The 72,089-nt window shown below is 36.8% G+C and overlaps 3 protein-coding genes and 1 long non-coding RNA gene across 5 annotated transcripts; all 4 read right to left on the reverse strand.

Annotated features, from left to right (window-relative positions):
* Positions 1–6,371: 6,371 nt before the first annotated feature.
* Positions 6,372–7,702, reverse strand: LOC124921503. The gene is made up of 4 exons (XR_007097672.1): positions 7,644–7,702; positions 6,755–6,801; positions 6,529–6,579; positions 6,372–6,446 (listed from the first exon to the last, which is right to left on the reverse strand). It is a non-coding gene; the product is annotated as an uncharacterized LOC124921503 (long non-coding RNA).
* Positions 7,703–7,902: 200 nt separating this feature from the next.
* Positions 7,903–24,226, reverse strand: LOC124921504 (zinc finger CCCH domain-containing protein 19-like). Of its 2 annotated transcripts, XR_007097673.1 has the most exons (4): positions 24,041–24,226; positions 23,830–23,913; positions 23,083–23,270; positions 7,903–8,722 (listed from the first exon to the last, which is right to left on the reverse strand). XR_007097673.1 is itself a non-coding variant. In XM_047462175.1 (3 exons), the coding sequence occupies exons 1-3, from the start codon at positions 23,728–23,730 to the stop codon at positions 8,378–8,380; spliced, it is 609 nt and encodes a 202-aa protein (XP_047318131.1). In that variant the 5' UTR covers positions 23,731–23,737; the 3' UTR covers positions 7,903–8,377. The 2 variants fall into 2 exon arrangements, 1 of the variants encoding a protein (XP_047318131.1); XM_047462175.1 differs by lacking the exons at positions 23,830–23,913; positions 24,041–24,226 and adding an exon at positions 23,655–23,737.
* Positions 24,227–34,435: 10,209 nt separating this feature from the next.
* On the reverse strand, positions 34,436–35,167 carry LOC124919283 (secreted RxLR effector protein 161-like). Its single transcript, XM_047459499.1, has one exon. The coding sequence runs from the start codon at positions 35,165–35,167 to the stop codon at positions 34,436–34,438; it is 732 nt and encodes a 243-aa protein (XP_047315455.1).
* Positions 35,168–44,405: 9,238 nt separating this feature from the next.
* Positions 44,406–47,261, reverse strand: LOC124919290 (cucumisin-like). Its single transcript, XM_047459512.1, has 7 exons — positions 47,017–47,261; positions 46,396–46,909; positions 46,207–46,307; positions 45,873–46,088; positions 45,672–45,783; positions 45,029–45,242; positions 44,406–44,941 (listed from the first exon to the last, which is right to left on the reverse strand). The coding sequence occupies exons 1-7, from the start codon at positions 47,259–47,261 to the stop codon at positions 44,406–44,408; spliced, it is 1,938 nt and encodes a 645-aa protein (XP_047315468.1).
* Positions 47,262–72,089: the final 24,828 nt, after the last annotated feature.

Here is a 72,089-nt window from a genome sequence, read left to right on the forward strand (position 1 = left end):
CTGATGAGGGAATTATGAGTGTAACATCAGACACATGGAAACTAATATTTGACACAACTTTTAGAAAGTAGGGTTACAAAATTGGGATTTTGTTAGTTGACCCAAAAGGGACGTACAACCCAATATCCATAAAACTCGAATATTCTGTCACCAATAACGAGGCCGAATACGAGGCATGTCTCTTAAGTCTCAAATATGCATATGAAAAGGGGGCAACCAAGCTAGAAGTCGTTGGTGACTCTAACCTAGTTATTTCCCATGTAAATGACACGTGGCAAGTGAAAGGGGAAAACTTGAAATCCCCCATGCCCACCTGACCAAACTTATGAACAAATTTGATCAAGTGTCATTTTTTCACACTCTAAGAAGCTAAAACCATTCCGCGGACGCCCTGACTAATTTGGCAGACATGACTTAAATTCCCAATGGAATCAAAGTCAAACATCTAAAAATCCGACAAAAATAACGACCTTCTTTTGAATCAGGAGCAATCACTTCTTGTGACAATGCTGTTAAACCCTGGTATGATACTCTCTAGAAGTACATTGAGTATGGAGAATATCATTCCCACTTCAAAGCTAAGGAACGGCGGGCTTTGCGCCAATATTTCACAAACTAGACGGAGTCGTTAAACACCTTGATGTCGACTCATCACACATAATTGATAACATTCGAGATTATACAAGATTATGCACAAAAGATCCTTTTTTTCTTCATTCAAAAATGAAAGGTTTTTTGAATCACTAACAATTTAAAAAATATATATATATTGAATTAAATCAAATCTATTTTCTAATGCTTGGATTGCCAATAGACTTTATCGTCGATCTTTTGACGGACAAAACATACTCTACATAAACAATCATGAATGAAAGCGGACATGTGGCCCACACATGAATGAAATGACTTTAGCCAAGAAAATACTTCGTTTGAGATATTATTGGCAAAACCTCAAACAAGAATGTGTGAGCTATGTAAGGAGCTGTCATCAGTGCATACACGGGTCTCGTTCCTCTATAACATGACATCCCTTGGCCTTCTTCTACATGGGGCATCGACGTAATTGGAAAAATCTATCCCCACGCATCAAATGGACACGAGTTCATACTCGTCGCAAAAGACTACTTCACCAAATGGGTTGAAACAACCTCCTACAAGGTTCTAATATCATATCAAGTGGAAAAGTTCATCCGAACTAGCATCATCGCTAGATATGGAGTTCATCACGCCCTAATTTCAGACAATGGTCGAAAATTCCAAGGAAAAGTGTTACAATTGCTCGACAGTTTCAAGATTGAGCATCACAAGTCATCGCTCTATAAATCCCAAACCAATGGTGTGGTCGAAACGGTAAACAAAAATATGATTATGATAATCAAGAAGATGACCAGCACGTATAAGGACTATCATGAGAAATTGACATATGTCATATGGGAATATCGTACAACCGCTCGAATCTCGAAGGACGAAACTCCATACTCTCTAGTTTATAGCATGGACGCTTTCAACCCATCTAAATTGAGATTCCAACTCTAAGAATACTCTTAGAGAACCATGTCATAGAAGAAGACTAGCTCAAGTCTCGATATGACCAACTAACGTTAATGGAGGACAAGATGTTAAATGCTCTATGTAAAACTATGGCCTACCAAAAATGCATGTAAAACACCTTCAATAGGAAGGTAAAACCTAGAAACTTCAAAGAAGGTTATCTAGTTCTCAGACGAACCTGGGAACTCCTAGACCCTAGGGATAAGTTTCGACCCCAATGGGAAGGACCCTTCCTACTTAAGAGGAGTTGTTCGCCTATTTAATCTAGAAGACGAAGAGTTCATTGGGACAAGAAATTTTGCTGCGCTTAAAAGATATTTTGTATAATATCAAGCTATTGAAATCATCATCCGTTGCCTACCTAGACTCTAGTCTTGATTGCTACGACAAAGGCAAAGATGTACCGATTCTACTAGATATACCCGCGAGTCAACAAAAGAAAAAAAAAGAGAATATTGGCAAATTAAAACTCAAAGAAGAAAGTTGATAAAACCTCTCCAAAATGTTTTTGCGATAAGTTGGACTTTCAAGAAATGTGGTTCAGGGACGATCAACCAAAAATAAGTTGCACTCTTTTATCAAAATGTCAAGGTGTTGACCACCTTCATCGAGGGTTATCATTATGGATAATCGTTTATACACGAGATCGAATTTATAGCCGATATTTCGAAAATTGGGGGAAAGAAATCTTATTCCTTGATGAAAGAAAAATCATCACAAAGGATGGAAAATATGTTCAAAGCTTAGCCCCAAATACGTTTCGATTTGAAAACATCATTATTCATTCCAAGGGATCAATGTTCATTCCAATCTCGAAAAAGAAAAGAGATAAACAAGGATAGGAATTGGGGAAACAAAAAAATGTTTCTTTATCCAAAAACACGAGTCATCTGTCCATAAATAAGACCTTAAAAACACCGACTTATTTTAAAATCAGTTGCGAAAGTCATTTTGGAAAAAAAGGGAAACATAGATTTTGTTGAAATATTCCCTTAAAAGACATAGAGCCACGACCGCCACCACAAAAGAAAAATAAGCGAAATTCAGTCTCCTAAACCCTATATGTTGATAGGTACGTGAAATTTTTTATACACGATCCCGCTCTAAACCCTAATTGTGGTTAGGTATCCCAAAACTCTATCTATTGATAGGTGCGATAGATTGTTTTTATACGATTCTACTAAAAACCCTAATTGTAGGTAGGTATCTAAAACCTATTTGTTGATAGGTACGTGAGATCGTTCGTACACGATCATATTCTAAACCGTAATTGTGGTTAGGTATCCCAAACCCTATATGTTGATAGGTGCGATATATCATTTTTTATACGATTTTGCTAAAAAACCTAATTGTAGTTAGATATCTAAATCCTATCTATTGATAAGTACGTGAGATCGTTCGTACATGATCCCGTTCTAAACCCTAATTATAGTTAGGTATCCAAAACCCTATATGTTGATAGGTGTGATATATTGTTTATATACAATTTCGCTAAAAACTATAATTGTAATTAGGTATTAAACCATATCTATTGATAAGTACATGACATCGTTTGTACAGAATCCCGTTTTAAACCCTAATTGTTATTACGTATCCCAAAACCCTATCCGTTGATAGGGGCGATAAATCGTTTTTATACGATATCGCTAAAACCCTAATTGTAGTTAGGTATCTAAACTCTATCCGTTGATAGGTGCGATAAATCGTTTTTACACAATCCTATTCTAAACATTATCTATTGATAGGTGTGATAGATCGTTTTTACACAATCCTATTCTAAACCCTATTTATTGATAGGTGCGATAGATCGTTTTTATACGATTCCATTAAAAACCCTAATTGTAGTTAGGCATCTAAACCCTATCTGATGATATGTACAAGAAAATGTTTGTGCCACGATTCCGATGTAAGCCTTGTTTGTTAACAAGCATGGATATCATTTATAAAATGATTCGTAAACAATCTTGTCTGTCGACAAGGATCTGAGATCATACGTACATGATCCACTCAAAACCCTATATATTGATAGGTCAAGACATCATTTGTATATGGTTCCGCTAGAAACCCTGTCTGTTGATAGGTGCGCTAATCATTCGTACACGATTCCGCCTGTAAACCTTATATGTCGATAGGTCGAGACATATTTGTATATGGTTCCGCTAAACCCTATATGTTGATAGGTGCGCTATCATTCGTACACGATTCCATCTGTAAACCCTATTTGTCGATAGGTCGAGACATCATTTGTATATGGTTCCTCTAGAAACCTTATTTATTGATAGGTGTGCTAATCGTTCATATACGATTCTGCCTGTAAACCCTATCTGACGATATGTCGAGACATCATTTATATATGGTTCTACTAGAAACCTTATATGTTGATAGGCGCGTTAATCGTTCGTACACGATTCCGCCTATAAACCCTATATGTCGATAGGTCGAGACATCATTTGAATATGGTTCTGCTAAAAACCCTATCTATTGATAGGTGTGTTAATCGTTCGTACACTATTCCGTCTAAAAACCCTATTTGTCAATAGGTTGAGACATCGCTTGTATACGATTCGGCCAAAATCCTATATCTCGATAGGTATCACCTCTCCCAACATCACTAAGCTCAAATATTTTTGACAAAACTCTATCGTCCGAATAGGTATCAAAACCCTGTCATTCAAATATGTACCTCAAAATCCTATCTCTCGATAGTATCCAAGCTTTGTTTGTCAACAAGCGCAATGATCATGTCATCTTTTGATAAGATACTCAAGCACATCGATCATTCGTAAATGATCCTGTTCAAACCCTATCATCTGAATATGTATACAAATCCTATCATCCGAATAAGTATCTCAAACCCTATCACTCAATATGTATGTAAGCCTTATTTATTGACAAGCACATCGATTGTTCGTACATGATCCTGTTCAAATCCTATCTCGCGATAGGTACTCCGATAAAATCCCATTCTCTAATAAGGTCTCGTTCTTCGATAAATGTTCTATTCCCAGTTCACAATAACACGTAAGCCTATCTGTTGATGGAACCGCGATCATTTATACATGATCGTTTTTACATCATCTATGAGTGACCTTCACGGAAAGTTTGTTAACTTCAGCAATAAACATTGATGGTACCATGATCATATATATACATTATCACACGATGTATTACTTATTAGTAAACTCCATAGGAAAGTTTGTTAACTTCCTTACCAAGACTCATCTGTTGATAGTCTCATGATCATACGTTTATGATCACCCTGAAAGTGTTACTTGTTAGTAACCCACATGAAACGTTACTAAAATTTTCATGTTCCCGACATATCTCATAACGACAACATTAGCCATTTGTACATGACTAACACATGAATAATTTGTTGATATTCATGATTGACATGAATTAATGTTTCAATACCTAAGATCATCTTTACCCCATGGATTTTACGTGTACTTTGTTAAGTTCTGTGAAACAGGATTCCCAAGAATTATCCTTGTTAGGATAAACATCAAAGAAAGATCCCTATAACAATGCTTGGAAGCACCTCGACGAACTGCTATACACAACATCATCAGGTCACTTCAATAGTCAGCACGCTACATGTTCCATCTTTCTGAACCCTCTCATTATAAATTGGACTAAATAACCTAGTGTTAGATGTCATACTCGAATCAACGTTTTCAAAAACCAATTTGTTGTATTCAAACTCGATTCGAGAGAGGCACTATGTAATCACTAAAACTCTACTCACCAATTTATAAATTATTTTATATTTTAATTAATAAATTAAATTATATAATTGAATAAAATAATATTTAATATATTAAAATTTTAAAAAAATATATATATATAAAATTTTAATTCTCCCTTAACTTCATTTATTAATCATAATACTCCGATTTTTCTTTTAAAATTATGAATATATTAATACAATTTAAATTATTTCATCACAAATTTACTAAATTCATTAACAAAAAAATATAAAATATCATCTATTTTATTATAAAAAAATATATTTTATCATTATATATTATTATCTTTTTTTTAACTAATTTTTACCAAAAAAAAAACACTTATTTCAAATTTGTACCAAACAACCCTATATAATCCACAGATTATTCCAATAACCCTATATGGACCCAAAAAATAGACAAGAAGATATTAAAGCAACTATCTAAAGAAGTGAGACATTGAATGTATAAGCTTAGTTTTCATGATGTTTCTATCTCCCTGCATTAAAATATTAAAACCCATTGTCTATAGGCATAAAGTGTTGATTTTCTTATGAAAGGAAAGACAAGCACAAAATGAGAATCAGCCTACAGAAAAGGCCATATATCTAGAATAATTTTCAGAAGGGACATGTAAAACCACATGTTCTCTTTACCTAGGTAATGGAGTCCCCAAAATCCAATAAGAGAAATGTTTTTCAGCCAAAAGATAGTTCCATAGATCATATCCTTGTTAGTTCCATCTTTTCACCACTTCCAGTCTTAGCTTTCATTCAATATAAGACAATTTCAGTGGCTTCCTCGTTACGGACAGGAGGTTCCATCATATCGATCTCTGCAGGAGCAGTAACCACCTGAGGAATCATCTCTACCATTCTAGTCCTTTCTTCTGGTGATTTAAGCAGTTCTCTCCTCGCTAGGTGTTCAAACAATGTAAATCACTAGGCAGGTTAAGGACAACATTTTCAGATGAAAAAAAAAACAGTGCAAAGCATGAGAAATTGCCCAACTCTTTATAAACCGTTTCAAGGGTCAATTTAGTTTTAATCCATGAAAAACAGCAATGAAAATCTACAAGAACCATTAGAAAGGATATTCTAATCTCCACCCTTTCTCATTGCATGTATGGATTTTATTTACCAAAGATTCTAATTCCTTGTCAATTGCCTGAAACATTTTCCAATACAAAGAGAAGATTAGCTACATAAGTACTCCTTCACAAAATAGGAACTTTTATGAAAACACATACATGATTTGTGATATCGACATGCAAAGATTTGGCCTTCAGTTCAAGGTCCGCCTAACACAGTAAACAACATTAGGTTCGAATATAAAAGCACATATTTTTAGATACAATTGACAACTAAGTGGAGGTATATGTCGACCTCGCCCATGTAGGAAGTCAAAAGCTTCCAAATAAAAGTCACATTATATAACAAACACAGCATGTTTTAAAAGCACATGAGATTACTTACTACAGTAGGCCTGGGGATTAAACGGTCCTCAAGTCATCCAGTTCTTCCTAAAAGAACCAAAATATCATTTCACAGCAAAAAATACACAGTAAAAAACCTATTGAATTCTGTCCCCACATCAAACTCTTTCCAGAACTAGATACCAGAGACAGTAGGCTGGTTGAAACTCATATTTCTTCTTTAAGAAGTTCATGATTTGCAACTTACTTGCACCTTCCTCTTAACCAAAACAACCAAAAAAACACACAAAAACAAAGGGTGGAATTGAACGGGATGAAGATAAGCAAGAAGAAGTCTATTAAATTGTGATTACCTCGGTGAATATAACATCTAAAAGTTTCTCTATGTCTAAGTCAACGTCTATTAACCCAGTTGAAGCTTGTAGGGTAACTAGGGCTGACAATTTTGGACACGACACGAAAACACGACCCAAACCGAACACGAAAAAATCAAGTTAGGGTCATGTGTTTTTTTGTTCGGGTCAAAATCAGGTCGACCTCTTTAAACTGATTAATAAACAAGTCAAATTCGGATCGACCTGACATGACCTAAAGTAGACCCAATAACCAGTTTACAAGTTTCTTTGTTGAGTTTTGTGTTATTCTTTTTTAGTTACTCATTCATTTTCTTTTGTAAAATTTTGTATAAGTGAATTTGTGATTTAACTTCATTTTTATTTTGTACTAATGTCATTTTAATTTGAAAAATAGAGATATGAATTAATTACATCGGGTTTGATTCGAGTTAAGTTAGGTAAATCGGGTCAAACGAGTTGGTTCAGGTCAAACACAAATAAACAGGTCAGGTTCAAGTTAGAGATTTTTGACCCAAATTATTAAACAGGTCAGGTTTATGTTAGAATCGTTGAACCCGTCAACCTGAAACTTACTTAAATTGACACCACTAAGGGTAACCTTCATCTCATCATTCTCCAAAATCCGATTCACGCCTGGCAAAGTATGATGTAGATTAACAATAGTTCCAATAAGTGGATCCAATGAAAACATAAAAAAAAATAGGTGAAAAAACAGAAAAACTGATGTAGTTGATTATTGTGAATGCATGAAATATGTACAAATACACACCTCTTATTAAAGCGAGTTGACATCTGTTTTTCTGCAAGTAGTCCAATGGGTATGATTTGATTTTCACAAAGCAGCCTACTACTTTGGAATCAAAATCCTCAGGCAGGTGGTTATCCAACAATTGTTTCACTAGACTCTTCATCAGGAAGACAATTTTGATGTTTTCTTTGACAATGGATGCAAATCGGCTTTTTGGCGCCTCCTGCACTTTCTCAATTTCAGCAACCTCTCCTTATTTATGCAAGATGTTCTTTTCTTTTTAGTGGACACTAACAGTTCACAATCATCTTCTTCCGAATAATTCGACAATAGTTCATCTTCGGTTACTTCAATGTTTTCAATAAAATGGGGTTCAAGGTAGTCGCATAGTTTGTTTCTGTTAAATGTTTTCTTCTTAAACAGAGATTCTAATCTCGCATCACAAAAAATCCTCCTTTTCTGCACCGGATCAGATAGGTTGTTCACCCTGATGTACCGGCCAACGATAGAGGCCGCCTCATACTGTGATAATCTCTCGCTTGTCTGTTTACCAATAGATTTAAGGAATTGTATGAGAGCTTCCGATCCCCAGGCAACAAACTTCTGTTTTGGTTTGGCCAATTCTGGTTTTGCTTGTAGACGATTCAACTTTGGATCTCTTCTTGACTTGTTTGGGCTTTTCAATTTCAATAACATCTTCAGTAGAGGAGTTTGACATTGTATCGCTTTCTGAACTTTTAGACTCAGACTCGGACTCAGAAGTAATTCTTTTGTTCCAATTTTTGAGAAAAATATCTGTAGATTGAAGATCACCCGATGTCAACTTCTCCTCCTCCTTAATTATAAGCCAGTATTCCAAGAATAGGCACTCAAATGTGTCTCTATTACTGAAATCTACAAATTCCTGTATAACAAAGACAAATTAAAATTGAAGTGAAATCCCAAACACTATGAAAACATGTACTGAAAACAATTGTAAACAGTTACAAAAATTAGGAAGAACTTTGCCTGTAATTATTAACAGCAGATTTACTAGACTGATTACTAAAATATGCCTGGAAAAATTATTTCTAGCAATTTTGATATATGCCCATTGTTAGGATCTAGGTCGCCGCTGGTGGACCGGGGGTTGGACCGGTTAGCGGTTCTCACTCGTAGGGTGGTGGTTAATCCGGTTAGAGATTAACACCGGGGTTTCAATACTGCACAACCTGTCACAAACCCTTGAACTAGGTTCAAGCGCGGAAGAGGTTTGCTTTCAGGTTGAAGCGGCACACTTGTATGATAGGCGGAATCGGTTTCGAATGATGGAGATTTGGAGATGGTGGGTCGGTTTCGGTAATCTGGATGTTCGGTATGGTTGGTATAGAATCGGTTTGGAGCGGTGTAGTTAGGTTAGTCGGTTAGATAATGAAGCCAGCAGAAAGTAAATGACACAACAGATTTTATGGATGTTCGGAGATAAAACTCCTACGTCACCCCTTCCTCTCGAAGCCGCGAGAAGGATATTCACTAAGGAATACAAATATAATCCGATCGAGACTTATTTTCTGCTCGATAACACTCTTACAATTCACACCGAAATTGTAGAACACACTTAGAATTTAGCACTTAGGCTTTCTTAGAATACCACACTGTTATTACTTGTAGTAAATGCTCTCAACGCTTCACTTGTCTCACTTCATGTCCCGCATTTACTCTTCTGCAACTGCCTCCTTTTATAGGTGAAATATGCCAACGGTCATATTTCAAAGCCTTGAATCTGATTGGCTGATCAGAGGTGCAGTGATTCAGTGTCTCAGACCTGCCGGTTGTCTCAGACCTGGTATCCTGTTTCAGACCTGCCGGTCTGTAAGGCAAACCTGCTGGGTTTGTCTTTTATTCAATGTAGGCACTGTCTGCTTGGACAGTTGTCTGTACTTTGAAGATTTCCTTTCTGGCTTATCCCGAAGTAGAAGGATCCGGTAGTACTGTTTTCTGCAGCCTACAGTCTTTCCTCAGACTTGCATGGATATGGAAGTATTCAATCTGTTCCTTTGGTATCATTCTCAACAGATACCCAAAGTGTCTTCTTGTACTGGTCGGCCTCTTGACTTGGCCGAATGTCTTTGGTAGTGAAGTAACCGGACTTCTTCCGGTTATTCTTGTCTTGTAGATGATCGGCTGTTTGATGGATCTGGTTTTAAGCTTTGGCCGATCCTTCCTTTGTTTGGTCATGCTCCGAATACTCTTGATCGGTATGGTAACTTGACCGGTTCGGTTTCTTCAGTTGGTTTTCTTTTGTTCATCCGGTCCGGTTCCTTGTTCCTGCATGGGAAGTTTGTTTAAGTTAGGTTTATTCGAACCGGTATGAATTTATCTAACAATTTCTCCCTTTTTGATTATTTTATTTAAAATTATCAAAATCATGTAAGTTTGCAACCGTAGGCCGGTTGTTTTGTTTGGCCGATTTTTGAAAAAGACTTAGAGAATTTTTCGAAAAATTTGAGGGAGGAGTTTTGGAAGAAGAGTCTCTATCTTTTATCTAACAATTTCTCCCTTTTTGATTATTTTATTTAAAATTATCAAAATCATGTAAGTTTGCAACCGTAGGCCGGTTGTTTTGTTTGGCCGATTTTTGAAAAAGACTTAGAGAATTTTTCGAAAAATTTGAGGGAGGAGTTTTGGAAGAAGAGTCTCTATCTTTTATCTAACAATTTCTCCCTTTTTGATTATTTTATTTAAAATTATCAAAATCATGTAGAGATGTAAAATAAGGCCGGTATTCAAAAATAACTTTATATATTTATAGATAACCTGAAAAGACAAGGCATAAATACTAAGACAAGGAAGAGGAGGAAAGATAGTCCCTATTCCGAGTCTGTGAACTCATAGGCGCTCTTCTTTCTCTTTGGTTGCGGTGGCGGTTGGGGTGGCGGTTGGGAAGATCGTGGTCTTTTAGATCGGTACCGCAGCTGTTCTTCGTCTTCGTCTTCGGCTAGGTCGGCTTGCTGCGAAGTGCCCGTTTCAACCGGTTCAGAGATTTTATTGAGCATCTCCACAATCCGAACTTTCTTAGGAGCCGGCCTCTTCCTTTTCTTTGTTGCTGAAGCGGAGGCGGCCGCCTTCTTCTTTTTCTCATTTTCTTTTGCAAATCCCGCCAGCCTTCGTGAATCTGTTTCCAGTCGTTCGGCATCCGCTGCGGCCTGTCTTGCCACTTGTTCAGCATACCCTGGATATAAGATCTCGGCCCTTCTTATTCTTTCGGCCTCGATTTCGGTTTCGGTCAGCTGAGATGATCGTGGCGCCTCTTTGTCTTTGCCAGCTTCGGCGTCCAGCGCATCCTGGACCCGTTTAGCCACTAGAGCATCAGCCTCTAGAGCCGCGGCATCCGCGTTTTCCTTAGCTTTCAGAATTTCGGCCATCTGCTCGGTGAGTGCCTTTACCTCGGCCACGAGAGTCTCATTTGTCTTTTCCAGCACCGAGACCCGTTCAATTGTCGTGTCGACCCGTTCGAAATCCTTCTTTAATTCCGAAGTGATACCCTCCAGAGCTACAATATGCTGAGCACAGTTTGCTCGCTCACCGGCCTCTTCCCACAGTCCGGTGCTGAGTTCTCCTAGGCGTGCTTGATGTTGATCCACAAGCTGTTTTGTCACACTGGCGAACTGCATGGCCGAATCAAAGATTTTATCGCAACACTCCCTGAATGGTTGAAACTTGGTTACTTCGTGTGTTTGAACGCGGTCATCGATCCGCTCTGAAGTGGATGCGTCAAGCTGCTGAAGTCGGTCTTCAATGTGCCCTGATATTGATGTCTTAAACTGTTGAAGCCGGTCTTCAAGCTGCCCTGATATGGACATTTCAAACTTCTTAAGTTGGTCATCAATCTTCCCCGAAACAGAGGCTTCAAACTCTCGGAGCCGGTTATCAAGTTGTTCTGTAGGAGGGACCGAGGCGGTGGCTACCGGTGGCGGAGAGGGGATGGATTGTTCGGTGGGGTCAGGATCGGCTCTTGCACTGGAATCTATCAGTGCAGCATTCTCATTAGGAGGTTCCAATGTGACCGCATCCTCCAAGTTCATTACTGCGGTTTCTGAGATTGGTACCTCGGCATCTTCTAAAATTTGTACTTCAGCAATTTTTGAAGTCGGTACCTCATCATCTTCTGGCATCGGTGTCTCAGTGTCCCTTGGTGTCTCAGTGTCCTCTCTTGATGTTGTTGCCCAGTCAATAGGAAAATCATCGATGACCGGAGTGGTATACACCGGAACCTGTTTCTGATTGCATATGGCTTCTAGCCGCTTTATCTCTTGATGTATTTCCAGTTTGCCGCTCTCGAGCTTTGCTAATACTCGCGGAGCCACGGTAGACACCGATCCCCCTGCCGTATACTCCTCCGTAATTTTCCGGATGCGCCTTCTTAGTTTCCGTAGTCGGCTTCTTGGTATCAAGAGACAGGTTCGGCATTGTATCTCCTGAATTGTGTTGGATCTAGTTAGACGAAGAATCATGTTTTCCACTTCCTCCAATCTCTCGATGCAGTTCTGTGGTGAGAGGTCCGTTAGGATATCCTTATATTTTGTGTCGAACCGGTACTCATGCCACTCCAAGTACAAGTCTATAACCTCCCTGTCTCTTTTGAGAATGCCCTGAAAGATATTCTGGGCTAATTCTTCGGCATCGGCCTCATCCGCCTCTTCCCGGTTGTAGCCTTCATCATCGGCTCCTTCATCAATCCCTTCTTCACCCTCGGTGGTCTCAGGATTGATGCTCTGTTCGGTATTATTCGGACTCCGAGCCGAAAGATCGTCGTCATGGTCCGTTCTATCCTCGGTTCCCTCTGTGTCGGCTTCCTCATCGGCCCACTCCTCATCTTCTGTTTGTTGCGGTGGGTCTTCGAAAGTTATCTTTTCTTTCCTCTTTCCTCCGGTCTTTGCTTTTGCCGGGGCATCTTTCTTTGCGGCTTTCTTCTTTCGGCCACCTGAGGAACTGGAGGCCGACTGCTTTCTTGGAAGAAATTGCCTCGATCGAATGATGCAACGTTTTAGTATCCCAACACCGGGACCGACATTGATGTTCAAGTGTAAGAAGATCTTACCGAGTTGTACGGCATACCCCCATGACCTGGCTGAATCTGATCTTACCATGTCCATGAGGTTGCTGAATACCGATCTTGCCCAGTTCACCTCTGTTCCTTCCATCAGACGAAAAATCATTTTGATTTTGTCTCTAGTCAGATTGCTGAAGTTTCCTCCTCTTGCCAGTATCGCCCTGGCAAAAACGTCACACACCGGGATAAGCTCCGGTTTCAGCATCTGTTTCTTTCCGGATGTGGTAATCGGCTTGTTGGTTGCCGATAAGACGCGGCAAGCTGTTTTGAAAGTATCTTCATCTATCTCTGCCATTGCGTCCATGCCGGTAGTTGGAAGACGCAAACTCTCGGCCACCACTGCTTCGGTGATCTCGATTTGGGAACCGCAAACCGTTGCGAGGATCCTATCGTAGGAGGTGGTTGCGGTTTTGAAGAATTCTTCGACCGCTTCCCTGTATATTACGTGAGGTCCGTCTAGTAAATATCCCAAACCGGTGTTAAGCAGCCGGTCAATTACTTCTTTTGCCTCGGCTGTTCCATTTTGCCGAATCTCCTCGAAGTCCACTTGAGAGTATAATTTGAACAACGCCGAATCACGACCCATGTTTGAAGAGTTTGAGAATGAGAGAAATCGGCTTCAAAGGATTTAGTAGCTTAGAGAGAGAAAGTGATTTTGTGTGAGAATGAAAAATATGACGAAGGCCCCCCTTTTATAGGCACGGTTTGGAAGCCAAACCGTCCCATCATGAATGGGCGGGAGTTTTCCCTCCAAAATGAAAAGACGCCAAACAGTGGGCGGTTACGTACGAAACAGTGGGCGGCCTCTTTGAGCGGGAGATTTCCCTCCAGAATTTTGTCTATGTCATGGGTGACACAATCTTTTCCTTGAGGCCGAATGATATATCGGTTTCTAATAGTGTTTCAGATATTTTGATTGATCGGTGTATAGCAGATTTTATGATACCGGATACGAACGATATTAAGCCGGTTATGTTAGATAGATACAAAGAGCAAAGAGAAGCGATCATCAAGACTGAAACGATATTTTATTAGAATGGAAACCGATAGGACGAAAGAAAGACATTTAAGTAAAGATGTTTAAGCAGTAAGCACCATTTTGGAATACTTTTCCACCACGGCATCTTTATCGAGAATGTTTGAAGGGGGTGCCGGTGTACCCGGTCCAAAATCTGGTCGGTACTTGAGAATCAACCTGCTGATGTGGGGTGCAAAGCCGAGACCCTTCTTGGTCCGCACCATTTTCCTCAAGATTTGAAAGAGAACCGCTGCCCAATTGATGGGCGTGTGGTTGTAGATGTGGGTCATGATATTGTAGGTATTCTTTGAATACCGCTGATTTACAGATTGGCACAGAATGGACCGAGTGACAATCTCAAGAAGTAGCTGAGTGCTACGACCGAGACGGGATTTTAACCCATGGGGTTCCACCGGATCGAAGGTTGTAGAGCAGCAGAACCCATAGTAGTATTCATCAGGTCCCTCCATGGCCGGAAAATCAGAGAACCCTTCTTTGGGCAGACTGAAGAGGATGGCAAATTCGGCTTCATCGAGCCGGAAGGTATGATTCCTTACAGTGGTTACGATGCGATCTCCCTAGTTGATGGCATTTCTGAAAAATTCCTTGACATCCTCAGTCAGTATGGGACCGGATTCGTCAAGGAAGGATTGAAGACCGGTAACAATGAGACTTTCAAGCATGTGTTTTTTTGGATGGTCATAGTCCCATTCGGCCAAACATGAGCCGAAGTCAACACTTAGAAAGTTTCCCAAAGTTCGGCTTGGCATGATTATGGTGTAGAGAGAGAGATTGTGGATTGTGGATGTGAGTAATTGAAAGGAGGATGGCTCCTTATATAGAATTGGTTTTGGAGGGAAAGTCTGAGCATTGATGGTTAGTTTTGTTTTATTAAGGAATAGAATCTTTCCCTTTTAATGATGCATGGGGAAGGAGCAAATCGCAAGACCCAAGGTAAGTGTTAGTTGAGAAGTAACCGATTTGGTTGGATATTAAATGTTCAGGTGGTTGGGAGTTATCTCATTAATTTCGGATAATTTCATTAATTGCATTTAACACATAATGATATTGATTAGATAGAGACCGAAAATGGTAGAGATAAAGCCGAAACATGTCATACAGAAATGAAAAGCATAGATAGAACCGAAGTGAACATGGATGAAGCCGATATGATCGAATTTGAGTTGAACAATAATACATCCGGTGCATGAAGCAAAATGACCGGATGCAAGAAGGAGTGACTTAGCGGTTCCTCCTCCACTCTTCCTCAACTCGATCGTAGAACGAGTCGATGATCTCCTTGGTGAACACTTGGCTGCGGTCCAGATCTTCGCCTGGACAGTTTGGGACCCCAAGCTCCTCAAACAGTCGGCTGATCTGGGGAACGAGTGCTACTGACCTGGTGCCGATTATCCAAATAAGGACATCGAACAGCACCCTGGACCAGTTGACCGGCGTCCTTGTTATGATGGCCGCCATCATATTGAACGTTGCCGTGCAATATGTGTTGGTTACATCTTTCCCGAGGATGCTCCTCCCTATGATGTCGTTTAGGAGCTGGTATTCAGCCCTCAAGGGATATTTAGAGCCATGGTCATCGACGGGCTCATCAGATCGAGAGAGGGAGAGAGAGACCTCAGCCTTAGTGTCGGCTGGAGGATTGAGGTCCGTGAGCCCTTGTTTGTGCAGACCGAAGCACCGAGCAAAATCTTGCTCGGTGAAGTCAAAGAGAGTACCTCCAACTTTCGATTGGATGTGGGTATGGAAATATGGTGTCCCCCGGTACACCCTGGCATTGTTGAAAAATTCCACGACAGACTGAGGATAGATGGTTTGATTATCATCCAGAAAGTACTGGAGGCCGGTATCCTCCAGCTGTTTGATCATTCGATACAGATCATAGTGATCTGTATCGGAGCAAGATTCAAAGTTAACTTGTAGGATGTTTGTGAAGATAGACATTTTGCCTTAGAGATGGAAAGAGTGTTTTGCCTTAGCTTTGTTTTGTGAGTGTTTGAGTGAATGAGTACTCCCTTTAAATACTGGTTTCGGGGCTAGCCTATTGTCCGGGCATTAAGTGAGATGATGTGTATTAACTGCAGGGTAGGAATCTTTGCATAGAATAGGCAACTTTGCAGGTCTAGGTGTCGGTCATAGGCCTGGACTGTGAAAGATATCAAGAGATCTTCACGTCTTTTTAGGCACGACCAGGTTTATTCAAAAAGGCAATGATGCAGAGCAGAGACCTTTAACCTCTGATAACTATTCCTCTTTTGTTTGAATTTCAAATAATCTGGGGTAGCCTTTTTCCGAACCGGTCAGCTATCAGTTGTTCATCCCGATGCGGTTACGTGGTGCATGCACCAAGTGACCGGTCGGTTTACTCTATCTGATAAACTGGGCGGTTCTTCCACAGACACCCCGAAGATTCAAGGTTCAACATCTTAGGAAGAATTACCGGTTTGTCTGTCTGAACCGATTTCCTTTTAAGTATCCTTTGGGAGGATTTGGCTAATATCGGTTAAGCCGAGAGTAAGTCTAAATTGAGAAAACTTAGCTTCCTGCAGCGGCTTCGTGAAGATATCGGCTACTTGCTGATCGGTCGGTACGTACTCCAGCCGGATATGCTTCAGCGTGACATGCTCTCGGATGAAGTGATGTCTGATGTCGATGTGCTTGGTTCTGGAGTGGAGAACCGGGTTGTAGGTGATTGCAATGGCACTTGTGTTGTCACAGAATATCGGGGACTCTTCGGCTATAATACCGAAGTCCTTCAGCTGCTGTTGGATCCAGAGGAGTTGAGAGCAGCAGCTTCCGGCCGCCAAGTATTCAGCCTCCGCGGTTGATGTAGCCACCGATGTCTGCTTCTTGCTGTGCCATGACACCAGTCGGTCACCTAGGAACTGACATGTTCCACTGGTGCTCTTCCTATCGATCTTGCACTCTGCATAATCTGCGTCTGAGTAGCTTGTTAGATTAAAGGATGAGTCCTTTGGATACCACAGACCGACATCAGGAGTGCCTTTTAGATACTTCAGTATCCTCTTTGCGGCTGTGTAGTGGGATTGCTTTGGATTTGCTTGAAATCTCCCACACACACCAACTGCAAACAGGATGTCCGGTCTACTCGCTGTCAGGTACAGTAGGGAACCGATCATGCCTCGGTATGCAATCTGATCTACTGATTGGCCTTCATCGTCCCTGTCCAGTTTGATTGATGAGCTCATAGGAGTAGCCGCCGAGGAGCATGTGTCCATACCGAATTTCTTTAGCAGCTCCTTGGTATATTTCGGTTGACTTATGAATGTTCCTTCCTTGAATTGTTTAACCTGAAGACCTAGGAAGAAACTTAGTTCTCCCATCATACTCATTGCAAATTTGTCAGTCATCATTTTCGAGAATTTGTCACAAAGCTTGGAGTCGGTGGAGCCGAAAATGATATCATCTACATAAATTTGAACAAGTAGGATATGTTCCTTCTTTTCAAATTTGAACAAAGTTTTATCCACCGAACCGATGGTGAAATCATGCTCTAATAGAAATGCAGTTAGTGTATCATACCAGGCCCTAGGTGCTTGCTTTAGACCGTATAAAGCCTTGTTCAGCCGGTATACATGATTTGGGAATGCAGCATTTTTGAAACCGGGTGGTTGTTCAACGTACACTTCTTCACGTAGATCACCGTTCAGAAATGCACTTTTAACATCCATTTGAAAAACTTTAAAGTTTTTGAAAGCCGCAAAAGCTAGAAAAATTCTAATGGCTTCTATTCTGGCTACAGGAGCAAATGACTCTTCAAAGTCAATGCCTTCTTCCTGTTTGTAACCTTGAGCCACTAATCTGGCTTTGTTCCTCGTGACCAGGCCGTCCTCATTGAGTTTGTTTCTGAATACCCATCTTGTTCCTATGACCGATTGATCTTTCGGTCTGGGAACTAAGTACCAGACTTTACTACTCTCAAACTGGTTTAGTTCTTCTTGCATTCCCAAGATCCAATCCGGATCTGACAATGCTTCATCTATTCTTTTCGGTTCAATCTGGGATATAAACGCAGAGTTAAAATATCCTTCCAGAAGTTGACCCCTAGTTCGAACAGGTTCTGAAGGGTCACCAATAATTTGCTCAGGAGGATGTTTACTATTTCTTCTGAGATTCAGTTCAGGAGTGTCTACCAGGTTGCCGTTTGTTTGATCAAGGCTAGACTTGTCGGTAGGCTGAACGAGATTGTCAGACCGACCGACTCCCTCGGATTGGACCGAAGTGTCAGCTTCCTGTTGTGGAACAACTTGATCCGGCTGGGTATCAATATTACCCATTAGGTCATGGACAAATCGCCTGAAAACCGGAGTCTCATCTTCACTATCAGAGTGGATATCATTGTTTTCCAATCTGTTGTGTAGATCAAAGCATGAAGTAGTGTTACTCTCAACCGATTCATCGAAAACAACATGAATTGTTTCCTCCATGGTTGCAGTTCTATTATTATATACTCTATATGCTTTACTTACTGCCGAGTATCCAAGCATGATGCCGGTATTGGTCTTTGCATCAAAAGCGGTGAGTTGAGTTTTACCATTTATATGAATATATCATTTACAGCCGAAAATTCTGAGGTACTTGAGTTTAGGAACTCTGTTAAAATAAACCTCATATGGTGTTTTGTTGTGAAATCTGTTAATCAAAGACCGGTTTTGAGTATGGCATGCAGTGTTGATAGCCTCAGCCCAAAATTTCTGAGCAATACCGGAATCGGCTATCATAGACCGTGCGGCTTCCTTGAGAGTCCGGTTTCTTCTCTCGGCCAGGCCATTCTGTTGAGGAGTCCTAGCACTAGACAACTCGTGTCTAATGCCGGATTCATCAAGATATGCAGTTAATGTACTATTAGTAAATTCGGTACCTCGATCACTTCGAATGCTGTTGATACGAGTTGATTTTTCATTTTGCAACCGCTTAAGGAGTGTGATCAGATTTGATTCAGTTTCACGTTTAGATGGTAGAAATATCACCCAAGTATATCTAGAATAATCGTCAATAACTACCATGGTGTAAAGCATACCGCCTAGACTAATGACCTGAATTGGTCCAAATAAATCCATGTGAAGAAGATCTAGGCATCGGCTAGATTGAATATTTCCATTACTCTTAAAGGATGACCTAGTTTGTTTACCCATCTGGCATGCTGAACAGACCTTATCCTGGTTAAATACTATATCAGGAATACCTTCAACTAGCTTTTTACCGCGAATATAGTTTAAGGTCTTCATGTTGAGATGGTTTAGTCTCTTATGCCATAGCCAGGTTTGATCAGTCTTAGCTATCATGCATATAGGATGTTCTACTCTTGTTTTCCAGTCTACCTTGTAAATGTTTCCTATCCTATTTCCGGTTAGTAACACAATACCTTGAGAATCTTTAACTAAGCATGCATGTTTAAAAAATTCTACCGTGTATCCGGCATCACACATCTGACTAATACTAAGTAGATTAAAACGTAGGTTTTCAACTAAGAGTACATTATCAATAGTTAGGTTACCATGGACAATCTTACCCTTGCCCACAGTTTTACCCTTTGAGTTGTCACCGAAGGTAATTGGAGCACCGGTTACTGATCTGATGTCGATTATCAAATTGCTATTTCCGGTCATGTGCCTGGAGCAACCGCTGTCCAAAAACCATTCGGAGTTTCCTAGTCGTTTCTTTGGATCCTGCAAAATATACATATTTACAAATGTTTGGTACCCACATTTACTTGGGTCCACATGCGATTAGTCCCTTAGGTACCCAAACCTTGATGAACCGGACAGTTTTCTTTGCTAGGGCTTTAACTGCCCTTTTGACACTTGGTCTGGTGTATTTCGGTTTTCCATCAGATGTCCTAAATGGTGGTCGTCTTTGGTTCGGTGATCTGTAGTTTGACCTACGCGGTTCAGGGAAGTCTTTCTTATATTTGAGAATTTTGGCTTTTCTTTTCTCAAGGTCAAGCCATGAATCGGTTGGGCCAACATAGTCGTATTTTAGCTTCTCTTCCCTATAATATGCGGTTTCCTCTTCTTCGGCTGTCCAGGTGCTCTTAAGAAATTTTATAAAGGGTAGGTTTCCTTTTGTGAGTCTTGATTTCTCTATAGATTTTCGGTCTTTAGAGCTATTCCCTGTGTATCCTAGACCACGCTTACAACGAGGATGCCTATAGTGTTTATTCATATCCTTTACTATATCGCTAGATCTCTTATAGGCGGCCATCGTATATTGGAATCGGGCATTCTCTTCCTCGGTTAGCTCTCTAGTCGGTTCACTAGGTTGTTCGATCTTGGGATCTAACTCGGTTTCTAGGGTGTGAGTATCATCAGGTTGTATGACTTCTGGTTCGGTTATGACAGATACCTCTGGTTCTATTGGGATCGGTACTATAGGATCGGTCTTGATGTTGAGGTGTTTAGGTAACATGGTCAATAGGTTCTTATATTCTTCTACCATGTCATTTAATGCTTCATATAACTCATCTTTAGTAAATTCATCATAGGGAGAGTCGAATACCTGTTCCTCATTGGCCATAAGGCACGTGAGTTCATCGTCACTGTCACTGCGAGCCCACAAACTTCCTCCATCGTCGGCTATCAGTGCTTTTGGCACCTCACTTCCCTCACCGGCTTGTTGATAATTGTTTCTGTCATTTTGATATTCCGGTTTCTGGGTATCCCTCCTTGGTTTCCTGCATTCCCACTTAAAGTGTCCCATACAGTTACAGTTATAGCATCTTACATTGAATTTGTCACCATAGTAATTGTTTGTCGGTTGGCTCCTTTTCATGAACCTCCCAAACTTCTGTGCGAGCATGGCCATGGCGTCCTCAGTAAACTGTTCGGCTGTTCTGATAGGTGCGGGTGCAGGAACCGGTATCGGTGCAAGTGTGGGTACAGAAGCAGGTACAGCCGGTTCTGTAGATGTGAATAATGCTCTGGTTGATGTTGAGGCCGAGACTTCCTCTTCGGTTCTGGATTTCATTTCGAACTCGTATGCCTTAAGATCTTCGAATACATCGTATAATTTCATCTTACGTAGGCTCTTTGATTCCCTCATTACCATTGTTTTTATATCCCAGGCACTTGGGAGAGATCTCAAAACCTTCATAATGACCTCTTTGTTGTCATACTTCTTGCCCAGAGTTGCTAATTCATCTAACACACCAGTGAACCGGTCACTGTATTCCTTCATCGTTTCTCCTGGTTTCATTTTGATGCTTTCGAACTTCTGTGTAGCTACCATCATCTTGTTCTCCTTTGTTCTTTCATTTCCCTCAAAGATCTGGATAACTGTGTTCCATGTCTCCTTCGCGGTTTGGCAATCTCTGATCTTGCAGTATGTGTTTCTGTCCACGCTGTTGGAGATTCGGTTTCTTGCATGGTTGTCCAGATTGTTTCTTCTCCTATCTTCAGCCGTCCATTCTTTTCTATCTTTATCAATGACTATCGGTCCTTCGGTTAGAATGGATTCCATTTCATCATCCAAGGTGACTAGGTGCAGGTGCATGCGTGCCTTCCAGTTGGCAAAGTCATCACCTTCTAGCATTGGAGGCCTATCATGATACATGTTTGCTTGAGTATTGAAACTAACTGCTCTGATACCAATTGTTAGGATCTAGGTCGCCGCTGGTGGACCGGGGGTTGGACCGGTTAGCGGTTCTCACTCGTAGGGTGGTGGTTAATCCGGTTAGAGATTAACACCGGGGTTTCAATACTGCACAACCTGTCACAAACCCTTGAACTAGGTTCAAGCGCGGAAGAGGTTTGCTTTCAGGTTGAAGCGGCACACTTGTATGATAGGCGGAATCGGTTTCGAATGATGGAGATTTGGAGATGGTGGGTCGGTTTCGGTAATCTGGATGTTCGGTATGGTTGGTATAGAATCGGTTTGGAGCGGTGTAGTTAGGTTAGTCGGTTAGATAATGAAGCCAGCAGAAAGTAAATGACACAACAGATTTTATGGATGTTCGGAGATAAAACTCCTACGTCACCCCTTCCTCTCGAAGCCGCGAGAAGGATATTCACTAAGGAATACAAATATAATCCGATCGAGACTTATTTTCTGCTCGATAACACTCTTACAATTCACACCGAAATTGTAGAACACACTTAGAATTTAGCACTTAGGCTTTCTTAGAATACCACACTGTTATTACTTGTAGTAAATGCTCTCAACGCTTCACTTGTCTCACTTCATGTCCCGCATTTACTCTTCTGCAACTGCCTCCTTTTATAGGTGAAATATGCCAACGGTCATATTTCAAAGCCTTGAATCTGATTGGCTGATCAGAGGTGCAGTGATTCAGTGTCTCAGACCTGCCGGTTGTCTCAGACCTGGTATCCTATTTCAGACCTGCCGGTCTGTAAGGCAAACCTGCTGGGTTTGTCTTTTACTCAATGTAGGCACTGTCTGCTTGGACAGTTGTCTGTACTTTGAAGATTTCCTTTCTGGCTTATCCCGAAGTAGAAGGATCCGGTAGTACTGTTTTCTGCAGCCTACAGTCTTTCCTCAGACTTGCATGGATATGGAAGTATTCAGTCTGTTCCTTTGGTATCATTCTCAACAGATACCCAAAGTGTCTTCTTGTACTGGTCGGCCTCTTGACTTGGCCGAATGTCTTTGGTAGTGAAGTAACCGGACTTCTTCCGGTTATTCTTGTCTTGTAGATGATCGGCTGTTTGATGGATCTGGTTTTAAGCTTTGGCCGATCCTTCCTTTGTTTGGTCATGCTCCGAATACTCTTGATCGGTATGGTAACTTGACCGGTTCGGTTTCTTCAGTTGGTTTTCTTTTGTTCATCCGGTCCGGTTCCTTGTTCCTGCATGGGAAGTTTGTTTAAGTTAGGTTTATTCGAACCGGTATGAATTTATCTAACACCCATAATGTCAAACAATTCTAATATATACCCTTTAACTTGCAAGAATCAAGCAAATAGTCTAGACCAACATTCAAGTAAACAGAAAATTTTCAGTCAAACCTACACATAAAAGATAATTTTCTCTTTACTTTATTACTTTCCTTGTGCAAACCATTATACTCTGGTGTAGAAAATATCAATCCAAGCTTATTATTATAGAGAAAATACTGTGTCTATTAATATCATTGGTTTCCAAAAAAAAATCAAGCATACCTCATCAGAGTCTTCGGTTTTGTTTGCCTCTCCAAGTAGTGCAAGCTTCAGACAGTTATGGCAGAACCCTTTGGTGTCTCTAACACGTGCAAACTCAAGAATATTGGAACAATGTTGGCACACAGCACTTGGACAGAAAAAGCAATGATACTTTGAAGGCTTATTGCAATTGAAACAAGAATGCCATCCTATAATAGACAATGAAAATCATGTAGCATGGCATTAGTGTAACTACTGAAGTACATGAATATACAAGGAATGGTGTCAATTTCAGATTGTTTATACTCATCCTATTGAAGTAAAGTTGTTTCAGTTTTAAGACTAAAATGCAAGCCTAACTAAATTTCAGTATTTGTAAAACATTAAATGTAGAGATGCAACTCTGAATTTAATTGTTTCTGCTGAGATTCCTGATATATAAGATCTTTGAACAAAGGACACCAGGACATTTTGATCATTTGACGTCGAAAGGTACCCAAATCAATTTAATTGATACCAGTAAAGGTTTCAAACCATTAATGATAACTTTCAAATCAATTGCAATAATGGATGCATAATAAAAAGTTTCTCACTTGTCAAAATAAAAAAGGAAAAAAGTTGAAGTTCCATAATTGAAACTGCAACACCAACTATGGGAAATTGTTGCATGCTAATTTCATTACATGACTTTCTTTCCTGAAAAAAGAAGGATGTTTTTTCAAATCAAAAGGAAAGAAAAAGATGTTGTAATATAATTTGATTACTTACCACAAGTCCATTTGCTTTTACTATCCAAAAAAGAGTCCTCCTTCTCCACACACACACTCAGGATGATAAGCTTTTAGACACCCTCTGCAACCAATAAACCAAATTACAATCATGTTTTTCCCTTTCACCACTCAAGCTTCCAAAACTAACAGACAAAGTCAATTTAATGAAAAACTAGGGGAATCAAGACACGATGGCTTAAGCTTCTTACTTGTAGTCGCAAACACGTAAGGAACCACCATCTTTGCAAACAAAGCACCAGTCCTCAGCGATTTCTTTCTTTCCGACCTCCTGATTCTTCTTCTTCCTCATATCCAATGTATTCCTCTTCATCTTCACCACGGAATTACTGAACCTTCAATCCCACAATGAACCTGCCCGTAAAACGTTTCACGCGCCAACTTCGTCTACTGTAAGGACTTGGTTGAGGAAAGGGTTTAAAATTTGTTTTTAAAATTTGAAAATTAATTTGCCCTTTGCCTTTTCCTTTGACTTTGACTTTGACTTTGACTTTGACTTTGACTCTAGAGGATATTACGTAAGTAATAGAATGATGGTTTAGAGAGATAATAAAATTAAAGGATAGTTTTGGTATTTAAATGATAAAGTTATTTGATTTGATTATTGACAAGATCATCTTCAACCCACCACCTGCAAACTCAACCCTATTATAGGTTTTAGTATTCCAACCCACTTATTTTGGGTTTTCCTGCAAAATCTCTCTCCTCTACACCGAAATATGCAGGACATTGTTCACATACTCAACAAGTTTTTTAAAACTTTTAGTTCAGTCCTTTTAGTTTGTTTTTAATTAATTTATATAATTAATTTATATTTTAATTTGTTTACATATTTTATTTATTTATAATTTAATTTATTTATATAATTTATTTATATTTTAATTTATTTATATGTTTAGTTCATGATAATTTTAATTTATTTATATGATTAACTTATATTTAAATTTGTTTATATTTATATTTTATATTTTTTACGTATTATATTATAAATTTATAATAATAAACAATATTGATAAAAATAAAAACAATTTTAATAAAATAAAACACATAGAAAAATTGAAAAAATACAATAATCCATTACATAATTAAGAAATTGAAAAAAGACATTCCGATTACATAACTAAGAAATTTAAAAAGACATTCCAATTACATAACTAAGAAATTGAAAAAGACATTCCGATTACATAACTAAGAAATTGAAAAAGACATTCCGATTACATATAAAATACAAGATGGATAATAAAAATATAATTAATAATATGGTAAATTTGCATCACTTCCTCCAAGATCATTGAAATATTCGGAAAATGTGTCCGTTGTGGATGGATCTGGTTGGCCTTGATCTTCAACACTTTTTTGTAAAATACGTGCTTGTTCAGCTTTAATAAATGCTCGAACATTTGGATCTTCTACGGAACTCGAATCTTGCAATAAAATTTTGTTTTCTTCCTTAATGTCACGGCTCATTGGTATGGGGTGCACATGTCAAGCCCACAAGGTGCATTTCTAAAATATTTCAGAATGCAAGTCTATGCAATCTGTGCTCAAGGGGCTTGTGCACAAATACGAGGGACCGCTTAAAGTAAAGCGACGTGTGGGGAATGTTTCAAGGAAGAGGTTGAAGAGTATCAGTCCAAGGTTGAACAAAGGACGACCACGACTTAGGTGGGGGAGTATGTTACGGCCCATTGATGTCACAATCCAATCCAGGGGATGTCGAGGCTCACTAAATTCTTGGCCTCATAGTGCGTCAATCTTCTTAGCCCAAGGGGAGGCCTAGTTGCCTAAGTAGGCCCAATGAATCTTCTAATTAAGGAAGAGATTAGAAAATATTCTAATTAAGGAAGGGATTAAAAGATATATTCTAATCAAGAAAGGGATTAGAAGATATATTCTAATTAAGAAAGTGATTAGAAGATATATTCTAAATTAGGTAGGGATATCCTAAATTAGTGTAATTAAATTATAATTAGAAGGCAATTTCTAATTTAATACGTTGTAAGTCCTATAAATACCTTAGAGGTATTACATTGTAATTATCAAGTATTCTTTCAATACAATCTTATTCTCAAGAGTTTTCTTTCTCTAAAGTCCACTGTATTATTCTTGCATTGTTTAAAAAGGCTTTCTAAGCTAGAATCAGAGTCGATTTAGCTTAGTGCCGCACGGGTCGAATTTCATCCCGTGACAAGTGGTATCAGAGCAAGGTTGTACTTTTGAATTCAAACTGCAAGAGATGGATTCACGTACTACCATCACTAACGTTCTGACCAGACAACATAAGGACAAGGGATCCAAGAGGGATAAGTCCGTCGAGAGAGGTGCTGCCATGGAAGCGCGTGTGACCTGTCTTGAATAAGGCATGGGCGAGCACCAAGAAGCTCTTGAAGTGTTTAGCACGGTGACCGATAGAGTAACGGTGTTGGATGAGAAATGTGAGAAGTTGGAGAATGAGATAATGGGAATCATTAATGGTTCGAATCGTAGCATTTGTGATGAAGTGCTGAGATCAGTTCGAGGGGAGGTTAATGATATCTGCTAGAAAGTGCTTGATCCAATCCGGGGAGAAGTCCATGTGATGGTTGAGGCCCTCCGAAGGGAGATCTTGGGGAGGCTAGAATCGATGGAAAGACAGATTGGGAGGAATGAAGGAGAACATAGAGGTGCGGCACCTCAACAGATGGATTTTCCTAAGCCAACTCCATTCAAAGGCTCGAGGAGTGCAAGGGAAGTGGAGGACTTCCTTTGGAACATGGAGATGTACTTTCGGGCATCAAGCATATTATTGATCATGACAAGTTGGAGACGACACCTTTCTTCCTATAAGAGATGGCACTACTGTGGTGGAGGAGGCGAGAAGGAGATATTGAACGAGGGACCTTGAGGATGGAAACATGGGAAGACTTCAAGACCGAGTTCAAACGTCAATTCTTCCCGGAGAATGCCAAGTACGAGGCTAGGAAAAGGTTGAGTCAACTTGTGCACAAAAGGACCATCAAAGAGTATGTGAAGAAGTTCCAGGAGTTGATGCTCGAGTTACCCAGTCTAACGGAACAAGATACATTGTTCGCGTTTGTTAACGGCCTAAATACTTGGGCATAGTTGGAGCTGCAAAGGGCCAATGTGCGGGACGTTTCCGAGGCAATAACGATTGCAGAAAGACTGATAGAGCTCAAAGTGTCTGTGGACAGGCCGAAGTTCATCAGAGATGATGAGGAAGAAGGTGGGAGAGACCGCCAATAGAACCAGGAGAAAGGTGGTGGAGACCGTCCATCTAAGAAGGGGCATGCACATAAAAACTTTGTGGGGAAAACCGACGACTCGGGTAAGCCAATATTGTGTCACATTTGTGGTGCCCACAATCATATAAAGTTTATGTGTCCGTTCAAGGGGGAAAAGGTTACAGCGATTAAAGGAACCGAGTCCTCTGATGAGGAAGAAGAGACTCAAATAGGATCCTTAAGACTACTCAATGTTGTGAATGCTAGTATTGCGAAGCCGGTCAAAGGAACAAGGATGGGCTCTTTGTTTGTGGAAGCTTGGATCGGGGAAGGCGCATCAAGGCACTAGTGGACACAGGGGCTACACACAACTTCATGCGAGAAGGAGTAGCCAAGGCGTTAGGTCTACGGATCAACCCAACAAGAGGGATAGTGAAGTCTTTCGATGTAGCCAAGCCAGTGAATGGGGAGGCTAGGAGAGTGCACACCAGGATCGAAGGCTGGAATGGGACAGTCTCATTTACCTTGGTCCCAATGGTAGACTACGACGTAGTGTTGGGACTAGAAAGGTGCGATCAGGTACGCGCTTGCCTAATGCCTTATTCTGATTCCTTAATCATTTTGGATCACGGGAAGACTAGCCTGATTCCAACAAAGAGAGAATCAGAGGGAATAAGCAGGTTCTCAGCGATGCGATTCATTCGAGGTCACAAACGTGGTAAAGAGACATTTGCCAATTTTATTAGGGTATATGATGGGGACGGTTTCAATGGAAAAGGAGAAGTACCCAAGGAAGTCCAAAGAGAGTTCAAGGTCTTCGAGCGACTAAAGATTAAGATAACAAAACTATCAGATCCACAAGGTTTGGCCATAAGCAACGTGGGCCAAAGTCAATCTGCCTTCACTCGCACCAAGTCCATGGGAAAGGAAGCAGGACGTGTTCATGCATATTCAGAGGGAGACATCAAGAATATGAAGAGAGGGGCAGATCTGAGAGGGCGTGTAGTTAGAAAAGGGGACGATGAAAAGGGGGAAGTTAACCTCGCAACTGTTGAAGTCTATGCGGTCTGTGCTCAAGGGGCTTGTGCATAGATTTAAGAGATCGTTTTCAATCGAGAGACATGTAGGAAATGTCTCAGATCGGTTAAGGCTGGCGGCCATAAGTGTACCCGATGTCGTGACGTGCAAGGGGGAGGAAGAGCGTTTAGGGGACGCAAGAAAGAAGATCACCATTCACCGGTCTAGGGTCGTGCCGAGGACGGCCACGACTTAGGTGGGGGAGAATGTCACGGACCATTGGTATGGGGTGCACATATCAAGCCCACAAGGTGCATTTCTAGAATATTCCAGAATGCAAGTCTATCCAATCTATGCTCAAGGGGCTTGTGCATATATACGAGGGACCGTTTAAAGTAAAGTGGCATGTGGGGAATGTTTCAAGGAAGAGGTTGAAGAGTATCAGTCCAAGGTTGAACCGAGGACGGCCACGACTTAGGTGGGGGAGTATGTTACGGCCCATTGATGTCACAACCCAATCCAGGGGATGTCGAGGCTCATTAAATTCTTGGCCTCATAGTGCGCCAATCTTCTTAGCTCAAGGGGAGGCCCAGTTGCCTAAATAGGCCCAATGAATCTTCTAATTAAGGAAGAGATTAGAAGATATTCTAATTAAGGAAGGGATTAAAAGATATATTCTAATCAAGGAAGAGATTATAAGATATATTCTAATTAAGTAAGATATTACAAGAGATATTCTAAATTAGGTATGGATATTCTTGCTATGGAAAGGATATTCTAAATTAGTGTAATTAAATTGTAATTAGAAGGCAATTCCTAATGTTAGATAAAATTAGATCGGTTAAATAAAACTTAACAAAAACAAAACTCTCGTGCAGGAACAGGCAAAGCAACAAAACCGGTCAAGCAACTCAATAGGTCAAGTAACTCAACCGGTTAAGAAACTCAACCGGTCAAGTTATCAATCCGACCAAAAACCTGACCGAACAAGAAAGACAAGATCGGTAAAAAATGAAGGCCAGAAACACTAGACAGTCGGTCATTTAGAAGCCAAGGAATAACCGGAAGTCATCCGGTTAACACACATAACCGACCAGCATAAAAAGACACTTCAGGTATCTGTTGAGAATGATACCAAAGGAACAGACTAAATATTGCCATATTCATACAAGTCTGAGGACAGTCTGCAGGCTACAGAAGTTTGTCCTACAAGATCTTTCTACTTCAGGATAAATCAGAAAGGCAATCTTCCAAGTACAGACAATTGTCTAACCGATAGTTACCACATTGAGTAAAAGACAAACCTAGCCGGTTTGACCTACACATTGGAAGACTAGACCGCCAGGTCTGAAGACTAGACCGCCAGGTCTGAATCACTGAACCTCTGCTCAAACAATCAGATTCAAGGAAATGAAATGTGACCGTTGGCACATTTCACCTATAAAAGAAGGAGCTGAAGAGGAGTAAACAAGCGACACAAGAGATTTCAAGAAGGTTACAAGTTCTGAACATTCTACAGCCTAAGTGATAAGATTGTGTTCTATCTCTAGAAAGCTTAAGCGCTAAGTTGAAGTGTAATTCTACAATTTCGGTTAAAATTGTACGGGTGTTATCGAGCAGGAAATAAGTCTCGATCGGACTGTGTTTGTATTCCTTAGTGAATATCATTCTCGCGGTTTCGAGAGGAAGGGGTGACGTAGGAGCTTTATCTCCGAACATCCATAAAATCTGTCTTGTTACTTGCTTTCTGCTTACTTTACTTTATTACCGATCTGCACTACCGCTTCGATCGACTCTACATTACCTAAACCGAATTACTAAGATCCAAAAACCGATTCAGCAACTTCCAAACCTATCTTATCCAAATCCGGTTCTGTCTATCTCGTGAGTGTGCTGCTTCAACCTGAAACAAACCACTTCCGCGCTTGAACCTGGTTCAAGGGTTTGTGATAGTTTGTGTAGTATTGAAACCCCGGTATTAATCTCTAACCGGATTAATCACCACCCTTTGAGTGAAACGCGCTAACTGGCCAGACCCCGGTCCTCCAGCCGCGACCTAGATCCTAACAATTGGTATCAGAGCAGTTAGTTTCAATACTCAAGCAAGCATGTCTTTCGATAGGCCCCCTATGCTAGAAGGTGATGACTTTGCCAACTGGAAGGCATATATGCATCTGCACTTAATCACCATGGATGACGAAATGCAGTTCATCATAGCTGAAGGACCGATAATCATTGACAAGGAGAGGAATGATTGGACAGCTGAAGATAGGAGAAGAAACAATCTGGATAACCATGCCAGAAACCGGATCTCCAACGGTGTGGACAGAAACACGTATTGCAAGATCAGAGATTGCAAAACAGCAAAGGAAACATGGGAAACGGTGATTCAGATCCATGAGGGAAATGAAAGAACCAAGGAAAATAAGGTAATGGTAGCTACTCAGAGGTTTGAAAACATCAAGATGAAACCGGGAGAAACAATGAGAGAATACAGTGACCGGTTCACAGGTGTGATAGACGAGCTAGCAACTCTTGGCAAGAAGTATGATAACAAGGAGGTCATCATGAAAGCATTAAGATCTCTTCCAAGTGCATGGGACATAAAGACAATGGTGATGAGGGAATCAAACTGCCTAAGCAAGATGAAACTACACGATGTATTCGAAGATCTTAAGGCATACGAGTTTGAAATGAGATCTAGGACTGAAGAAGAAGTCTCATCCTCAACCTCAACCAGAGCATTGATCACATCCACAGAACCGGTTGTACATGCACTAATCAGAACCGCTGAACAGTTCACCGAGGATGCCATGGAAATGCTTGCACAAAAATTTGGGAGATTCATGAAGAGAAGCCAACCGAGAAGATGCTATGGTGATAAATCTAATGTAAGATGCTATAACTGCAACTGTTTGGGACATTTCAAGTGAGAATGCAGAAAACCGAGAAGAGATGACCGGAAACCGGATAATCAGAATAACCGAAATAACTATCAACAAACCGGTGAAGGAAGTGAGGTTCAGAAAGCATTGATAGCCGATGATGGAGGTAGCTTATGGGCTCACAGTGACAATGATGATGAACTCACATGCCTCATGGCAAATGAGGAACAAGTATTTGACTCTCCTTGTGAAGAATTACTAAAGATGAGTTATATAATGCATTGAATGATATGGTAGCAGAATATAAGAACCTGTTAACCCTATTACCTAAGCAACCCAACTTTAGAGCCGACCTCATAGTACCCACATTAACCGAACCAAAGACCATAGAACCTGATGAAACTCCTACCTTAGAAACCGAGTCAGCACCTGAACCATCACCTAAGACCGAACAGCTCAAGGAGCCAGTTCAAGAGTTGACTGAGGAGGAAAATGCCCGACTACAGTATAGAATGGCCGCATGGAAAAGGTCTAGTGAAATGGTAAGAAAGATGTGTAGTTATAAAAGACACCCTTTTTGCATGTTTGGTCTAGGATACAAAAACAATAGATCTCAAAGCCAAAAACACTTAGACAAAGTAAGGCTCACAAAGGATGATCTTCCCTTTATAAGTTTTGTCAGAATTTCCCTAACCGCTGAAGAGGAATTAACAGCCTATTATACGGAAGACAAACTAACCTATGTAGGTCCAACTGATTCTGAGAAATGGCGTCACCTTGAGAAAAGGAAAGCCAACCAGTCCAAAAATAGGAAAGCCAACTCACAATCACATAGGACAAACCAAAGATCATCCCCACACAAGGCCTTCTTAGGAAAGCAGAAAGACTCAAAACCGAGTGCAAGGAAGTTAGTTAAAACCTTAACCAGGAAATATGTCCGGTTCGTCAAGGTCTAGATACCAAAGGGACTAATCGCTTGTGGACCCAAGTAAATGTGGGTACCAAATAGTTGTAAATATGTACATTTTGCAGGATATAAAGAAACGGCTAGGAAACTCTGAATGGTACTTGGATAGTGGTTGCTCCAGACATATGACCGGAAACAATAACCTTCTAACCGACATCAGAATAGAAACCGGTGCATTAATCACCTTCGGTGACAACTCAAAAGGTAGAACTGTGGGCAAGGGTAAGATTGTCCATGGTAACTTAACAATTGATAATGTACTCTTAGTTGAAAACCTACGCTTTAATTTGCTAAGTATTAGTCAAATGTGTGATGCTGGATACACTGTAGAATTTCTTAAACATGCATCCTTAGTCAAGAATTCTCAAGGTACCATACTTCTAACCGGAAATAGGCTAGGAAATATTTACAAGGTAGACTGGAAAACTAAAGTAGAATATTTTGTCTGCATGATAGCTAAGACCGATCAAACCTGGCTGTGGCATAAAAGACTAAACCACTTAAACATGAAAACCTTAAACTATATTCGCGGTAAAAAGTTGGTCGAAGGAGTTCCTGACATAGTGTTTAATAAGGATAAGGTTTGCTCAGCATGTCAAATGGGTAAACAAACTAGGTCAACATTCAAGAGTAAAGGAAACATCCAATCTAACCGATGCCTAGAACTTCTTCACATGGATCTATCTGGACCAATTAGGGTCGTCAGCCTAGGAGGTATGCTTTACACTATGGTAGTTGTTGATGATTACTCTAGGTATACATGGGTAATATTCTTACCATCCAAACGTGAAACCGCATCAAATCTGATTACACTGCTTAAGCGTTTGCAAAATGAAAAATCAACACGCATTAATAGCATTATAAGTGATAGAGGAACCGAATTTTCAAATAGCACTCTAAATGCATTTCTTGATGAATTCGGTATTAGACACGAGTTGTCTAGTGCTAGGACTCCTCAACAAAATGGCCTGGCCGAGAGAAGAAACCGAACTCTCAAGGAAGCCGCACGGTCCATGATAGCCGATTCGGGTATTGCTTAGAAATTTTGGGCTGAGGCTATCAATACTGCATGTCACACACAAAACCGGTCTTTGATCAACAAGTTTCACAATAAAACACCTTATGAGGTATACTTTGATAGGATCCCTAACCTTAAGTACCTTAAAATTTTCGGTTGTAAATGCTACATTCATATAAATGGCAAAGCTTATCTATCTGCTTTTGATGCAAAATCCGATACTGGAATCATGTTAGGTTACTCAGCAGTGAGTAAAGCATATAGAGTGTATAACAATAGAACCTTAACCGTGGAGGAATCACTTCATGTTGTTTTCGATGAATCAGTTGAAAGCAACACTGCATCATGCTTTGATCTACACAACAGATTGGAAAATAACAATATCCATTCTGATAGTGAAGATGAAATTCCGGTTTTCAGGAGGTTTGTCCATGACCAAATGGGTAATGATGAAACCCAACCGGATCAAGCTGTCCCACGACAGGAAGCTGACACTTCGGTCCAAACCGAGGAAATCGGTCGGTCTGAAATCCCTATTCAGCTTACCGATATGTCTAGCCTTGATCAAGTAAACGGTGATTCGGTAGACACTCCTGAACTGAACCTCAAAAGGAACACCAAGCATCCTCCTGAGCTAATTATAGGCGACCCTTCAGAACCCGTTCGAACTAGGCGTCAAATTCTGGAGGAATACTTTAATTACGCTTTTATATCCCAGACTGAGCCGAAAAGAGTGGATGAAGCATTGTCAGATCCGGACTGGATCTTGGGAATGCAAGAAGAGTTAAATCAGTTTGAGAGTAACAAAGTCTGGTACCTAGTCCCTAGACCGAAAGATCAACCGATCATAGAAACAAGATGGGTATTTAGAAATAAACTCAATGAAGACAGTTTGGTCACGAGGAACAAAGCCAGATTAGTGGCACAAGGATACAAACAGGAAGAAGACATTGATTTTGAAGAATCATTTGCCCCTGTAGCTAGAATTGAAGCTATTAGGATTTTTCTAGCCTTTACTGCATTCAAAAATTTCAAAGTTTTTCAAATGGATGTTAAAAGTGCATTTTTGAATGGTGACCTACGTGAAGAGGTATATGTTGAGCATGTTGGCTTTGACTATTGGATCTTTCTAAGAACAACTATGAAGATATGAAATCTGGAAAATAGATATTTTCTAAAGAAGAAAAAATCTTGAAAAAACTTGAGTATTGTATATTCAACCTTTACAAACAATCCTTATATAGGAGTAATTAGCCTAGAACCCTAAATTACTTATACATATAGGCCCAAGCCCATTAATAATTAAATATACCCTAATGGTATAAAAGACAATATAATAATATAATATATTATATTGTATAATATAATAATATATCAATATAATATATTATTATATTATATACACTAACATCAATAAAGGCCTACAACTTTATATTTTCTGACAATCAATGCTTAAACTCACAATCTCCCCCATAAGCTTAATTTGGTTCGAGATACTTCACGCCGAGCATCTCTCGCATCTCTGCAAATTTGACTCTTGCTAGTGCCTTAGTGAGAATGTCTGCACGCTGCTCTCTAGTGCCTACAAACTCTACAACGATCTGTTGATTCTTGACGCATTCACGGATGAAGTGGAACCGAATGTCGATGTGTTTTCTGCGTCCATGAAACACCGGGTTCTTCATTAATTCTATTGCAGACTTGTTGTCGACATAGAGGGTTACCGGCCTCAACTCGCATCCGAGCACCTCGCTCAACAAGTTTCTTAGCCAAAGTCTTTGGCACGACGCTACAGTAGCTGCCATAAACTCCGCCTCACATGAAGATAACACAATAGTTCGTTGTTTCTGAGATGACCACGTGATCAGATTCCCGTTGAGATAAAACACCATCCCTCTAGTATTTTTTCTGTCATCTGTGTCACCGGCTAGGTCGCTGTCAGTAAAACCAACGAGTTCTTCAACTTCTCGTCCTCTTCTTAACTGAATCCCATAATTCATCGTTCCCTTCACGTAACGAAGAATGTCTTTTACTGCCTGTTGGTGTAGAGTGGCAGGCTTCTCCATGTATCGACTCGCTATGTCAACTACATAAGAGATATCCGGTCGAGTGTGTGTCAAGTACCTGAGACACTCGATGATACGCCTATACTCCTTCGGATCCACTAAGCTTCCTTCCATATCCTTTCTTAGCTGTAACTTTGCTTTCATTAGGATATTTGCTCGAGTTACAATCCTCCATTGCAAACTGTTTCAACACCTTCTTCACATAAGCTTCCTACTTCACCTCAATGCTATCTTTCTTCTGGTCCACCTCGTTACCAAGAATTAACCTGACTGTGTAATGTTTCGTCACTGGTGCAAAGTTCTCCTCAAAATCATTACCTTGCTTCTGCACATAGCCTTTTGCTACCAATCTTGCTTTGTGCTTGAAGATGTTTTCTTCGCTGTCTCTTTTCAACTTGAAAAGCCACTTTAACTCGATGGTCTTGTGACCGGGTGGTAAGTTGGTGAACTCCCATATCTTATTCTTCCTGATAGATTCGAGCTCTTTGTTCATGGCTTCATTCCACGACTCTTCGACTACCACCTCATGATATGTTATTGGCTCATCGGTGGTGAGCAATAACAATTTATCAAGATCCATCTCTACTAGTGGTGCCTCCACATAGACATCTCGTAGGATTCCGAACTCCACGGGATTTTGTACGAGCTTGTTGTTGTTGTTGCACCACTCCCACTTCTTCTCCTCCTCGAATATAGAGTCTCTGCTCACATAGATTTCCCCGTAAGATGAATTAGGAAACTTGTGCACCTTGTTTCCGTCTTCAAACTTCATATTTCCGGTAATTTTCTCGTCGAGCTCATTGAGCTTCTCTCGATGGCCATTCCTATGGTTGTTTGCTCCATTGTCAAGGTACCACACATTAGTGTGATTACACTCATCGCCACTTGCGAGGAGTTTCTCCATGACTTTCTCTTCACTGAACAACACCACATCTGGTTCCTCCTTGGATGGTTCTTGCATGAACTCTTCAAGGTTTGTCTTCTCGTCTCCCTCAGCAAACATTAATACTGGCTCCTCGTCATAGAAGCTAGCAAGGTTTGCATCATCTTCTTCGGGCAAAGCTTTCGTCACTACCTCAGCAAACATTAATGCTGGCTCCTCATCATAGAAGCTAGTGAGGTTTGCATCATCTTCTTCGGGCAAAGTTTTCGTCACTACCTCAACAAACATTAATGCTGGCTCCTCATCATAGAAGCTAGTGAGGTTTACCTCACCGTCAGATCTATTGTTAGGGCACTTAGACGCGTAGTGCCCATACTTTTGACAAGCGTAACACTTCACTGTGCTCTTGTCTTTGCGGGGCTTGGTACCTTCTTGTCGAGGTGAGCTTTCTGCACAACCTCGCCCTTGACCTTGACCTTGACCTTGCCCTTGCCCTTGCCCTCTGCCACGACCTCAGTTATCTCCACCGTTGCCGCTACGACTCGATGATCCAGAAGAAAAATCGGCTTCTCCGTTTTTCTTCATTCGTGACATCCATTCATCATGCGTGAGTAATAGATGCTCCTCCTCTTGGTCTCCGTATCCGCGAAGTCTCTCCTCGTGGACTTTGAGACGACCGACGATCTCTTCGACGGTCATATTCTTGAGGTCACCAAATTGTTCGATCGCTGTAACGATCTGCATGTATGTTTGTGGTAAGGCTTTAAGGAACTTCTTGACGACGGAGATCTCCTCCACCTTCTCTCCTAACGAGCGGATACCAGTCACAATGGATGTCAATTTCATGGCGAAATCATCCACCGATTCCCCATTCTTCATACGAATCGCCTCAAATTGTGTCTTCAAGGTTTGCACTTTTGCCTCTTTGACTCTCTCCACTCCAACATGCATTGTCTTTAGCGTCTCCCACGCTAGCTTAGCGGAATCTTTCTCAGCCACCATGAGAAGGACGTCCTCAGGGAGTGCTTGATAGATGGCGTCGAGAGCCATTCTATCCATCCGTTCGTCGACATCTTCGAGCATCACGGCTTCCCACACTCCTTGTGCTTGTAAGTTTACCCGCATCTTCAATGCCCAAACCGAGTAGTTACTCTTCGTGAGTAACGGATATGAGAGCGTCACATTCCCTTCTCTTCCAATCTTCATTGCCGCCGCATCTCTAGTTGATCTCGTCGACGACATGTTCTTCAATCTAGCTCTAATACCAAATGTTGGCTTTGACTATTGGATCTTTCTAAGAACAACTATGAAGATATGAAACTCTGGAAAATAGATATTTGCTAAAGAAGAAAAAATCTTGAAAAAACTTGAGTGCTGTATATTCAACCTTTACAAACAATCCTTATATAGGAGTAATTAGCCTAGAACCCTAAATTACTTATACATATAGGCCCAAGCCCATTAATAATTAAATATACCCTAATGGTATAAAAGACAATATAATAATATAATATATTATATTGTATAATATAATAATATATCAATATAATATATTATTATATTATATACACTAACATCAATAAAGGCCTACAACTTTATATTTTCTGACAATCAATGCTTAAACTCACAGAGCAACCACCCGGTTTCAAAAATGCTAAACTACCAAACCATGTATATCGGTTAAACAAAGCTTTATACGGTCTAAAGCAAGCTCCTAGAGCCTGGTATGACACACTAATCGCATTCTTGTTAAAACATGATTTCACCATCGGTTCGGTGGACAAAACACTTTTTAAGTTTGAGAAAAAGGAACATATCCTACTTGTTCAAATTTATGTAGATGATATTATCTTCGGTTCAACCGATCCTAAGTTATGTGATAAATTCTCAACCCTGATGACTAACAAATTTGAAATGAGTATGATGGGAGAATTAAGTTTCTTCCTAGGTCTTCAGGTTAAACAACTCGAAGAAGGAACTTTCATAAGCCAACCCAAGTACACTAAGGAACTTCTAAAGAAATTTGGGATGGACACATGCTCCTCAGCCGCTACTCCAATGAGCTCATCGGTCAAATTGGACAAGGATGATGACGGTCAAGCAGTGGACCTGACCACTTACCGAGGAATCATCGGCTCTCTCCTATACCTAACAGCAAGTAGACTGGATATTCTATTTGCGGTCGGTGTGTGTTGAAGATTTCAGGCTAATCCCAAACAATCCCACTATACAGCCGCAAAGCGAATCTTGAAATACCTTAAGGGAACTCCTGACGTCGGCCTGTGGTATCCAAAGGACTCATCTTTTAACCTAACAAGTTACTCAGATGCAGACTATGTAGGTTGCAAGGTTGATAAAAAAAGCACAAGCGGAACATGCCAATTCCTAGGTGATCGGCTTGTGTCATGGCACATCAAGAAACAGACATTGGTGGCCACATCAACCGCAGAAGCTGAATATCTGGCAGCCGGAAGTTGTTGTTCACAACTTCTATGGATTCAACAACAACTGAAGGATTTCGGTATCACAGCCGAAGAGTCCCCAATCTTCTGTGATAACACAAGTGCCATAGCAATCACCTACAACCCGGTTCTACATTCTAGAACCAAGCACATTGATATAAGGCACCACTTCATTCGGGAACATGTCATGCTGAAGCATATCCGGCTGGAATACGTATCGACAAATCAACAAGTAGCCGATATCTTCACAAAGCTTCTGCAGGAAGCTAAGTTTTCTCAATTCAGACTCACACTCGGTTTAACCGACATTAGTCAGATCATCCTTAAAGATGCTTAAAAAGGGAAATCGGTTGGGACAGACAAAACCGGTAGTTCCTCCTAAATTGTCGGATTCCAAATTTACCAAGGTTTCTATGGAAGAACCGCCTGGTCTATCAGTCAGAGTAAACCGACCGGTTACTTAGTGCATGCACCAAATAACCGCATTGGGACGAACAACTAATAACTGACCGGTTCGGAAATAGCTTATTTCGGATTATTTGGCTTCCAAACAAAAGTGAAATAATTATCTGTGTTTAAAACTTATCTGTTCTGAAAAACTGCCTTTTCAAAATAAAATGGTCATACCTCAAAAGACGTGAAGATATGATATCTTTCACAGTCCAGGCCTATGACCAACAACCTAAGCTGTAGACATGCTTATTTCATGCAAAACATTTTATCCTATGGTTAATAGACACCATTACCTGTGACACACTGGATAATAAGATCATCCCTCCACTAATATATAAGTTAGGCAAACCTTAAACAAAACAATCACAAGATATAACTCATTCTCTCACTAAGACAAAATGTCTCAGTTTCCAAACATCCTTCAAGTGAATTTCAAATCTGCTCTAAGTACTGAACACTATGATGTCTTCAAGATGATCAAGTCACTTGAAGACACTGGTCTCCAACACTTTCTAGATGACAAACATGTCATCTATTCTGAATCAGACCTGGAATTCTTTTACAATGCCAGGGTTTTCCGAGGAACTCCTCACTTTGACACACATATTCAGTCAAAGGTGGGAGGGATTGTATTCGACTTCACCGAAAGCGACTTTGCAAGATGTTTCGACCTTCCAAAGCAAGGGCTGACCGATCTCAATGTTCTGGCTGAACTAAAGGCCGAGATCTCCTTAACCTTTGCCCGGTCAAATCAACCCGTTGATGACCACAGTGCCAAGTCACTGTTGAGAGCTGAATACCAGCTTCTCAACGACGTGATCGGTCGAAGCATCCTAGGGAGGGATGTAACCAACACTTATTGTACCGCTGCTTTCAACATGATGGCCGCTATAACCACGGGTACACCGGTCAACTGGTCAAGGGTGTTGTTCGACGTCCTAATCTGGATGATTGGCGTTCGAACGGTCGGTCTCGTTCCTCAACTAAGTTGTCTGCTCCTAGAGCTTGGAGTCCCAACCTGTCCGGGCGAAGGGTTGAACCAGGCCCAGGTAATCACAAAAGAGGTAACTGACTCATTTTATGAGCGGTTTGAAAAATCTTGGAAGAGGAGGAACCGCCACATCAACCCCAACGGTCACACCAACTCCAACGGATATTAAGTCACTCCTTCCTACAACCGGTCATTTTGCTGTACAGCGGTGCACCAAATTCGACGGAAATGGTTGAGGGTATTCTCGCCAACCGTACTACAGATGCACCTTCACAAAAATTAATTATTTTAAAAATAAATAAAAAGTATTAAAGAGAGAGAAAGAAAAACTCACATATTTTGTGAAGGTGGTACAAAATAGAACATATCATTTAGAACAACAGATCTCATTACGGGAAATGAAAAGGTTGAAAAAGTAATCTTTTTTATATTTTCTATCTTCCTTCATTCTTCCGGCCCGATAGACCAACCAACGACCATTTCCGGAACTCCGTTGTCTTTCCGATAGAAAACTGGACCAAACAGAGTGGATTAAATTGGAGCTAAACTAAATCCTACCCTCAACTCGGTGAAATCTCATCATTCTTTCTAGTGACAAATCGTTTGTCTATGAGCGGTCTTCACTTTCACATCGCCGGTAAGTTTTTCTTCACTAGTATTTTATCCATCTCCATTCGATTTGATTATCGATGTTGCGTCGTCTCAAATAGTTTCATTGAACAATTTCATTTTATCGATTTGATTATCGATTTTGGGTGTTAACATTTGGAGTATAGGCAATAGTGAAATGAACTGATTGTAGAATAAATACAAATTGTGTTTTCATTGATTGATCAACATTTGTTCTTCTGTTTGTTCTGATTTTGTGTTGATTGGAGTTTTATTGGAAGAACGTTTTAAACCCTTAACTAACTTGTTAGAGTAACATATAATTTGTGCTGATTTTGTGTTGATTTTGTCTTAGTTTTCTCTTGTTGAACGTTAAAGGAGACAATAAATTTTATGTCAGAACTAGAAATATAATATCATTTGAGAATATGTATTTGGAAAATAGTAGTTTGTTGTAATCTTTTCCACAATTACGATCCTTTTGAAAAACCTCCAAAGTTTAAACTGAAAGTGGTTTATTTTTCAATTGGTATAAGGTTGTTTTTGAGTCATGATATAGATCAAATTATTTTATAGATTTCGATCTAGATTATAGTGTGAATTTGCTTCATTTGGTATAAAATAATTTGCTGAATTATGATCCGTATTATATTCATTTTGTAGATAATTGTCAGTCTCTCTACATTTTTCTTTAAGTAAAAATATGGCCATGGAAGATGGATATTTTAAGACAAAGACTTCTCCACAAGGTTTGTATAACTTGATACAAAACCTTAGCGATGAGCAAAAGCGTGGGATCCAAGATATTGGATTTGGCTCCCTATTATTACTATGGATATCCTAGTGTCCGCACCTGTTGTGCCAATTTTTGGTGCATAAATACGATGTTTCAAGAGCCACTATTAAACTTATGAATGAAGAGGAGATTCCCATCGATGAGGAAGATGTTCAGGCCGTCCTCCAACTTCCTTGTGGGGAAACCCACATAGTGGAGTCTACGGGTAAGAATGATGATCCGTTGGAGTATAAATAGGGATGGCAATTTGAAACTGCCCCGCAAAAACCGAATTGAAATGCCCCGTTTGGGACGGTTTTCCCCCGAAACCAAACGGGGATGGGGTGGGGATGGTATTTGTGTCCCTCGCCCCGACCCGCCCGATTTCACCCCGATTCTGCCTCGAACACCATAAACATAATTAAATATATTAAATCACCAACATATTTATTTATTCACTATATTTTATAAGAGTAGTAAGGTTATTTCTTTATAATAATATAAAATTTTAATATTTTATAATATATATTATATTAAAAAATTCATTTATATAATTTTATTGTATAATTTTTATTTATGTTTTTTTTAAAAATATATTAACGGTGCCCCGTGGTATTCTCCAAAACCGAAAAAAATTGAACGGGGAGGGGATGGTATTAAAAAAATCCCTGAAATTAAAACGGGGCGGGGATGGTAAATGTATTCCCCGCCCCGAACCGCCCTATTGACATCCCTAAGTATAAAGACTTCCTCCAAAGGTGGAGCGGAGGTGATGATTACCGTAGACAACGGTGCACCAAATACGGTGGAAATGGTTGAGGGCATTCTCGCCAACCGTATTGAGAATGCACCTTCACAAAAAATAATTATTTTAAAGAATAAGTCAAAAGTATTGAAGAGAGAAAAAAACCATATATTTTATGAAGGTGGTACAAAATGGATAATATCATTTGTAATAGCAGATCTCATTGTGGGAAATAAAAATGTTGAAAAGGTAATCTTTTTTTATATTTTCTATCTTCTTTCATTCCTTCCTTCCTTCTTCCGGCCCGATAGACCGACCGACGACCATTTCCGGCACTCCGTTGTCTTTCCAATAGAAAACTGGACCGAACAGAGTGGAATAAACTAGAGCTAAACTAAATCCTACCCTCAACTCGGTGAAATCTCGTCATTTTTTCTATTGACAAATCGTTTGTCTGTGACCGATCTTCACTTTCACATCGCCGGTAAATTTTTCTTCACCAGTATTTTATCCATCTCCATTCGATTTGATTATCGATGTTGCGTCATCTCAAATAGTTTTACTGAATAGTTTCATTTTATCGATTTGATTATCGATTTTGGACGTTAACATTAGGAGTAGAGACAATAGTGAAATGAACTGATTGTAAAACAAATGCAAATTGTGTTTTGATTGTAAAACAAATGCAAATTGTGTTTTCATTGATTGATTAACATTTGTTCTTTTATTTGTGCTGATTTTGTGCGGATTGGAGTTTTTATTGGAAGAACGTTTTAAACCCTTAACTAAATTGTTAGAGTAACATATAATTTGTGCTGATTTTGTGTTGATTTTGTCTTTGTTTTCTCTTGTTGAACGTTAAAAGAGACGATAATTTTTTTGTCAGAACCTTGAAACATAATATCATTTGAGAATATAAATTTGGAAAATAGTAGTTTGTTGTAATCTTTTCCACAATCATGATCCTTTTGAAAAACCTCCAAAGTTTAAATTGAAAGTGGTTTATTTTTCAATTGGTATAAGATTGTTTTTTGAGTCATGATATAGATCAAACTATTTTATAGATTTCGATCTAGATTATAGTGTGAATTTAGGCTTCATTTCGTATAAAATAATTTGTTGAATCATGATCCATATTATATTCATTTTGTAGATAATTGTCATTCTCTGCATTTTTCTTTAAGTGAAAATATGGCCATGGAAGATGGATATTTTTAGACAAAGACTTCTCCACAAGGTTTGTATAATTTATTACAAGTATAAAGTATAAAATTGGGGTGAAAATGAGTGTCTACAATATTAAATGATATAATTTATAGATATATTTTCTAAATGTTGTCAAATGTTTTTTTTTTTTAGAACGCTGAGTTCCGCTTCTCCTTTAAAGTGTGACTAATTCCCGGGGTTTAAACACATAATCTGTCAACATACTTAATCGAAACATAATATTTGACTTTGATGGTTGGAAGGTTTAAGCTCATTCATTAATGATGACTATTTTTTTTTTCAGATTAAAATTTAGTTGGTTGAAAATATCAAACATTGAAACATTAAACTTTCTTATAAAACTATATAACTAGTATTGATTTTAGTTTGTTTTTACATTATTATTGCTAGAATTTGAGAATAATTATTATTGGAACAACGCAGTGATTAATTACATTAGTATGAACATATTTAATAATAGTTTGTTTTCCTGTTTTTATTATGAGAAATGATAGATGACCAATTCTCCAACAGTAGTAACTCCCCACATGCGTCTCTCCCTCTTCTCACATGAGATTTTGATTAAACCCTAAACTTTAAACCCTAGCATTCTCTCTATCTCGCCTCTTCCTCTTTCTCTTCCTCTTCCCCTTCCCCTTCCCCTTATGGCCTCCGAGTTTTGTAGAATTTTCAAAGGAGTTTAGGGGAAGGGGAAGGGGAAGGGGAAGGGGAAAGGGAAAACTAAGATTTGATCAAAATCGTATGTGAAAAAAAATTGTTGTTTTATTTTTTATTTTAAAAAAATATATATTTCACATGGCATGTCACGTGGGGAGTCTCTGGCGGAGTCGCTCCATCTATCATTTCTCTTTAATCATTTAGTTAATAAATTGCGCCGGTTGTCGTGTCTCGATATAAATTTAATTCAGGGCGTGGCAATTAAGATTTAGATTTGTAATAAGGATTTCATTCACTAGATAATATAAATGTTGAAGGGATAAAGAATGTGTGTAAACATAGAAAATGAGAACAAACCTAGTAACCTAAAATCAAATGTAAAAACAATGAGGAAATAAAGCAATCTTAATATTTAGGGTAAAACAACCTCAATTATTAGGACAATAACACACAACAAACATAAATTGGAGACACACATTCTCCTTAAACAATCCTTGTTCGAAAACTCATTAGTCTCATTCATCCTCATTTATATATCATATGAAAGATGTTTATTACTAGGATTTTCCATGTCATATCATCATGGTTGTTGTTTATAAAAAACAACAATAGGGCTCCTCACTATGTTTCTGGGACCTATCCAGCTCAAAGATGCGGAAACCAAGCTCACTCCATCAATTATTCCCTCAACAAACATAGTGAATGGTAAAGTTTGTCCAACACTAGAGAAAGTAAGTGTTTCGGGAACCACTCTTATTTTTAGTGACGGTGGAGCCGAAATCACAGCTTTGTAAACAAATGATAACGATCCCACATTTGTAACTTTTCTAGTCATGTAGACATTAAATCGAGCAGAAGGATAAACACGGATAGCAAATGAAGGTATGTTCAAATTTAAAGAATCTATACTCCCGTAATCGGTGCAAGAAGTATAGTAGTCACCTGTAACAAGACGCAATTGCTCATTTGTGTAGCCTTGCCCACACATGAACTGCACATATTCAACTATTTTTGTATCATACACAAGGCCGGGATTAATGGCACTTGCAGGGTTTATGAGACCTGCTCCGTAAGCAAATTCTGCATCAGGAGTTGCTGTTTCACTCATCTTGAAGGCTGTAAAAGAATTATTTTAAATTTAACGATTGTATAGGATGAGAAGTATTTTGATAATGTTTCTTAAATAATTAATAATATATATACTTGTGGTCATAAGGGCCGATCTTATAGCAGCCGGAGACCACGATGGATGGAAAGATTTGACATAAGCGGCCGCAGCAGCAACGTGTGCACATGCGATTGAAGTACCAAATAAGACGTTATATGACGACCTTCTCTTATCTACCTCTTCCCTAGTAGGAGCATTCACTGGTGTCCATGCTGCCAAGATTTGAACACCAGGCGCACACAAATCGGGCTACAAGATAAGGAGAAAATTCGTATGCATGATTTATTGTAAGATAAATATAATGGTAATTGTTAACTTGAACTAGATTCCACTTATTTCAAAATGATTTTTATGGATTAAAAGATTCTACAACTAAAGTTGAATAACAATTTCTTTCCATTATGGGTTGGAGATACTGAAACTATATCATATTGTTCTAAAATTGACATTATACGAGGTTTGATATGTAAAACTGATAGATTAGACTTGACCGGAGATCTTTTTGTCATATTATAGAATTTTTGCACACATTAATTATTTTTTATTTGTTTTTCTCTCCACCGTTATGTTTTTTTTCTTTTATACTTAAACGCTTATCAATTTCATAGTATTATTAAATGTACCATTAAAAATGTAAAATTAAGAAAATGTAAAGACTAAGTGAAAAATCTATCAAACCTTGAGTATGTGATCTGATATAGGATTTGGTCCCCTAGATGAGAAGGATCCAATATATGGCGTTGAAGAATCAAAACCCTTATTACTCTTGAATATGCTTGCAGTTGGATTACTGCTTAATAATAATAAAAATCAATAAATGAACAAAATCATAATATACATATAATTTTAGAACAACTTAAATAGTGCATATACATATACCTTGATGACATAAAATAGTTCCTCGCTTGGATGTCCCCATTCCCGGTAATATAAGTTGTGGGGAGGACATACGCTTCACAGTCCTCTCTTCGAGGACCTCGTATCACCATACCAGTTGCACCAACAGAAAGAGCTTCGACTCCTAAATTATATTCCTCACAAATGACAATTTTTCCCTTTACCAATGTAGTATCGAGTGAGTTTTTTCTGCACATTCTGTAGTTAAGACCAACCAATAAGACTGTTAAACAAAAGATTTGATTGACAAGTTTATATATATAAACTTAAGAATAATGTTACAAATATTAGAATCATTGTGTATATAATATATTACCCAGCTGCTTCCCTAGAAGCATTCATTCTTTTATTTGGCACATCAGCACCATACACCATAGGGTAGACACGAGTTTGATTAAACATGTTTATTGAAACTCCCTGTGTTAGTGAAACGAATAAAAATCATTATATTTACGCGCGTTTTGTTTAAACAAAATGAAATGGTAGTGAAAGACTTTAATTTTACCGTAACAACCGCACCATTACCCATGTGCAAATTGGTAAAATAATTCCGATCAATAGTGCTTGCTGCGACGGTTATTGCCCAAGGAAAAACATTCATTACACTCCAAGGTTTTGGACCCCTATTTCCAGCCGGCACTAAGGTTAAAATTCCATGTCTCATTGCTTTTAAACTCCCAATAGATAGAGCATCCATAAAATAGTTTCTAGAATTTTCATCTCCCATAGAAATCGATATTATGTCGACGCCATCTTTGACGGCATCGGCGAATGCTGCAATGACGTCGACGTCATCGCAACCAAAGGACCAACATACTTTATATACGGCAATCCGCGAAGATGGGACACCTCCTCGAGCTGTACCACTACCTAGACCAAAAAAACTTGCTGAATTATCAATGTTGCCTGCAATTATTGAGGCCATATGAGTTCCATGACCATCGGTGTCTCTTGGAGATAGAACATCCTTTGTGGAGAAGTGACCATTCTTATTGTAATACCTTGCTCCAATGATTTTGCTGCATTCAATCATAATATGTTATTAAATTTAATTAAATATTGTTTAAATCAATATTAATTTTTAAATAAACTAATTATTTCACGCATATTCAAATTTATGTCTTACTTGTTACAAGTGAAATTAGTTAGTCCCCTACATGAACCTTTCCATTTTGTTGGTGGAGACCCGAATCCTGCAGCACTAAAGGATTTCGACTCTGGCCATATTCCCGAATCTATTATTCCAACAATGATGTTGCTCTCAACTGTTTTTTCTCTTTTAATTGTTTCCGGAAAATTTATGAAGTCCCATGATCTTGTCGTGAGCATATAATTTTTTCTATTTGGAAACACTGACACAACTTCTTTCATTGCTGATAATTAATTAAATCAAAGCATTTAATTAATATATGTATGTGATTTAATAAGAGAATTTATAAGTTCTTGAGAAGTTATTGATCATCTTACAAGATATTCGTTGAACTTCGTCATTATTTAATAGAGCAAGAAAACAATTGAAACTATTCTTGTAACTGTAAATAATTGTTGCAGAAGAATTTCTGTTCAAGACAAAAAAAAAAAATAAACTTCAATATAAGTAAACAATAATATTATCAAATATTTTAATCGAATATTTGATTTTTTGTATTAATAACTAAAAATGAGAAGAAAAGAAATTGTTTAAAAAACATGACATTAGTGATATATTACGGGCCAAGAGCATTTTTTAGAAATCTTGAATGCAAAATAGGTGGAGGGATGCCAATTGTTAGTTTAAAGTCTCCCATGTAGACTATATACCCCTGAATAAAATAATAAATATGTTAGTGTGTAAATATAAAAATAGTTGGTAATAATATTTGAATGACAATTTAAATCTATTTTAGATGGAGTCTAATACAATATTTTAAGTACCAAGAATGAGTCGATTATATTATTTACATGTTCTATATTGCATCCAAACTAAACATTACAAACTAAAAAATTAGAATAGTAGGTGAATTCATTGATCTTATTAAATATCTCCGAGCTCATTAAAACTTGATTTTATGTTTATGTTTTTTTCTTGGGTAAACAATTTTTACTCATGTTTACCGCGTTGATCTTCAATTGTTAATCTCGTTGTGTTTTGTGACAAGGTAAACACTCATGTTTTGTATTGTTTTGTTGTTATACTTAAACGACAATTATTTATATTGTATTAACCTTTTTTTTAAATAATAATATCAGTTAAGCCGAATATTATATTCCCACCAATACACTTCTACCCTTCATACTTTTCTTTACTAATTTGTATATTAACATTTTTCTTTTATAATTATAAATTTAATTACTTTAAGTTTATTTACTATAATATTTATGTTATATGTAATTTGGTTAATTTTTTTCTAATATAAATAAATTTTAAATTGTAACTCAAAGTACAAATTCTAAAAAAAAATGGACACAAAGACTAGGACATTGCTCAATTGAGGGATATAGCCATAAATTAGAGTTAAGAGGTCTGAACATAGTATAAAAAAATATAAAATAATTGGGGATTGAACTTAATGTAAGATGTTTTTTTAAATGCTTTTGATGAGAATTGTACAATTAATTTAAATACATTATTGTTATTACATTTAAAAGATTTAGATATATAAAAAATTCAGTAGGTAATAATTGTTGTTTGGGTTGTGCTTAATCTCAACTCAGCCCCTAAATATATTTGTCTGTAGCTTAAGGGCTTATATATTGACCCTATAATAAGTATTTATATTATTATTTAATAGTTATTCTAATCTGCATATTTTAAATAGAGTTTCTTGATTTATTGCAAATAATTTATAGTTGAAGGAATTTCTTGGTAATATAAATGTCAATACTTTAAAATATCTTTCTGCAAATTCCATAGGTTTTAGAAAGAAAAATCTTCAATAAATAATAAGTGTTGGTAAAATTATGGCAAAATAAAAAAGGTTAAACATAGTGACAAATAGTTTAAACAAATTTTACTTTGCTTTCATTTGTGCAATTTAAAGCCTTAGTTATTACTATTAAGAAAAAGAAATATATTGTCCTGGTTTCTTAAAGCTTTTTTTTAGCCTATCAAATTTTCTTTTCACAAAGACTATTCTCTCCTCTACAAGTTATTTTTGGCCCAATCAAACCTTTGAATTAATAAATTATATACATTAATTTAAAGAAAATGGATATAGGTGATAAGATAAACATTATTAATATTTGGTTTGAAAGGAATATTAAACGAATTTGAATTTTATTTTTTTTTTAATTGAATTTTAATTCTATTCGAATTCAAATTCGGTGAGGTTGAGTTTAAACTCGAAAATCAAACCGAAATTGATTAAAATTTTTATTGTTTATTTAATTATATATTATATAACTGATTTAATTATATTTAATTTATTAAAAAATTGAATTCGAACCGAAGATGAAATTCGAATTCGGTTCAATTTTATTAGAATTTATTTGAATTCGGTTTGGTTTTCGAATTTGTCAAAAAAAATTAAAAACCTGAACCGATAAACTCGAATAACTCAAAAACCAAACTAATGATCTATTTTGAGGGATTATTATAGTCCATCATATTAATCTCTATATATTTGAACATGTGACTTTAGAGGGATATATTTTTTAGTTAAGTATCTTGTCATATAAATTATTTATTATTAAATATGCCAAACATGCCTAAGAAATTATATACGTTAAAAATTGAAGAAAATAAAAAACATGTACCTGTCGATCTTGGTCATTTGCATTGGTGCATGCAAGGAGAATAACATAAATTGCACATAATTTAAGAAAACATGCAACAAATGAATTTCTTGTTTGCTTCATTTTAGGAGATGTTTTTTTCTTACTTAAGATTGGAAAAGAGGTTCTTGTAAGTCTTTTTATAGATTCTAAAAGCTATAGAAACACTAAGAATAAGAACTGTTTGACATTTTGTAAATTATTGCCTCTTTTCTCACTATTTTATACAATCTTTGTTGTAATTTAAGATATATATTTTTTTTAAAGAGGTAATGTATATTAAAAATGATGAAAATCGTTTGACCACAACGACAAAAACATGACATTAAGAGAAATTAAATAAAAATAAAAACAAAAAACATTACTTAATAGATTATCGAGCTCGTAAGTTCTTGAGAAGAATGATTAACTACCCGACGGACTCTACCGACTTTCCGAAATTAATCTTAGAAAGTATCATAATAATAACATTATGAATGATACGCATCAGACGACTACGATCAGTAAAAGTTTGACGATTTCTCTCCAACCAGATAGTCCACCTAAAAAAAATAGGATGGTAACCCAATTATGTAGGCCTGCCATATTAGCTGCATCAATCTAAATTTCCCAACAACTATCCAAAGCCTCGGACATCACCCAATGAATCCCAGTGATACTTCACAAAAGACTACATATATTAGTCACCCGTCGACAATGCAAAAGTAAGTGAGTTGCTGATTCAACCTCTTCGTGACACATACGATAACTACTAACCATAATACAACATTTTTTTCATGCATATCATCCGTAAGAATTCCACCGTGAATAATGCTTCATCCAAAGAATGAGATCTTGGATGGAATCTTTGACTCCCAAAGTTTCTCCCAACAAAAAATATATAAACTCATCTTAGCGAACAACTTCTAACAATGCCCCACATAAAAATTATCCATGTTTTATCAGCACATAACGTCTTGTTCAGACGGGGACACTTGTTTGCATCCTACTAAAAGTAAAATTCTATCATAAGACGAACTCTCCATAATGTTTAATCTTCTTCTATATTTAATTTGGCTAGCACAACTACTAGATCGATGATCAAACATGTCATTAACTATGACATTTCTACATATAGTAATAGAAGCAAGATCATGATACGTCGTAGCTACACTTTTAACACTACACCAACTGTCGTCCCAAAAACTGATCAAAGAACCATCCCTTACAATAAATCTAAATTGCTCACGAAAACTTTTCCACATAAAATAAATTCTCCTCCAAATGTTACACCCCGCTAAATAGTTATATAATTTATGTGAACCAACCAGACCAATCATAATCATACTTACATTTGATCATCGATACCCAAAGACTATTCGGTTCATAAAACAATATTCTAATTTTATTTTATAACGGGCAATATTACAAGATTTTAAAATACTTATAAATAAAACTATTATACCACAAAAGACATTACACTTAGAAATTTAATTATTTATTTTTTAAACCATGTTTATTCTCTTGACAAAACCTTATACCCTAAGTCTATAGCCAAGAACCCATTCCTTAATATGTACAATTCTTACAATTATATATATTAGAAAAAAACATTTTCTCAATTTATATAATAATATCTTCCTTAGTATTGTTTATTTACTTAGAAGCATATTAATCATCAAATATAAGGTTGACAATTTTGGACACGACATGAAAATACGACCCGGACCGAACACTAAAAAATCAGGTTTTGGGTCATGTATTTTTTTGTTCGGGTCAAAACGAAGTCAACCTGTTTAACCTGATTAATAAATAGGTCGAAATCGGGTTGACCTGACATGACCTAAAGTAGATCCGATAACCCGTTTACAAGTTTTTTTTTGTTGAGTTTTGTATTATTCTTTCTTATTCATTCATTCAATTTCTTTTGTAAATTTTTTTATAAAGGGATTTGTGATTTAACTTCATTTTTATTTTGTATTAATGTCATTTTAATTTGAAATAAAGAGATGTGAATTAATTACATCAAGTTTGGTTCGAGTTGAGTTAGGTAAATCGGGTCAAACGGGTCAAGTTTATGTTAGAGATTTTTGACACGAATTGCTAAACAAGTCAAGTTCAGGTTAGAATTGTTCAATCTGTTAACCTGCCAACCTGAACCTGCAAACCAGAAACTTACCTAAATTGACACCCTAATCAAATATTTATTCAACTCTATCAAAATTCAGTGTACAAGGAATTACTAAAGGGTTTGTAGAATTCATTACATCTACAAAAGGGAAATAAAATATCATCAACCATCTTACATATACTAACTTTGTCTTTCTCTTTTCTAAAATTTATTGCTCAAAACTAGATTGCACGAATCGGATTATTTCAATCTGATAGAAAAATCTAAGGTAAAATTTTGTGTTTTATATGTTTTTTTTTATTTGTAACCCAGAAAAGTATTTTGCATTATCATAGAAAAATCTAAGGTAAAATTTTGTGTTTTATATGTTTTTTTTTTATTTGTAACCCAGAAAAGTACTTTGCATTATCTTTTAATATACATAAGTTTTTTTTTCTCCGATAAATGAGAATTTTCTAAATATAAAAGATTTCTTATTATATTGGTCACTACACCTTTCTTATTTATGAAATTCAACTTAATTTTCATATATTATCTCAATCCTTTAAAGTTGAATTTCATAAATAAGTAAAAAAAAATATCAATACTGAATTATTGAAAATTAATTAGCATGGCATAAATAAGTATAAACAAATTTCAATATTGAATTATTCTCAAATTATCTAATTAATCTATTTTCCAAACTGACATTCACTAAATTGAGGAGTTTCTCAAATATGGGAATCGTCTGCCAATCGATGCGTGGGAATTGTGTTTTGGGAGCTGATAATATTATATATTTTAATTTAATATTAAAATTTCAACTTCTAACAATGCCCCACATAAAAATTATCCATGTTTTATCAACACATAACGTCTTGTTCAGACGGGGACACTTGTTTGCATCCTACTAAAAATAAATTCTATCATAAGACGAACTCTCCATAATGTTTAATCTTCTTATATATTTAATTTGGCTAGCACAACTACTAGATCGATGATCAAACATGTCATTAACTATGACATTTCTACATATAGCAATAGAAGCAAGATCATGATACGTCGTAGCTACACTTTTAACACTACACCAACTGTCGTCCCAAAAACTGATCAAAGAACCATCCCTTACAATAAATCTAAATTGTTCACGAAAACTTTTCCACATAAAATAAATTCTCCTCCAAATGTTACACCCCGCTAAATAGTTATATAATTTATGTGAACCAACCAGACCAATCATAATCATACTTACATTTGATCATCGATACCCAAAGACTATTCGGTTCATAAAACAATATTCTAATTTTATTTTATAACGGGCAATATTACAAGATTTTAAAATACTTATAAATAAAACTATTATACCACAAAAGACATTACACTTAGAAATTTAATTATTTATTTTTTAAACCATGTTTATTCTCTTGACAAAACCTTATACCCTAAGTCTATAGCCAAGAACCCATTCCTTAATATGTACAATTCTTACAATTATATATATTAGAAAAAAACATTTTCTCAATTTATAATAATATCTTCCTTAGTATTGTTTATTTACTTAGAAGCATATTAATCATCAAATATAAGGTTGACAATTTTGGACACGACATGAAAATACGACCCGGACCGAACACGAAAAAATCAGGTTTTGGGTCATGTATTTTTTGTTCGGGTCAAAACTAAGTCAACCTGTTTAACCTGATTAATAAATAGGTCGAAATCGGGTTGACCTGACATGACCTAAAGTAGATCCGATAACCCGTTTACAAGTTTTTTTTTGTTGAGTTTTGTATTATTCTTTCTTATTCATTCATTCAATTTCTTTTGTAAATTTTTTTATAAAGGGATTTGTGATTTAACTTCATTTTTATTTTGTATTAATGTCATTTTAATTTGAAATAAAGAGATGTGAATTAATTACATCAAGTTTGGTTCGAGTTGAGTTAGGTAAATCGGGTCAAACGGGTCAAGTTTATGTTAGAGATTTTTGACACGAATTGCTAAACAAGTCAAGTTCAGGTTAGAATTGTTCAATCTGTTAACCTGCCAACCTGAACCTGCAAACCAGAAACTTACCTAAATTGACACCCTAATCAAATATTTATTCAACTCTATCAAAATTCAGTGTACAAGGAATTACTAAAGGGTTTGTAGAATTCATTACATCTACAAAAGGGAAATAAAATATCATCAACCATCTTACATATACTAACTTTGTCTTTCTCTTTTCTAAAATTTATTGCTCAAAACTAGATTGCACGAATCAGATTATTTCAATCTGATAGAAAAATCTAAGGTAAAATTTTGTGTTTTATATGTTTTTTTTATTTGTAACCCAGAAAAGTATTTTGCATTATCATAGAAAAATCTAAGGTAAAATTTTGTGTTTTATATGTTTTTTTTTTATTTGTAACCCAGAAAAGTACTTTGCATTATCTTTTAATATACATAAGTTTTTTTTTCTCCGATAAATGAGAATTTTCTAAATATAAAAGATTTCTTATTATATTGGTCACTACACGTTTCTTATTTATGAAATTCAACTTAATTTTCATATATTATCTCAATCCTTTAAAGTTGAATTTCATAAATAAGTAAAAAAAAATATCAATACTGAATTATTGAAAATTAATTAGCATGGCATAAATAAGTATAAACAAATTTCAATATTGAATTATTCTCAAATTATCTAATTAATCTATTTTCCAAACTGACATTCACTAAATTGAGGAGTTTCTCAAATATGGGAATCGTCTGCCAATCGATGCGTGGGAATTGTGTTTTGGGAGCTGATAATATTATATATTTTAATTTAATATTAAAATTTCAACTTCTAACAATGCCCCACATAAAAATTATCCATGTTTTATCAACACATAACGTCTTGTTCAGACGGGGACACTTGTTTGCATCCTACTAAAAGTAAATTCTATCATAAGACGAACTCTCCATAATGTTTAATCTTTTATATATTTAATTTGGCTAGCACAACTACTAGATCGATGATCAAACATGTCATTAACTATGACATTTCTACATATAGCAATAGAAGCAAGATCATGATACGTCGTAGCTACACTTTTAACACTACACCAACTGTCGTCCCAAAAACTGATCAAAGAACCATCCCTTACAATAAATCTAAATTGCTCACGAAAACTTTTCCACATAAAATAAATTCTCCTCCAAATGTTACACCCCGCTAAATAGTTATATAATTTATGTGAACCAACCAGACCAATCATAATCATACTTACATTTGATCATCGATACCCAAAGACTATTCGGTTCATAAAACAATATTCTAATTTTATTTTATAACGGGCAATATTACAAGATTTTAAAATACTTATAAATAAAACTATTATACCACAAAAGACATTACACTTAGAAATTTAATTATTTATTTTTTAAACCATGTTTATTCTCTTGACAAAACCTTATACCCTAAGTCTATAGCCAAGAACCCATTCCTTAATATGTACAATTCTTACAATTATATATATTAGAAAAAAACATTTTCTCAATTTATATAATAATATCTTCCTTAGTATTGTTTATTTACTTAGAAGCATATTAATCATCAAATATAAGGTTGACAATTTTGGACACGACATGAAAATACGACCCGGACCGAACACGAAAAAATCAGGTTTTGGGTCATGTATTTTTTGTTCGGGTCAAAACTAAGTCAACCTGTTTAACCTGATTAATAAATAGGTCGAAATCGGGTTGACCTGACATGACCTAAAGTAGATCCGATAACCCGTTTACAAGTTTTTTTTTGTTGAGTTTTGTATTATTCTTTCTTATTCATTCATTCAATTTCTTTTGTAAATTTTTTTATAAAGGGATTTGTGATTTAACTTCATTTTTATTTTGTATTAATGTCATTTTAATTTGAAATAAAGAGATGTGAATTAATTACATCAAGTTTGGTTCGAGTTGAGTTAGGTAAATCGGGTCAAACGGGTCAAGTTTATGTTAGAGATTTTTGACACGAATTGCTAAACAAGTCAAGTTCAGGTTAGAATTGTTCAATCTGTTAACCTGCCAACCTGAACCTGCAAACCAGAAACTTACCTAAATTGACACCCTAATCAAATATTTATTCAACTCTATCAAAATTCAGTGTACAAGGAATTACTAAAGGGTTTGTAGAATTCATTACATCTACAAAAGGGAAATAAAATATCATCAACCATCTTACATATACTAACTTTGTCTTTCTCTTTTCTAAAATTTATTGCTCAAAACTAGATTGCACGAATCGGATTATTTCAATCTGATAGAAAAATCTAAGGTAAAATTTTGTGTTTTATATGTTTTTTTTTATTTGTAACCCAGAAAAGTATTTTGCATTATCATAGAAAAATCTAAGGTAAAATTTTGTGTTTTATATGTTTTTTTTTTATTTGTAACCCAGAAAAGTACTTTGCATTATCTTTTAATATACATAAGTTTTTTTTTCTCCGATAAATGAGAATTTTCTAAATATAAAAGATTTCTTATTATATTGGTCACTACACCTTTCTTATTTATGAAATTCAACTTAATTTTCATATATTATCTCAATCCTTTAAAGTTGAATTTCATAAATAAGTAAAAAAAAATATCAATACTGAATTATTGAAAATTAATTAGCATGGCATAAATAAGTATAAACAAATTTCAATATTGAATTATTCTCAAATTATCTAATTAATCTATTTTCCAAACTGACATTCACTAAATTGAGGAGTTTCTCAAATATGGGAATCGTCTGCCAATCGATGCGTGGGAATTGTGTTTTGGGAGCTGATAATATTATATATTTTAATTTAATATTAAAATTTCAACTTCTAACAATGCCCCACATAAAAATTATCCATGTTTTATCAACACATAACGTCTTGTTCAGACGGGGACACTTGTTTGCATCCTACTAAAATAAATTCTATCATAAGACGAACTCTCCATAATGTTTAATCTTCTTATATATTTAATTTGGCTAGCACAACTACTAGATCGATGATCAAACATGTCATTAACTATGACATTTCTACATATAGCAATAGAAGCAAGATCATGATACGTCGTAGCTACACTTTTAACACTACACCAACTGTCGTCCCAAAAACTGATCAAAGAACCATCCCTTACAATAAATCTAAATTGCTCACGAAAACTTTTCCACATAAAATAAATTCTCCTCCAAATGTTACACCCCGCTAAATAGTTATATAATTTATGTGAACCAACCAGACCAATCATAATCATACTTACATTTGATCATCGATACCCAAAGACTATTCGGTTCATAAAACAATATTCTAATTTTATTTTATAACGGGCAATATTACAAGATTTTAAAATACTTATAAATAAAACTATTATACCACAAAAGACATTACACTTAGAAATTTAATTATTTATTTTTTAAACCATGTTTATTCTCTTGACAAAACCTTATACCCTAAGTCTATAGCCAAGAACCCATTCCTTAATATGTACAATTCTTACAATTATATATATTAGAAAAAAACATTTTCTCAATTTATATAATAATATCTTCCTTAGTATTGTTTATTTACTTAGAAGCATATTAATCATCAAATATAAGGTTGACAATTTTGGACACGACATGAAAATACGACCCGGACCGAACACGAAAAAATCAGGTTTTGGGTCATGTATTTTTTGTTCGGGTCAAAACTAAGTCAACCTGTTTAACCTGATTAATAAATAGGTCGAAATCGGGTTGACCTGACATGACCTAAAGTAGATCCGATAACCCGTTTACAAGTTTTTTTTTGTTGAGTTTTGTATTATTCTTTCTTATTCATTCATTCAATTTCTTTTGTAAATTTTTTTATAAAGGGATTTGTGATTTAACTTCATTTTTATTTTGTATTAATGTCATTTTAATTTGAAATAAAGAGATGTGAATTAATTACATCAAGTTTGGTTCGAGTTGAGTTAGGTAAATCGGGTCAAACGGGTCAAGTTTATGTTAGAGATTTTTGACACGAATTGCTAAACAAGTCAAGTTCAGGTTAGAATTGTTCAATCTGTTAACCTGCCAACCTGAACCTGCAAACCAGAAACTTACCTAAATTGACACCCTAATCAAATATTTATTCAACTCTATCAAATTCAGTGTACAAGGAATTACTAAAGGGTTTGTAGAATTCATTACATCTGAAAAAGGGAAATAAAATATCATCAACCATCTTACATATACTAACTTTGTCTTTCTCTTTTCTAAAATTTATTGCTCAAAACTAGATTGCACGAATCAGATTATTTCAATCTGATAGAAAAATCTAAGGTAAAATTTTGTGTTTTATATGTTTTTTTTATTTGTAACCCAGAAAAGTATTTTGCATTATCATAGAAAAATCTAAGGTAAAATTTTGTGTTTTATATGTTTTTTTTTTATTTGTAACCCAGAAAAGTACTTTGCATTATCTTTTAATATACATAAGTTTTTTTTTCTCCGATAAATGAGAATTTTCTAAATATAAAAGATTTCTTATTATATTGGTCACTACACGTTTCTTATTTATGAAATTCAACTTAATTTTCATATATTATCTCAATCCTTTAAAGTTGAATTTCATAAATAAGTAAAAAAAAATATCAATACTGAATTATTGAAAATTAATTAGCATGGCATAAATAAGTATAAACAAATTTCAATATTGAATTATTCTCAAATTATCTAATTAATCTATTTTCCAAACTGACATTCACTAAATTGAGGAGTTTCTCAAATATGGGAATCGTCTGCCAATCGATGCGTGGGAATTGTGTTTTGGGAGCTGATAATATTATATATTTTAATTTAATATTAAAATTTCAACTTCTAACAATGCCCCACATAAAAATTATCCATGTTTTATCAACACATAACGTCTTGTTCAGACGGGGACACTTGTTTGCATCCTACTAAAAGTAAAATTCTATCATAAGACGAACTCTCCATAATGTTTAATCTTCTTCTATATTTAATTTGGCTAGCACAACTACTAGATCGATGATCAAACATGTTATTAACTATGACATTTCTACATATAGCAATAGAAGCAAGATCATGATACGTCGTAGCTACACTTTTAACACTACACCAACTGTCGTCCCAAAAACTGATCAAAGAACCATCCCTTACAATAAATCTAAATTGCTCACGAAAACTTTTCCACATAAAATAAATTCTCCTCCAAATGGTACACCCCGCTAAATAGTTATATAATTTATGAGAACCAACCAGACCAATCATAATCATACTTACATTTGATCATCGATACCCAAAGACTATTCGGTTCATAAAACAATATTCTAATTTTATTTTATAACGGACAATATTACAAGATTTTAAAATACTTATAAATAAAACTATTATACCACAAAAGACATTACACTTAGAAATTTAATTATTTATTTTTTAAACCATGTTTATTCTCTTGACAAAACCTTATACCCTAAGTCTATAGCCAAGAACCCATTCCTTAATATGTACAATTCTTACAATTATATATATTAGAAAAAAATATTTTCTCAATTTATATAATAATATCTTCCTTAGTATTGTTTATTTACTTAGAAGCATATTAATCATCAAATATAAGGTTGACAATTTTGGACACGACATGAAAATACGACCCGGACCGAACACGAAAAAATCAGGTTTTGGGTCATGTATTTTTTTGTTCGGGTCAAAACTAAGTCAACCTGTTTAACCTGATTAATAAATAGGTCGAAATCGGGTTGACCTGACATGACCTAAAGTAGATCCGATAACCCGTTTACAAGTTTTTTTTTTGTTGAGTTTTGTATTATTCTTTCTTATTCATGGATTCATTTTCTTTTGTAAATTTTTTTATAAAGGGATTTGTGATTTAACTTCATTTTTATTTTGTATTAATGTCATTTTAATTTGAAATAAAGAGATGTGAATTAATTACATCAAGTTTGGTTCGAGTTGAGTTAGGTAAATCGGGTCAAACAGGTCAAGTTTATGTTAGAGATTTTTGACACGAATTGCTAAACAAGTCAAGTTCAGGTTAGAATTGTTCAATCTGTTAACCTGCCAACCTGAACCTGCAAACCAGAAACTTACCTAAATTGACACCCTAATCAAATATTTATTCAACTCTATCAAAATTCAGTGTACAAGGAATTACTAAAGGGTTTGTAGAATTCATTACATCTACAAAAGGGAAATAAAATATCATCAACCATCTTACATATACTAACTTTGTCTTTCTCTTTTCTAAAATTTATTGCTCAAAACTAGATTGCACGAATCAGATTATTTCAATCTGATAGAAAAATCTAAGGTAAAATTTTGTGTTTTATATGTTTTTTTTTATTTGTAACCCAGAAAAGTATTTTGCATTATCATAGAAAAATCTAAGGTAAAATTTTGTGTTTTATATGTTTTTTTTTATTTGTAACCCAGAAAAGTACTTTGCATTATCTTTTAATATACATAAGTTTTTTTTTCTCCGATAAATGAGAATTTTCTAAATATATTGGTCACTACACGTTTCTTATTTATGAAATTCAACTTAATTTTCATATATTATCTCAATCCTTTAAAGTTGAATTTCATAAATAAGTAAAAAAAAATATCAATACTGAATTATTGAAAATTAATTAGCATGGCATAAATAAGTATAAACAAATTCCAATATTGAATTATTCTCAAATTATCTAATTAATCTATTTTCCAAACTGACATTCACTAAATTGAGGAGTTTCTCAAATATGGGAATCGTCTGCCAATCGATGCGTGGGAATTGTGTTTTGGGAGCTGATAATATTATATATTTTAATTTAATATTAAAATTTCAACTTCTAACAATGCCCCACATAAAAATTATCCATGTTTTATCAACACATAACGTCTTGTTCAGACGGGGACACTTGTTTGCATCCTACTAAAAGTAAAATTCTATCATAAGACGAACTCTCCATAATGTTTAATCTTCTTCTATATTTAATTTGGCTAGCACAACTACTAGATCGATGATCAAACATGTCTTTAACTATGACATTTCTACATATAGTAATAGAAGCAAGATCATGATACGTCGTAGCTACACTTTTAACACTACACCAACTGTCGTCCCAAAAACTGATCAAAGACCCACCCCTTACAATAAATCTAAATTGCTCACGAAAACTTTTCCACATAAAATAAATTCTCCTCCAAATGTTACACCCCGCTAAATAGTTATATAATTTATGTGAACCAACCAGTCCAATCATAATCATACTTACATTTGATCATCGATACCCAAAGACTATTCGGTTCATAAAACAATATTCTAATTTTATTTTATAACGGGCAATATTACAAGATTTTAAAATACTTATAAATAAAACTATTATACCACAAAAGACATTACACTTAGAAATTTAATTATTTATTTTTTAAACCATGTTTATTCTCTTGACAAAACCTTATACCCTAAGTCTATAGCCAAGAACCCATTCCTTAATATGTACAATTCTTACAATAATATATATTAGAAAAAAATATTTTCTCAATTTATATAATAATATCTTCCTTAGTATTGTTTATTTACTTAGAAGCATATTAATCATCAAATATAAGGTTGACAATTTTGGACACGACATGAAAATACGACCCGGACCGAACACGAAAAAATCAGGTTTTGGGTCATGTATTTTTTTGTTCGGGTCAAAACTAAGTCAACCTGTTTAACCTGATTAATAAATAGGTCGAAATCGGGTTGACCTGACATGACCTAAAGTAGATCCGATAACCCGTTTACATGTTTTTTTTTTGTTGAGTTTTGTATTATTCTTTCTTATTCATTCATTCATTTTCTTTTGTAAATTTTTTTATAAAGGGATTTGTGATTTAACTTCATTTTTATTTTGTATTAATGTCATTTTAATTTGAAATAAAGAGATGTGAATTAATTACATCAAGTTTGGTTCGAGTTGAGTTAGGTAAATCGGGTCAAACGGGTCAAGTTTATGTTAGAGATTTTTGACACGAATTGCTAAACAAGTCAAGTTCAGGTTAGAATTGTTCAATCTGTTAACCTGCCAACCTGAACCTGCAAACCAGAAACTTACCTAAATTGACACCCTAATCAAATATTTATTCAACTCTATCAAAATTCAGTGCACAAGGAATTACTAAAGGGTTTGTAGAATTCATTTCATCTACAAAAGGGAAATAAAATATCATCAACCATCTTACATATACTAACTTTGTCTTTCTCTTTTCTAAAATTTATTGCTCAAAACTAGATTGCACGAATCAGATTATTTCAATCTGATAGAAAAATCTAAGGTAAAATTTTGTGTTTTATATGTTTTTTTTATTTGTAACCCAGAAAAGTATTTTGCATTATCATAGAAAAATCTAAGGTAAAATTTTGTGTTTTATATGTTTTTTTTTATTTGTAACCCAGAAAAGTACTTTGCATTATCTTTTAATATACATAAGTTTTTTTTTCTCCGATAAATGAGAATTTTCTAAATATAAAAGATTTCTTATTATATTGGTCACTACACGTTTCTTATTTATGAAATTCAACTTAATTTTCATATATTATCTCAATCCTTTAAAGTTGAATTTTATAAATAAGTAAAAAAAAATATCAATACTGAATTATTGAAAATTAATTAGCATGGCATAAATAAGTATAAACAAATTTCAATATTGAATTATTCTCAAATTATCTAATTAATCTATTTTCCAAACTGACATTCACTAAATTGAGGAGTTTCTCAAATATGGGAATCGTCTGCCAATCGATGCGTGGGAATTGTGTTTTGGGAGCTGATAATATTATATATTTTAATTTAATATTAAAATTTCAACTTCTAACAATGCCACACATAAAAATTATCCATGTTTTATCAACACATAACGTCTTGTTCAGACCGGGACACTTGTTTGCATCCTACTAAAAGTAAAATTCTATCATAAGACGAACTCTCCATAATGTTTAATCTTCTTCTATATTTAATTTGGCTAGCACAACTACTAGATCGATGATCAAACATGTCATTAACTATGACATTTCTACATATAGCAATAGAAGCAAGATCATGATACGTCGTAGCTACACTTTTAACACTACACCTACTGTCGTCCCAAAAACTGATCAAAGAACCATCCCTTACAATAAATCTAAATTGCTCACGAAAACTTTTCCACATAAAATAAATTCTCCTCCAAATGTTACACCCCGCTAAATAGTTATATAATTTATGAGAACCAACCAGACCAATCATAATCATACTTACATTTGATCATCGATACCCAAAGACTATTCGGTTCATAAAACAATATTCTAATTTTATTTTATAACGGACAATATTACAAGATTTTAAAATACTTATAAATAAAACTATTATACCACAAAAGACATTACACTTAGAAATTTAATTATTTATTTTTTAAACCATGTTTATTCTCTTGACAAAACCTTATACCCTAAGTCTATAGCCAATAACCCATTCCTTAATATGTACAATTCTTACAATTATATATATTAGAAAAAAATATTTTCTCAATTTATATAATAATATCTTCCTTAGTATTGTTTATTTACTTAGAAGCATATTAATCATCAAATATAAGGTTGACAATTTTGGACACGACATGAAAATACGACCCGGACCGAACACGAAAAAATCAGGTTTTGGGTCATGTATTTTTTTGTTCGGGTCAAAACCAAGTCAACCTGTTTAACCTGATTAATAAATAGGTCGAAATCGGGTTGACCTGACATGACCTAAAGTAGATCCGATAACCCGTTTACAAGTTTTTTTTTTGTTGAGTTTTGTATTATTCTTTCTTATTCATTCATTCATTTTCTTTTGTAAATTTTTTTATAAAGGGATTTGTGATTTAACTTCATTTTTATTTTGTATTAATGTCATTTTAATTTGAAATAAAGAGATGTGAATTAATTACATCAAGTTTGGTTCGAGTTGAGTTAGGTAAATCGGGTCAAACGGGTCAAGTTTATGTTAGAGATTTTTGACACGAATTGCTAAACAAGTCAAGTTCAGGTTAGAATTGTTCAATCTGTTAACCTGCCAACCTGAACCTGCAAACCAGAAACTTACCTAAATTGACACCCTAATCAAATATTTATTCAACTCTATCAAAATTCAGTGTACAAGGAATTACTAAAGGGTTTGTAGAATTCATTACATCTACAAAAGGGAAATAAAATATCATCAACCATCTTACATATACTAACTTTGTCTTTCTCTTTTCTAAAATTTATTGCTCAAAACTAGATTGCACAAATCAGATTATTTCAATCTGATAGAAAAATCTAAGGTAAAATTTTGTGTTTTATATGTTTTTTTTATTTGTAACCCAGAAAAGTATTTTGCATTATCATAGAAAAATCTAAGGTAAAATTTTGTGACGAGGGAATTATGAGTGTAACATCAGACACATAGAAACTAATGTTTGACACAACTTTTAGAAAGTAGGGTTATAAAATTGGGATTTTGTTAGTTGACCCGAAAGGGACGTACAACCCAATATCCATAAAATACGAATATCCCGTCACCAATAACGAGGCCGAATACGAGGCATGCCTCTCAAGTCTCAAATATGCATATGAAAAGTGAGCAACCAAGCTAGAAGTCATTGGTGACTCTAACCTAATTATTTCCTAAGTCAATGACACATGACAAGTGAAAGGGAAAAACATGAAATCTACCACGCCCACCTGACCAAACTTATGAACAAATTCGATCAAGTGTCATTTGTTCACACTCCAAGAAGCTAAAACCACACCGCGGACGCCCTGACTACTTTGGAAGGCATGACTCAAATTCCCAACGGAATCAAAGTCAAACATCTAAAAATCATACAAAAGTAACGACCTTCTTTTGAATCAGGAGCAATCACTTCTTGTGACAATACTGCTAAACCCTGGTATGATACTCTCTAGAAGTACATTGAGTATGGAGAATATCCTTCCCACTTCTAAGCTAAGGAACGACGGACTTTGTGCCAATATTCCACCAACTAAACGGAGTCGTTTGGCACCTCAATGTCGACTCATCACACAGAACTGATAACATTCGAGATTATACAGGATTATGCACAAAAGATCCCTTTTTGTCTTTATTCAAAAATGAAAGGGTTTTTGAATCACTAAAAAATTGAAAAAAAATTATTTTGAATTGTATCAAATCTATTTTCTAATGCTTGGATTGCCAACAGACATTATCGTTGATCTTTCGATGGACAAAACATACTCTACATAAACAATCCTGAATGAAAGATGACATGCGGCCCACACATGAATGAAATGACTTTAGCCAAGAAAATACTCCATTTGAGATATTTTTGGCAAAACCTCAAACAAGAATGTGTGAGCTATGTAAGAAGACGTCATCAGTGCATACACGGGTCTCGGGTCTCGCTCCTCTATAACATGACATCCCCTTGGCCTTTTCTACATGGGACATCGACGTAATCGGAAAAATCTATCCCCACGCATCAAGTGGACACGAGTTCATACTCGTTGCCAAAGGATACTTCACCAAATGGGTTAAAGTAACCTCCTACAAGGTTCTAATATCATCTCAAGTGGCAAAGTTCATCCGAACTAGTATTACAATTGCTCGACAAATTCAAGATTGAGCATCACAAGTCATCCCTCTATAGATCCAAAACCAATGGTGCAGTCGAACGGTAAACAAAAATGTGATTATGATAATCAAGAAGATGACCATCACGTATAAGGACTGCCATGAGAAGTTGACATACGCTTTATGGGAATATCGTACAACCGCTCGAACCTCGAAGGACGAAACTCCCTACTCTCTAGTTTAAGGCATGGACATTTTACAACCCATCGAAATTGAGATTCCAACTCTAAGAATAATCTTAAAGAACCATGTTATAGAAGAAGATTAGCTCACGTCTCGATATGACCAACTAACGTTAATGGAGGACAAGATGTTAAATGCTCTATGTAAAACCCAAGCCTACCAAAAACGCATGCCAAACACCTTTAATAGGAAGGTAAAATCTAGAAACCTCAAAGAAGGTGATCTAGTTCTTAGACGAACCTGAGAACTCCTAGACCCTAAGGGCAAGTTTCGACCCCAATGGGAAGGACCCTTCCTACTTAAGAAAATCCTCTTTGGAGGAGTTGTTCGCCTATTTAATCTAGAAGACGAAGAGTTCATTGGACCAAAAAATCTTGATGCGCTTAAAAGATATTTTGTATAATATCATGCTATGCGCAGAACAGTTTAAAGCTCGACCTTGAAATAAGGTTATCTCAACAAAATCCAATCCCAAGTTTTGTACAACTTGCAACATAGACAGAGGACTCATGTCCGAGCTACGAAGACCTGATTCTTCTAAGTGAAAAAATAAAATAAAGAAGAGAAGATATGTATGCAACCTACATGTTTGCGGGCTCGGTCTCACTTACATAAATAAACCCTCCAGTCCCTTCCTCAAGAGAGAAAGAAAATCTTTTGAGAAAGGAATAAAACATTGATCTTATCCTAGAGACGATGTTTATGATTTTAAGAAACAATTAGGGGCAAAGCCAAGAGCATCGCTTTCTTTCGAGTGATATTCTTATAAACAAACCGATTCAAGAGATATTAATCATAAACTCTTTATCGTTTGTAAGCGATTATCTTAAGAGCAACCCTCCATCGAAGGTTTTTGAAAACAATCTGAATAAACCCCATAAAAGCGAGTCCTAGAGCCCAAAATTGAGAAAGGACACATCATCTGTACGTTTGTTAAAGAATTAGAGGTTTGAAACTCATGTTTTGAGAAGAAAAAAATCAAAAAAATCAAAATGCCAAAATAGAACCAGAAAAAACTCCGAAAATCTCAAAAATAAAATTGAAAAATGTTTTTATGTTGGTTGAGGTATTGAAATCACCTTTCGTGCTCACTCAGACTCTAGTCATGATCGTTATGGAAAAAGTAAAATATACTGTGTTAGATAAATTCATACCGGTTCGAATAAACCTAACTCAAACAAACTTCCCATGCAGGAACAAGAAACCGGACCGGATGAACAAAAGAAAACCAACTGAAGAAACCAAACCGGTCAAGCTACCAAACCGATCAAGAGTATTCGGCACGTGACCGCACAAAGGAAGGATCGGCCAAAGCTCAAAACCGAAACCATTATACAGCCGATCAATCCATAAGGCAATCATAACCGGAAGAAGTCCGGTTACTTCACTATCAAAAGACATTCGGCCGAGTCAAGTGGCCAACCTAGGCCAAGTCAAGTGGCCGACTAGTACAAGAAGACACTTTGGGTATCTGTTGAGAATGATACCAAAGGAACAGACTGAATACTTCCATATCCATGCAAGTCTGAGGAAAGACTGTAGGCTGCAGAAAACAGTACTACCGGATCCTTCTACTTCGGGATAAGTCAGAAAGGAAATCTTCAAAGTACAGACAACTGTCCAAGCAGACAGTGCCTACATTGAGTAAAAGACAAACCCAGCAGGTCTGTCTTGCAAACCGGAAGAACAGACCGGCAGGTCTGAGACGACCGCAGGTCTGAGACACTGAGACACTGAATCACTGAATCACTGCATATCTGATCAGCCAATCAGATTCAAGGCTTTGAAATATGACCGTTGGCATATTTCACCTATAAAAGGAGGCAGTTGCAGAAGAGTAAATGCAGTTACTAAGTGGGACATTAAGTGAGACAAGTGAAGCGTTGAGAGCATTTACTACAAGTGATAATAGTGTGGTATTCTGAGAAAGCCTAAGTGCTAAATTCTAAGTGTGTTCTACAATTACGGTGTGAATTGTAAGAGTGTTATCGAGCAGAAAATAAGTCTCGATCGAATTGTACTTGTATTCCTTAGTGAATATCCTTCTCGCGGTTTCGAGAGGAAGGGGTGACGTAGGAGTTTTATCTCCGAACATCCATAAAATCTGTTGTGTTATTTACTTTCTGTTGGCTTCATTACATAACCGACTAACCTAACCATACCGAATATCCAGATAACCGAAACCGACCCACCATTCTTCAAATCTCCATCATCCGAAACCGACTCCGCCTATCATACACGTGTACCGCTTCAACTTGAAAGCAAACCTCTTCCGCGCTTGAACCTAGTTCAAGGGTTTGTGACAGGTTGTGTAGTATTGAAACCCCGGTATTAATCTTTAACCGGATTAATCACCATCCTACGAGTGAGAACCGCTAACCGGTCCAACCCCCGGTCCACCAGCGGCGACCTAGATCCTAACAATTGGTATCAGAGCAGTTAGTTTCAATACTCAAGCAAACATGTATCAGGATAGGCCTCCAATGCTAGAAGGTGAAGACTTCGCCAACTGGAAGGCACGGATGTATCTACATCTAATCACCTTGGACGATGAGATGGAGTCCATTCTGACCGAAGGACCGATAGTTATCAACAAGGAAAGAAAGGAATGGACGGCTGACGATAGAAGGAGAAACAATCTGGACAACCATGCAAGAAACCGGATCTCTAACAGCGTGGACAGAAACACATATTGCAAGATTAGAGACTGCAAAACCGGAAAGGAGACATGGGACACCGTTATCCAGATCTTTGAAGGAAATGAAAGAACAAAAGAAAACAAGATAATGGTGGCCACCCAGAAGTTTGAAAGTCTGAAAATGAAACCAGGAGAGACAATGAAGGAATACAGTGACCGGTTCACTGGTGTGTTAGATGAGCTTGCAACACTTGGAAAGAAGTACGACAACAAAGAGGTTATCATGAAAGCACTAAGATCTCTTCCAAGTGCGTGGGATATAAAGACAATGGTAATGAGGGAATCAAACTGCCTAAATAAGATGAAGCTGCACGATGTCTTCGAAGATCTAAAGGCATATGAGTTTGAAATGAGGTCCAGAACTGAAGAAGAAGTCTCGGCCTCAACCTCAACCAGAGCATTGATCACACCTATGGAACCGGTTGCTCCTGCTCCTGCACCCATCAGAACAGCCGAACAGTTTACTGAGGATGCCATGGCCATGCTCGCACAAAAGTTTGGAAGGTTCATGAAAAGGAACCAACCAACGAACTACAACTACGGCGACAAATCCAATGTAAGATGTTATAATTGTAATTGTTTGGGTCATTTTAAATGGGAATGCAGGAAACCAAAGAGGGACACTCGGAGACCGGATAACCAAGACAGCCGGAACAACTACCAACAAACCAGTGAAGGAAGTGAGGTACCGAAAGCATTAATAGCCGACGATGGAGGAAGTCTGTGGGCTCGCAGTGACAGCGACGATGAGCTCATGTGCCTTATGGCCAATGAGGAACAGGTATTCGACTCTCCCTATGATGAATTTACTAAAGATGAGTTATATGAAGCGTTAAATGACATGGTAGAAGAATATAAGAACCTATTAACCATGTTACCTAAACACCTCAACATCAAGACCGATCCTATAGTACCGATCCCAATAGAACCAGAGGTATCTGTCATAACCGAACCAGAAGTCATACAACCTGATGATACTCACACCCTAGAAACCGAGTTAGATCCCAAGATCGAACAACCTAGTGAACCGACTAGAGAGCTAACCGAGGAAGAGAATGCCCGATTCCAATATACGATGGCCGCCTATAAGAGATCCAGTGATATAGTAAAGGATATGAATAAACACTATAGGCATCCTCGTTGTAAGCGTGGTCTAGGATACACAGGGAATAGCTCTAAAGACCGAAAATCTATAGAGAAATCAAGACTCACAAAAGGAAACCTCCCATTCATTAAATTCCTTAAGAGCACCTGGACAGCCGAAGAAGAGGAGACCGCATACTATAGGGAAGAGAAGCTAAAATACGATTATGTTGGTCCAACCGACTCATGGCTTGACCTTGAGAAAAGAAAAGCCGAAATCCTCAAATATAAGAAAGACTTCCCTGAACCGCGTAGGTCAAACCACAAATTACCAAACCAAAGACGACCACCATTTAGGACATCTGATGGAAAACCGAAATACACCAGACCGAGTGCCAAAAGGACAGTTAAGACCCTAGCGAAGAAAACTGTCCGGTTCATCAAGGTTTGGGTACCTAAGGGACTAATCGCATGTGGACCCAAGTAAATGTGGGTACCAAACATTTGTAAATATGCACATTTTGCAGGATCCAAAGAAACGGCTAGGAAACTCCGAATGGTTCTTGGACAGCGGTTGCTCCAGGCACATGACCGGAAATAACAATTTGCTAACCGACATCAGACCTGTAACCGGTGCTCTAATTACCTTCGGTGACAACTCGAAAGGTAAAACCGTGGGCAAGGGTAAGATTGTTCATGGTAACCTAACCATTGATAATGTACTTTTAGTTGAAAACCTAAAGTTCAATCTGCTTAGCATTAGTCAGATGTGTGATGCTGGATATACTGTAGAATTCCTTAAACATGCATGCTTAGTCAAGAACTCTCAAGGCATCACACTACTAACCGGAAATAGGATAGGTAACATATATAAGGTAGACTGGAAAACCAAAGTAGAACATCCTATATGCATGATAGCTAAGACCGATCAAACCTGGTTGTGGCACAAGAGATTAAACCATCTAAACATGAAAACCTTAAACTACATTCGCGGTAAAAAACTAGTTGAAGGTATTCCTGATATAGTATTTAACCAGGATAAGGTTTGTTCGGCATGTCAAATGGGTAAACAGACTAGATCATCTTTTAAGAGTAAAGGAAATATTCAATCTAGTCGGTGTTTAGATCTTCTTCATATGGACCTATTTGGACCGATTCAGGTCGTCAGCCTAGGAGGCATGTTATATACCATGGTAGTTATAGATGATTATTCCAGATTTACATGGGTAATATTTCTACCATCTAAACGTGAAACCGCATCTAATTTGATCACACTTCTCAAACGTTTGCAAAATGAAAAATCTGTTCGCATTAATAGCATTCGTAGTGATAGAGGTACCGAATTTACTAATAGTACCTTAACTGCTTATCTTGATGAATCCGGCATTAGACACGAGTTGTCTAGTGCTAGGACTCCTCAACAGAATGGCCTGGCCGAGAGAAGAAACCGGACTCTCAAGGAAGCCGCACGGTCCATGATAGCCGACTCCGGCATTGCTCAGAAATTCTGGGCTGAGGCTATCAACACTGCATGCTATACACAAAACCGCTCTTTGATAAACAAATTTCACAACAAAACACCATATGAGGTTTATTTCAACAGAGTTCCTAAACTTAAATACCTCAGGATTTTCGGTTGTAAATGCTACATTCATATAAATGGTAAAACCCAACTCACCGCTTTTGATGCAAAGACCGATACCGGCATCATGCTAGGTTACTCGGCAGTGAGTAAAGCGTATAGAGTGTATAATGATAGAACTGCAACCATGGAGGAAACACTTCACGTTGTTTTCGATGAATCGGTTGAAAGTAATTCTGCCTCGTGCTTTGATCTACACAACAGATTGGAAAATAATAATATCCATTCTGACAGTGAAGATGAGACTCCGGTCTTCAGGCGGTTTGTCCATGACCTAATGGGTAACATTGATACCCAGCCGGATCAAGCTGTTCCACAACAGGAAGCTGACACTTCGGTTCAATCCGAAGAAGTCGGTCGGTCTGACAATCTCGTTCAGCCTACCGACAAGTCTAGCCTTGATCAATCAAACGGCAACCTGGTAGACATCCCTGAGCTGAATCTCAGAAGAAACAGTAAACATCCTCCTGAGCAAATTATAGGTGACCCTTCAGAACCTGTTCGAACTAGGCGTCAACATCTGGAGGAATACTTTAATTCCGCCTTCATATCCCAGATTGAGCCGAAAAGAATAGATGAAGCATTGTCAGATCCGGACTGGATCTTGGGAATGCAAGAAGAGCTAAACCAGTTCGAGAGTAGTAAAGTCTGGTACCTAGTTCCCAGACCGAAAGATAAATCGGTCATAGGAACAAGATGGGTATTTAGAAATAAACTCAATGAGGACGGTCTGGTCATGAGGAACAAAGCCAGATTAGTAGCTCAAGGCTACAAACAGGAAGAAGGCATTGACTTTGAAGAGTCATTTGCTCCTGTAGCCAGAATAGAAGCTATTAGGATTTTTCTAGCTTTTGCGGCTTTCAAAAACTTCAAAGTTTTTCAAATGGATGTTAAAAGTGCATTTCTGAACGGTGATCTACGTGAAGAAGTGTACGTTGAACAACCACCCGGTTTCAAAAATGCTGCATTTCCAAATCATGTATACCGGCTAAACAAAGCTTTATACGGTCTGAAGCAAGCACCTAGAGCCTGGTATGATACATTAACCGCATTCTTATTAGAGCATGACTTTACCATTGGTTCGGTGGACAAAAC

This window comes from Impatiens glandulifera, chromosome 1 (assembly GCF_907164915.1).
Source record: "Impatiens glandulifera chromosome 1, dImpGla2.1, whole genome shotgun sequence".
Taxonomy (NCBI): Eukaryota; Viridiplantae; Streptophyta; class Magnoliopsida; order Ericales; family Balsaminaceae; genus Impatiens; species Impatiens glandulifera.

What these genes read in the sequence shown, in the direction of transcription:
- LOC124921504 (XM_047462175.1), bottom strand. Translation starts at nt 23,730, where the DNA reads ATGCAACAATTTCCCATAGTTGGTGTTGCAGTTTCAATTATGGAACTT. An exon ending in TTCCTTTTTTATTTTGACAA is followed by an intron (nt 23,271 to 23,654) that starts GTGAGAAACTTT and finishes TGTCTATTATAG; the next exon opens with GATGGCATTCTTGTTTCAAT. An exon ending in AAACCGAAGACTCTGATGAG is followed by an intron (nt 8,723 to 23,082) that starts GTATGCTTGATT and finishes TTTGTTATACAG; the next exon opens with GAATTTGTAGATTTCAGTAA.
- LOC124919283 (XM_047459499.1), bottom strand. Translation starts at nt 35,167, where the DNA reads ATGAAAGCAAAGTTACAGCTAAGAAAGGATATGGAAGGAAGCTTAGTG.
- LOC124919290 (XM_047459512.1), bottom strand. Translation starts at nt 47,261, where the DNA reads ATGAAAGAAGTTGTGTCAGTGTTTCCAAATAGAAAAAATTATATGCTC. An exon ending in GCTTCTAGGGAAGCAGCTGG is followed by an intron (nt 46,089 to 46,206) that starts GTAATATATTAT and finishes TCTTAACTACAG; the next exon opens with AATGTGCAGAAAAAACTCAC. An exon ending in AACTATTTTATGTCATCAAG is followed by an intron (nt 45,784 to 45,872) that starts GTATATGTATAT and finishes ATTATTAAGCAG; the next exon opens with TAATCCAACTGCAAGCATAT.